This window comes from Schistocerca serialis, chromosome 8, assembly GCF_023864345.2.
Source record: "Schistocerca serialis cubense isolate TAMUIC-IGC-003099 chromosome 8, iqSchSeri2.2, whole genome shotgun sequence".
Classification (NCBI taxonomy): Eukaryota; Metazoa; Arthropoda; class Insecta; order Orthoptera; family Acrididae; genus Schistocerca; species Schistocerca serialis.
This window is the reverse complement of record NC_064645.1, coordinates 579,508,092-579,580,180: the sequence shown is the minus strand read 5'-3', so window position 1 is coordinate 579,580,180 and position 72,089 is coordinate 579,508,092. Positions and strand designations below refer to the sequence as shown.

General features: G+C 41.8%; 1 pseudogene; it reads right to left on the bottom strand.

The window, feature by feature from the left end:
• Positions 1–56,235: 56,235 nt before the first annotated feature.
• On the bottom strand, positions 56,236–56,353 carry LOC126417365 (5S ribosomal RNA; annotated as a pseudogene).
• Positions 56,354–72,089: the final 15,736 nt, after the last annotated feature.

Below are 72,089 nucleotides of genomic sequence, written 5' to 3'. Positions count from 1 at the left end.
CGGGGAAATCTTTGCTTCCTGGACGAATTTTGATTTCAATTAACTGCTTGTTCGATGTCCTCTCTCACCTATTTTGTATGAACACGCATCCGGTATTATAGCTGCTTAGGCTGCAGCTTAGAGATGGCTATGATACAGCTTCATATTTTAAATAACTATCGCTGATAAAATCAACGTTTTGGTAACGATCACAATAGCTGAAACCGTGGATGGAGCGCTGAATTCATCAGAGACAGTTATTTACGATATGAAGCGGTACCATACCCAGAAAAGTATTATGTTAGTAAATTCAGAAGCTCACTGATTGCGAGAAATCAATTATTACACATATTGTGCCCACTAGAAACAACCAGGCGACCCTAATCAGACGAGGTATCGTAGTGTTTAATATTCGCATTCCGGAGAACCGGGATCAGTTTCCCGTCCGAACACGCAGCTTTTGACTTTCCGTTGTTTCCCTATATCGTGAATCTCAGATTAGTTACTTCGTAGAAGACACACCCGAATTTATTTCCGAAAATGAGCTTGTGACCCAATTGTAATAATTAAACCCTTATCAACTTCTCGTTTTCAAGCCAACTGTAGGAACGTGATGCCAAAATATATTATCAGACTACTTGGTACAGGGTCAAGTGTTTTTGTAGGTAGTACAGCGCACGTATTTACTTAACAGTTTGCTGATATGTTTTTTAACGAAAGTTATTACACTTTATCGCAAGGATTTTCAATCTTTTATTCTGAGATTGCATTCGCTCTTTGGACATGAGGTATGTAATTTAAACTGAAGCCTCACAATTTGGAGTTAGGTATTTGTTTAATCACTGAGAGATCACTTTACGCAGGTACCAGACATGGCAGGTTAATATCACGGCAATCAGTCACAATGAAAGGTTGCCGTATTCACACATGTTTCCAAGGCCAATCACTGGAAAATAAGAAATACAATTTTCAGTATCTCAGTCACTTTATTTTCACTTTTTGTCAAATATTTTCTACTATATTATTTGTATAAGTGCAGTTACTCTACAGAACACTAAATTTGGGATTGCGCCCTCAAGGGAAGCGGATTGGATGCAATAAACTTAAGGATATCTCTTAGGTGTGCTCGTTGCAATAACCGAAATGGCGAGCACATTTGTCGTTATAGAAGAGACAAATTGAATGAGGAGGATGTTGACGATGTTTGGTTTGTGGGGAGCTCAACTGCGCGGTCTTCACCGCCCGCACACATTCCCAATCTGAGCACAGTACAATCTCGCCAGTTTTCATGAATGATGATGGAATGATGAGAGCAACACAAACACCCAGTCTCCGGGCAGATAATATCCCCAACCCGGCCGGGAATCGAACCCGGGACGCGGAGATCCAGAGGTAGCAACGCTAGGCACTAGACCACGGACTGCAGATGACTGAGGAGGAAAGCGCATTACACCACGCCAGAAGAAACAGTGCAGATGCGGAACACCCTTCTGAAGACAGGGTACTCTGAGAAATTTTTTGTAGCTTTTTATTTTTAAGTAAGATGTATTTACGAGGTGTTTTATGAGCAATAGTAAATATTTTTAGGGGGTAGTGGTGTAGATTAATCCGAAAAAAAGAACATCCCATATATCATGTGTCCAAGGGCCGAAAGAGGTAGCTTAGTAAATATTCTGAAGGAAACAGAAATTTTCACCTATGTAGTGAAACATCCTGACATTATTTTAAACGAACAAACCACTCTAGAAAACAATAACAATTGCCACATATTTTACTAGTATTCTTGAACAGTTAAGAAAGTTCTTTATTCTGTTAACAGAGGAAATATAACTTACTAGTTACTTCATATACAGTATATAACAGCATGACTGCTACGGTCGCAGGTTCGAATCCTGCCTCGGGCATGGATGTTTTTGATGTCCTTAGGATATTTAGGTTTAAGTAGTTCTAAGTTCTAGGGGACTGATGATCACAGATGTTAAGTCCCATAGTGCTCAGAGCCGTTTGAACCATTTAGTATATAACAAATAGTGATCATTGCACGTACAGCAGTTGCCGCTGACAACTACAAATTCTTGTAAAAATATCTTAGGCCTACTGTTTGTACATGAAAAGTTTGGTATTCGCGGTTTTTTAGCTGAAACGTAGAACCAGAATGTCAGTGACAGTGGAAGAGAGGACACAGTGCCAGTGGGTGGGAAAGGGGGGGGGGGAGGCTGAGATGGTGGGAGAGAAGAAGAGACAGTGAGTGAGACAGAGAGATGGATAAAGCCAATGGCAGTGGGAGCGAAAAAGAGAGGAGATACCTACGGTCAGTGAGAGATAGTGGCCGTAAAAGAGAAACAGATAGATTGAGGTAGAAGCAACGGGAGGAAAAGAGAGAGTAGGTAGTAGAAGTGGGAGGTGTGGTATTTCCCTGACCGGCGAACTTTAATTAATAGGTATAAGGGAGGGTACAGTTTGGACCGAAATTTTAAACACGTGGCCTTCTTTGTGCTTCGAAAGGAACATTTTTCCGATGCTTCCCTTCTTTACCCTGTTACAGGAGAGAGTGCTGATTCTGTAAAACGAATTCTATAGGTCAGTAAAGTTTATTTATATACTTGGACCTAGTTATATACTTTGACACCTGTAAAAAACAAATAAGTACGCATAACATAAGGATAACACAAAATATTTCGCTTTACATTTCTTCCTCCCTTCTCTGCTCATCGTTCGCAGTTCATTGAAAATGCGCGGATTACGATACGTGTCTTAAAAGAGCAGAAACATTATAACAACTATTTCACTGATTTTGCATTCCTTGCAGATTTACATAATTTTTGACTGTCATTTTAAGTTTTTTCTGACGTTTTAGGAGCCTTTTTAGATCACTTTTTGCCATGAAGTACTACTTTGGTCATATTTATAGAGGGCTATAACACAGAGACAGAGCTTCGTAGAGTTTTACTGGTGAAAAAATGCTGACCAAAAAATTGTTTGGTGACCTCACCCTAGGACCCATGCCACACGTTTAATACGTCTGCGAAAACTACAAGTCTCATGTCGAATATCCTGTCTTCACAGCACACACGACAAAACCAGCCAACCTCTTGCAACACTTTCTGAGAGGCAGAGCTGCTGCTTGCTTCAGCGGAGTCTTTATTTTTGCATTTTTTTCTTCTGAATTTCTTTATTGACAGTAAAATTTTTTTGCGAAGTGTATCTTCCTTGCTTTCGTTGGTACTATTTTTCGTTTGATTCTGCGTGAACAGTGCCTTACATACAACTTGCACCTTGTAATTTAATGCCTTCTTCTGTAGTGTTTGGTTTTTTTTCTTCAGCTCTGGGATTTGCAGAATTGCCTTGAAAGAACAATCGAGATCTTCAGCTGCGACACTATCTTCAAGACTGAAGCCACTTGAACTATACATTACTGAATATGCCTCGCTTTCTGATGAACTGAAATCAATGGGCTGGCGTCTCTTTTTTCGGGAAGCCTTTGTAACTAATTGAGTCCCTGACAGTTTCCTTGTTTCAGGGGCAATTGTCATGTCCTCATCTGGGCCAGGTCGCTCTGGTAGATGAGTGGGAGAAAATGCAGTGTGTGGAACAGCTTCTGGGTCAAAAGGATAAATCCTTGTAGCACGGAACCCAGACATGACATTTACTGGGGATGCTGCTTTTGACAACACATTCCTGAAGATTTTTCCAAACACATGTCTATTAATTGCTCTGTTTTCTTCCCTTTGGTTGTCTATTAATTGCTCTGTTTTCTTCCCTTTGGTGTGTAGAACAGTACAGCTGAACTTCGTCATCCCAGTAAGTCTCAAACGGCTTGAAAACTGATTCCTCTATGGGGTTCAGCTCATGTGTTGTGCTGCTGGGCAAGCAGTAAAGTCTGATATTGTGCTCTTCAGCAACGTCGCAAATTTCAGGGTGTAAATGTGACGATGGTCCATCAGATATCAAAGTAACATCTTTTGCAGGCTTGTATTTGCCAAAATGATGTATCCATTTGATGAATGTCGCAGTATTCATTAAGCCCTTATCTGTCATTTCTACTGCTGTCCCAGATGGCAGTCTTCCCATTCTGGCTTGCTTCACTTTCCCTTGAAAAGTATCGTAGGAGTAATAGTCTGTCCAATTGCATTTGGTAACATTTTCCCCATGTTCTGGGGCAACAAAGTGCAAACGTGTCTCACCTTTCTTTGCTAAAACTTCAGGAGACTTGTGGAGTGAGAGGCGACATCCCTTTTCGTCCATATTGTAGATTACGTGGGGTTTGTCAAATATCTCCAATTCGAATAAGAGCGTTTCCAGTTTCTGAAAATGATCATTTACAATAATCTTGTTCAGCTTTGCAGCTCTTCCTGGATTCGGGTGTTGTGCCTTCCTTCTTGCAATGTCTGGGTGTCTTTGTAGGAACAGCTTTAGCCACTTGCGTAAAGCCAATCTCTTCATCTCATTAAATGGATTCTGCACATTATTGCTTTCACAATATACATACACACATTTTCTGAGCACTTTTGCTGTAATTAGAGACCCAAATTCAGCAAGTTGAAAAATTCTTTGGCAAAGTTCTCTTTCCTGAGCTTCATCCAAACAAGTTTTTTGTCCTAACTTTTGGTTTGTAGTCCAGAACTAATGTGGTTGCGTAACGTACGTCGAGGAATCCTGTATGATTTCGAAGCTCTGACAGGCGTCCCTTCAGAACAGCTTCCATAGCTCGTTTTAAGTTAGCTGCATCCCACATTGTTCTTCCTTTCTGTGGCTCCATCTAAAAACAAACATTTCCAGTAAGCCAAACGTTCCTGAATTAGGGCTGTAAAACAGTGATTATATATATTTTTTGAAGTACCGTACTTCAATTATAGCTACAAAAAATTAGTGATCTAAATGCAGAACGCCCTGTCATAATGATTACCAAGAAGGAATTTCAAATGTTTTCTTTTGACATTTCTTGCAATGACAACTAACAGCTCAGTAAAACTGTATAAAATAATTTAGATTTAATTTGGAGATAGTAAATATGTGTTACATGAGGTTTCCCAGGATACACTAAAATTAAATATGCATTGTCGTTATGCATAGCTCTACACAAAAGGGTGCCTAACAAGGCCCGGCCAAGCCTTGTTTGGAGTGCCAATGATGGGCCTTATTGGGAATAACCTGTTTAAAACGCGCTGCGTTTATTGTTTAAAAGGAAACTTATTATTAGAAAGATGATGCCACTATCTTCATACAGCATAATTTTCGGTCCATAAATACATGTTTACTAGTAAAAATGCTTCATAAGAAAAACGATTGCATTAGATGAAACGTACCATGAAAATAATAAGCTCCCCTCCTTCGTTGCACGCCATAGCACAACTGAAAGTAAAATGGCCGGCACGAGAGCGGGTGCGAAATTGTTGTTGCCTTGGCTACTAGATGTCACAGGCTATTGCTGCCGAAGTCATTGAGGGCTGTTTTCAAACTTTCTATGCCAGAAAATGAGAGTGGTCCTTATTAGGAACCGGGCCCTCTTTGGTGTATGTACTTTACTATAAATAATATAAGAAATATTTGTCTTTTGTAATACACGTATTTGTGATGATGAGCGAACAACCGAAATCGGCCCAACAAAGTAAAATACGAACAAAAAGCAGCCTAAGTCAAAAACAAAATCATTACTATGACATATCGGCAAATTTTCCAAGCTCAAGAGCGCCAAATTTACAACAATACTGACTGTATGCTCCCATACCACCTTTGATCTATCTTGTCTTCGCTGTCCTCAGGCGAGATGTCTGTCTGTGATACCAGAATCATTCTGCAGTCTATCGTAATTGGTGGTACCCTGTACTTTCTCAATGGTGTTTCGAGAAAATAATATCTTCTTGTTTCCACGGGTACCCTTTTGGGTTCATTTCCGTAATAGTCTGATTTTGATCCAACGTACTGGTAACTAATTTAACGCCTCGCCCCTGAAAAGCTTTGTTAGTTTTATTATCCGACCTGGTGGAAAGCCCATACACTTGAGCCATACTGAAGAATGGGTCGCAAAAGTGTTCTGTAGGTGATCTTTTGTGCAGATGACTTAAACTTTCCTCGAATACTGCCAGTGGTTCTAGTTCTATCAGTCCCTACAAACTGATCCTAAGTGCTCGTTCATTTACGTGTCGCTTTGCAGCATTCACCTAGACATTTAATACAATGTGTCAAGTGGCACACCAACAGTACTGTATTCGAACATTAAAGAACTGATTTTCCTACTCATCTGTATTAACTTATGTTTTCCATATTTAGAATACTCTGCCATTCATCACACAAACATATTATGTTCCAGTCATCCTGTACGTTCCTCTTTTTGTGTCATCAGGGTTGAGGAATTATTTGTTTGATATATTCCAATCCCTGGCTTTCACTACAGTTTCTGCACTCTACGACTCCCTCTAGCACTGTGGAAGTTATTCCCTGATGTCTTAAAATACGCCCTACCGTCCTGTCTCTTCTTCTTGTTAAAGTTTCCAAATGTTCCTTTCTTGGTCGATTCTGTGGAGAACATCCTCATGCCTTACCTTATCAGTCCGCCTATTTTCAACATTCCGCTGCAGCAACACATCTCAGGCCGTTCGATTCTCTTCTGTTCCGGGTTTCCTGTAGTCCATGACTCTATGCCATACAATGCTATACTCCAAGCATACATTCTCAGAAATCTGTTTCCAAAATTAAGGGCTGTATTTGATACTAGTAGACTTTTTCCCAGGAATGCCCTCTTTGCCTGTGCTAGGCTGCTTTTTCGTCCTCCTTACTTCATTCGTAATTTGTTATTTTTCTCTCAGCGTAGTTGAGCTCCTTAACATTGTCTACTTCATGAACATCAAATTTCTGGCTGTTCTCGTTTATGTTTCTTCTCGTTACATTCATCTTTCCTCTGTTTACTCAAAATCCTGCTCTGTATTTATTTGACTATTCCACTCAACAGATCTTGTACATCTTCTTCACGCTCACTGAGGATAGCCATCTCATCAGTGAACCTTAATATCGATATCTTTCACCCCGAATTTCAATCGTATTCTTGAACATTTCTTTCTGTTTTTATCTTTGCTTCTTCGACGCATAAACTGAACAGCCGGGGTGAAAGATTGCATCCATGTGTTACCGCTCTTTAATCCGAACACTTCATCTTTGGTCATCCATTCTCATTGTTCTCCTGCTAGTTCTTATACATTTTTCCTCAGAATTCCTAATACATTGCATCATTTTACATTGTCGAACTTTGTCTTCAGGTCGACAAACCCTATGAAAGTGTCCCGATTTTTCACTACACCATCATCAGCAAACAATCACAGACTACTGCTCACCCAGTCAGTGATATCACTCTGATCTTGGAGAAGAGTAACAGTCCTATCACATTTCCGTGGGGCAACCCTAAATAAATTGAGATGACTGCAATATCTGGCACACAAAGAACATACACAGGGGTTGGACAATACAGTGCAAAAACAGCACAAAAAGCATGGTTGTTTGTAAATGCAGATGCTAGCCAAGCTGCAGGTGGCGCCGTTGTCGTTGACCACTAAAGGCACCTAAGTGAAATACTCTCAATAGGTTGCACGTCTAAGACGTGATCAAAGTAATATTTTGTGTTTAAGAAGCGTGAAATCGTCACTACGAAGCTGACAGTGATCGAAGGTTGTGAAATTTTGTAAACACCATAACAGTCTCTGATCACAAATATCTGCTAGTTCCGTTATCGGTTTCAATCATTACGATCATCTTCAGATTAATCTCTCTTCCTGAATTTAACAGAGTAAGCAAATGTAGTTGTGAATGCATTATGTCGGTGCTTAGTAAATTCGAACGTCGATAAACTGTTTGTGCTCGTATGGAGGGTTCTTGTGTGCACAAGGCAGTGAAATATTTGGCATTTCAAAAGGAAAAGTAACGAATACGCTAGAACATAATTCGCTGTAGTAATGTGCTGCGGTTTTAGCGTTTCCATATTTGTGTGCAGTCCCTGTATATGCACTGAAGAGTGAATGTACCCACTCCACGCGCTACATATCCAAGGCCATCTAAAAAAAGAAAATCACCATCACACTGGCCAAAAAATAGACATGGCAGCCTTATAGCACCACAACAAAATAAAACGAATGCTCACACTACAGGAAGAATATTTCATACAGAAGGCCATAAATTAAAGTGAAAACACGCAAAATGACAAAGAAAATAGCAGAAGAACTATATCATGATTAATTCATAACTAACAACAAAAAACAAATACAGAGAAACACCGACACACACACACACACACACACACACACACACGCACGCACGCGCACGTAAACACTCACACGCATGAACACAGTGCCTCACCACCCGCCCGTTTTCTCTACATGCCCACCCGCTACCCCACTCTACTACCACCCCCTCCAGCTCCCATGGACCCTCAGCCAGCCCTACAGCATCTAAACAAGCCCATGTGCAGTACGCTGCAGTGTAGGTATGTGGACTGCACTGTTTAAACGTGAATATCTGTTTCAAACCTGTACTGTGCATTACTTTCGCGTCAGAAGAAGACATGAGTATACGACAAGGACACAAAAATGGATGCAAGTGTACAAAACACAACAGTATATGTGTAAATAGTTAAATAATTTAAATAAGCTGCCAACAATCACTACAGACTTCCTATTAAAATATGTGTAATTAAATAATTTTCTTTACATTATGACCATTGATGATGCCCAGCGTGATTAAATGAAACATGTTTCATAAAAACGAAGAAAACACTCTACAGACGAATTTTCTTCTTATCGGTATGATGAAGCATAATCCAGGTAGCGTCTACAGAAAAATTGCTGCAGGGATTAACAGTGGCAGTTCTTAAGATGTTCTTCTCTAACTGCGTATATGCTTTCTTTCCACCAAGAAGCATGTTTTGGGATTAGATGGTGAACACAGTGTCGACAAGTAAACTGGGGCTAACATACATCCAAGACACGATCCTATAATACAGCAGAGCAAAACACAAATCTGTACTAGCTTTTTACTGAAGTAATGTGCTACATGAGATATGGCAGCATAAAATCTTTGGACCAAAGCCAGACTGACGAGTGGGAGAGAAGCCATATGACGCCAGAATTATAATTAAAGTATAAACTCTTTTCGCATATAGATAGAAAATTATTTTACATCGCCATCCAATTAGTTCTAAAATCATTTCGTCTTACATCACACACCCATGGTATGGAATTAAGATAGTGCACAATAAAATCCAGGAGAAAAGCACTTAATGGTAAACCAGCAGCCTCGTAGTGGCTCATTTACCGAAGTTACACTCCTATGCGACCCATTAAGCGCAAAACGCGAGCCTAACATCAGCATCGATAAAATGGTCTCCTAAAACTTTTATTAGCTGCTCTTACCGCTCCTCATTAGAGTTTATTGTCTTCCAAGTGAAAGAAGTATTATTCTGTATGTTTGCACTAATAGATTACTTGCCAGAATGTTATGTTTCGAGATTCTGTGTCGATTCTTTCAATTTGTGATACCTTCTACAGCAATTTAATCATCGTATCGTGCCTACTGTCATAAAAGTACTCTATAATATTATGTGTGCCTTTATCTACAGGCACAGTTTTCCATATCAATGTGGGAAAAGTAGATATTTCTGGCGTAAGTTCCAGGATTCTGAGGAAGAGGGAGAATGAATACGTTGCAATGCAGCTGGAGCTAAAATGAGAAGCCTATGCATCAAATATATTGATGGAAAATTTCTTGTAGGGAGATAATTTTATGAAACATTACATAACTGCTCTACCACCATTGCGGACTCTGAGTGAAGCAGAAATGTCGACAGATCAAATAGAAAACGGGTTCAACAGGTACATAACTGAAGTAGTTATAAGTTATGAAAATTGATACAGGATAAAAGAGAAAGAAGAAGCGTGGGGAGGAGGAAGGAGAAGAAGAAGAAAGAGATGAAGGAGAAAAAGGAGAAGAAGAGAAAGAGGCGGAATAAGTCGGAGGAGGAGGTGCGCGAGTAGGAGATGGGAAGAACTTCGAGGCAAGAAACAAAAGTTATTTTGTGAATGTGTAGCTGTAAGACAACGATCAGTTTCTTTTGAAGAAAGATGAAGGCAGTAGAGAGCAGTTATAACGGTTCTCTTGATAATGGAAGGAAGGCTTAAGATAAATCACTGTTTTGAGAGATTAGTCAACCTAGTGTGTTCGACAGTGTTAAGTGGTGCAAGGCGATTAAATTCCTTGAAAAATAGTTTGGAAAGACATGTACCACAGTAGTGTGGTGCAGAAATGGAATTAAAATCCTGGGTAATATAGCTATGGTCTCTGAAAGTGAGGTATAGAAACAGGATATTGTCAGTGTGTTGAACAGTCTACTGAGCACAAAGTACGGACAGGAAATAAAACAAACAAAAAAATATAGTCATAATCTGCGGCAGAAATGAGATAACAAACAAACGTAACATGAAAATTGCGATCACATGGTAGACAAAGTCAAAGTATTCTGCTGCAATAACATCAAAATAACGTATGGCTGACGACGCAAGGGGGATGAAAGAAGTCCACTAATATTTCAGACAGGCGTTAATTTCAGAAATAATTCTATGAAAATGTACGTCAGAAGCGCAACATTGTAAGGAAATGAGCCATGGACTTTGTGAAACCTAGAGAGGAAGCGAATAGAAGCGTTTGTGTTATGGCCCTACTACAGTTTAGGTGGAATGATGAGAAATTAGTAGATCTTCCTTAGACTGGACAAGGAAAAAATTAGAGAAACACTAACTATAGGAAGAGGCTGGGTGATAGAACACATTTTAAGAGATTAGGGAACGACAAATAGTCATATAGCGTTGTTGGTTGGGAGAATCCGATTGCTAGCAAAGAGCTATTTTTCTCCACGCACAATAGCACCTTTCCCCTGCAGTGTGTAGTCGTTGTGTGTTACACCATCTGGTGAACACAGGTGTCTGAAACGGACCAGAGAACAATTTACAAGATACTAGGAGAAATCGCACAGGGAAAAACTGGTGGAGAAGACATGGATGAGAATACACACAACAAATTAGTGAGAACATTTCGTTTCAGTGTTAGTCCGATTTGAAGGAACTGTGACAGAAGACAAAATTTTGGCAGACCACATCATATCAGACAGCTTGTTCTTCTCGAACTGGAATTAAAATATTTTGAAGGAAGAGAGATTCGTTTGTTTGTATAGTTTTCGTTCTAGAAGCCGACTGCACTGTAGTGTCAAGAATTTTCAGCTAGTTCACAGGCGAACTAGTAGTGGGGCAGTGGGAGTCCCAGTTGGATATACTAGACTGGTGATTTGCAGTAGCGTCGTTTGCATAACAACCAAGGGATATCTCCCATAAATATTGATCGCATCTGATCAAGATTTTTGGAGGCATCCCTTGGTTAAGGCAAATCCCCAGGCTAGTGTACCCAAATGCCCCACTACCAATTCGCCTGTCTGCTACCTGAGGATGGGAATCGCCTCTAATTTAACTCTGAAACAATGCAGCCTAGACAAAGAACTGAAAGCCTGATTCATGTGAAAGTGTGTATACACTATTTGATCAGAGGTATCCCGACACCTATTAGTGGACATTAATAATAGGAGTGTTCACCCTTCACCTTTATGACTGTTCCAAACCCGCTGGGGACGCTTTCAATGAGGAGTGTGAATGTCTGTTGAAGAATGGCAGTCTAATCTTACCTCACAAGCCGAAACCAGAGAAGATACTGATGCCAGACGCTGGGACTACGAGTGAAGTTGACATTCCAACTCATCCCATAAGCGTCCCACTGGGTTGTAGACGAGACTCAGGGCAAGAGGTACATTTCACGCACTTCATCGCCCAAAATCCATTGCCTTACAGGTGCTAATTTCACGTTCACTAGACCTCGACCATACGCAGTGCACAATGCTGTACAATGTGTTAGTGTCCCTCCGCATTTAGTGTTTCCTCAAGCTCAGTAGGTGGCCCAAACCTAACCACGAAAAACAGCTCCATACCGTAACAATACTTCCTCAGTTCTTCATTATTGCTATTACACATGATGGCAGGTAACGTTCTCCAGGCAATAGTCAAACCCAAACCTCCCCATAGGATTATCACAGGGTATAGCGTAATTCTTCACTCAAAATCATTTGTTTCCAGCCATCCATTATTCAAGCCAAGCCCAAATCCTTCCATATGATTGCCAACAGAGTACAGCGTAATTCAGCACTCCAAATCAGTCATTCCAGTCGTCCATTATCTCAAGTGTAGCTTAGCGGTGACTACAGAAATGTGTCGATTATGAGAAGGTGTTCCACTGTTGGAACCCTTTGCTTTTAACTCACTAAGTACAATGATTGTGCTGGTGGAGCTCGGGGGTGGTTATTTCCACTGATTTCATGCAAATTTTTACAATCACCCTCAGCGATGTTCGACGGTGGCTGTGTGTCAGTACAAAGATCTCTACAATCAAGTTACCAACAATCGAGTTAGGTAGCTGTAGAAAGGTTGGAAAATCGTTGATGGATTTATTGCTCAGCTAACATCCAATGACTACGCCACGTTCGAAGTCACTGAGCTATCCTCACCGAGCAGTTCTGCTGTTACTGCTACTCTAGTGAGAATACTCCCTCTACGCCCACTTCTGTACTGCCGGGTCCGCCTGTCGTGCTGTCGAGTCATTATTTCAACATTAAATTGATACTTTTCATTGGCTAGTGCATTTACTTGCAGATTAAGTAGAGTCCATGTATACATCAGCGTCGTTATTGCAACGTGCTGTGCAATCATAATTTTTTTAAATACTCTTCATTCAATGTCAATAAACGAGATTGCTTGACAATTCATACAGTGAACAGTTTTTTAAATGCAAGTGGAAAAACTATTAAAATGAAACTGAATGAAATGTCCATAGGTCCGCTCTATCTGTATTTGTTTAGGTGACTTATAAATCCACTCAACTCTTAAGTTGCATATTATGGTGCAAATATCTGTACAAACAGTTCTTTTTTTTAAATTTTGCAGTTATCTGAGATATCGTAAAGTACTGAATGAGTAAACTTAAACACGGAAGAAAATATTATTCATCAAGCAAGGAAACTGGTGTAGATCACATACGTGCCACAAGAATGGAGTAATACACGCTTAATAAATGCAACTTGTAAATTCATACCAAAAGGAAGTTAGTTACAAACGCTATGTCATAGGTTACAAATGCTTCAAGGGTAACAATTGGGGTGGCTAAATGAAGTTTTCAGCCCTCATCAGTTGACAAAAAACCGTCGTCAATTGATAAAAAGTCCATCTTCAATTATGAATGTCATGTCTTCAACGAAAGAATACAATTACGAATGAGAGCTGATCCTTAATTGAAAAACGTTAGCTCAAATGAAAAATAGATGTGGACTATTCCTATGGGACGTGAATCAGCTGTCAAAAACGGGACTGACCTGTCTTAAGTCGCGAGCTGTGCATTTTCCGATTAAAATATGCCCTTGTCAGTCAATGTGAAGCAACAAAGCTACCCTCATATATGTTAATGAGGTAAGTACTGGGCCCTGTAATGAGTGAAAAATAAAATAAAGTTAGTGATAAAAAGTAGTAAATGTAATTCATTGAAATCTACTTACAATTGTTTTGACTGTTGTTGGGGGGCGTATGCTGCCGGTCAAACTCTCCGAAAGCCGACACCCTCGTGTGTATTTACCACCAACATAGCAGCCACCCTAAAGATAGAGCGGGATATTCAAGTTACGATTCACAGGGACTTTGCAACCAAATATCATGGGAGCTGGTAGTAGGGCAGAAGAAGTCTTGATTGGAAATATTTCGGATGAGATTTCCCATTCCGGCATTTGCATTAATCAACCATAAGTCCCTAGTCATAACCAGGAGGTGGAAATAATTATTAATTCAATTCTGGAATATTACGTCGCATAGAAGAATATGAAAGACTAGTGCATGTATTTGTTTGTGTGTATAGAGTCGATGACTTGCTCCATGGGGGTAGCATGCCATCATGCGCAGTCGCAAGCAGACGTGGAGTTGAAATTTGGAACCAGTGACGCATTTGTCTGCACGATGTATTGGGACGTAGGACTCCTGACGCTATTTGGTATGGGGTATGACTCCATTGTAGAATTAGGCATTACTTACGTGCCGGAATGAAGCTGTCATTTGTGAAAAGTCCTTCCCTCCCCCCCCCCCCCCCCTCTGTTATTCGCCTCCTAAGCATTCATACAAATTCCCTATCGATATCCTTGCTGAGTGTGAGACACGAGCAGCGCGAGACGACGTGCATCGTTGCGATCTAAACATCTCGCCTTAAATGAACTCTTCTAAATCAGTGATTTATTGGGTGGATCCTCCAGGGATAGATGTAGAACTTTCCAACTGAGTACTCCAAATTTCTCGTTTCTTGTCATGGAGAAAGCGAATTTCGCGACACATTGCTTTTCTTCAATCGACCTACTTCATCATCAGGTATCAGAACACCTGTCACGATCACAACTGTGCCAGTCACCCGGCGGCTGCCGATGGCCACATTCCAGTATCATGGAGGCAATGCGAGCGGATAGCAAGTCGCACGCTTAGTGACAGTCGTATACTGGCGTTAGCAGCATGACCGTTGTCTACCAATATCGTCGGTAATACGTCATTTTCTCGGTGATACAAATAAAACTGTGAGATCGCACTTAATTCTTATTTAATTTGTTGCAATCATAAAACCCGCCCTCTTAGGTGTCTAAATCAGTCCTTCCATTACATTCAGCACATTTCAAATTCTGTACATAATGGTATAATGATTCATTAATAATGTAATATTAACATATTGATCGATACTATGCGACTTAATAATAAATATTAATATATAATGAAGACATAAATCGTCAGAAAGTATATAAATCGAAGACATGTAATGAAACAAAACAAGAGATAAATATATTGTACGTATTATCTTGAACTGCGGGCAATCGCAGCTAAATATCTACAGTTTTATCTGCAGTCAACAAACACTGCTGTCGCTGTAGAAAGCTCATTAAAACCACACTCGGTTTCACGCCAGGTGATAGAATTGTATCTACAACATTATTTAACCCTTTCCTTGAAGCCACTCCCCGTCCTTCGCATCACTGATGAAATTAAAGACTCCTATAAGCGTTTATCAAATAGATGAAACGGAGTGTCACATAATATCAGTTGGAGGAGATGCGGGCTCGGCCATAAGAGACACTGAAATGGCGTGATCCGGTCACGGGATTGATAAAGCCGGAGTGGTATCTGTTGCCTTTAGATAAATATATGATCTTCCTTCTTAAGTAAATTTCTCTAGCTGATCTAATACGTGGGTTATTTACGTTTTCGTACCTTCTGAGCACGAGTATTTACCATTTCTTAACTTATAAAATCTTCTCCCCAAATACCACCATTCATGTATATGTTCAAATGGTTGAAATGGCTCTGAGTACTATGGGACTTAACATCTGTGGGAATCAGTCCCCTAGAACTTAGAACTACTTAAACCTAACTAACCTAAGGACATCACACACATCCATGCCCGAAGCAGGATTCGAACCTGTGACCGTAGCAGTCGCGCAGTTCCGGACTGAGTGCCTAGAACCGCGAGACCACCGCGGCCGGCCATGTATATGTGAATTTGTGTGTTTTGCCCCATCGGTTTAAGGTACCTCTAGCACCGTTGGTTGGGAAGGTGGTGACATTTATTTATAAACAGCCGATTTAACGTAGAGTCCATGCTTTCGGGATTGCTTGAAAATAGGGTCGATGATATTTCACCTCTATGGGCTATGATGTAAGTGGAACAAGCGCTAAATGTAAAAGCAATGAAATGGGGAAGTTATTTTACATATATTTAGTTTTCTTGAGTTCTTACGATGATTGATGAAGATCACGATGTTTATAAATGGAAATAATTTTTCAAAAACATTACACTGTAAATTTTACAACCTATTAATTCTTCTGAAACCATGTGTAATAAATTACTTTCCTTGTAAGCTGTCTATTTATTATACTAATTACTAATAAACTCTCAACTACTTGACGACTAACAGGACGCACCAATTTTACCGTTTTCAAGCAGGAATGTCACTTTCACTGCTACTATTCATGTGAGATTGGTTACTGCTTTAATGTGTTTTTCAGTTAAGGTAGCCATGATATTTTCATTTGGTGTTCACGTTGTCCAGCTTTTCGATAAACCGACGTGACGTAAAATGTCATTTTTGAACACTTGTCGCACATTGCATATAATGGTCCGAACTTACCAACTTCTAGCAGACCTGAATCTAAATTTACATTACTTAAGTCACATATTACTTAACAAGTGTGTGTGTGTGTGTGTGTGTGTGTGTGTGTGTGTGTGTGTGTGTGTGTGTGTGTCACTAATCCTTTGCATGAGTGCCGTGCAAATAGGTCATTCAATACCTTGAAAAAATCGAAGATGTATTTGTGAATGTTTCTATGATTACAATTCCGTCTCTGCATATTATATCATTGGGGGATTCGAAGAAAAGCTTCAAGTGGCACACGAAGTCAAATTGTTCTTTGTGTACTTAACTACGTCATTTTCTTAAGAAATTTTTCTTAACTGCACAGTACCACATAATCTCTCCGTGCAGAAGAACTATCTTCAGAATCGTGAAAAGCGCTAGTTACTGTTCAAATGAAATCACACTATTCCCTCGGGTTTAGTACTAAAATCTTTGTTACTGACCATCATTGTGCCTTACAGGTATTGTACAGAGGAATATCGATTGGTAAGCAATTATTCATAGCCCCACACGGAACTTCCATCCCTTTCATTTTTAATGGACAAGTGGTCTATCAATATGTTAGATTTATTATATCCGCATTTTTCTACGAGTTTTTTTTTATTTGTTCGCTTTCATTTCTTGTGGAATAGTGAACGCAATTTTTTTGCGTAAGGAAAAGAGTATTCTGCATTTTTAACTTTGTAATAGAATGCGATGATATCAAATTTGAACTCTAAATGAACTTTCATTAAATGTAGCCTCTGTATAATGAATAAATACAGTTCTGTCACTATCTCTCAAGTATCAACATAACCTAATGTCACTCCTGCTCTGTGGATTTCATTTGGTGTACTCACGCCGGCCGGGGTGGCCGAGCGGTTCTAGTCGCTTCATTCTGGAACCGCGTGACCGCTACGGTCGCAGGTTCGAATCCTGCCGCGGGTATGGATGTGTGTGATGTCCTTAGGTTAGTTAGGTTTAAGTAGTTCTAAGTTCTAGGGGACTGATGACCTCAGATGTTAAGTCCCATAGTGCTCAGAGCCATTTGAACCATTTTCTTTTTTTTTTTTGGTGTACTAACCAAGATTACCAAAGACTAAGTTCGTCTAATCACCCACTGATCACACCACATCACATCATCAAATAAATTCGTTGCTCCTTGCTAAACGGTTTAAGCGCCACTAGATAACACCTAAACGTCCAGCAGTAATGAGCTGACTGTTCCCAACCTCCACAACGCTACTGCGCATGCGAGGTTTGCAGGCGCTGAAGATTGGCAGAGTGCGAGCGGGCACCGGTCACCTAAGAGCTTCAGCCGTACAGCAAGCAACCAGTCATGACAATATGAAGATATGTAAGGTGATGAAACGATGGAATACATGAACAAGTATGGGCCATAGAAAAGCGAACGAAAATAACAGTGAAATTTTCTCGCCTAATTCTCGTGGATAAACAGTGATCATTTAGCACACATGAATGCTTTCCATTCTCGCCTACAGAGAAAGAGTCCTGAGGGACGGAACTGTATTGCATATACACTCCTGGAAATTGAAATAAGAACACCGTGAATTCATTGTCCCAGGAAGGGGAAACTTTATTGACACATTCCTGGGGTCAGATACATCACATGATCACACTGACAGAACCACAGGCACATAGACACAGGCAACAGAGCATGCACAATGTCGGCACTAGTACAGTGTGTATCCACCTTTCGCAGCAATGCAGGCTGCTATTCTCCCATGGAGACGATCGTAGAGATGCTGGATGTAGTCCTGTGGAACGGCTTGCCATGCCATTTCCACCTGGCGCCTCAGTTGGACCAGCGTTCGTGCTGGACGTGCAGACCGCGTGAGACGACGCTTCATCCAGTCCCAAACATGCTCAATGGGGGACAGATCTGGAGATCTTGCTGGCCAGGGTAGTTGACTTACACCTTCTAGAGCACGTTGGGTGGCACGGGATACATGCGGACGTGCATTGTCCTGTTGGAACAGCAAGTTCCCTTGCCGGTCTAGGAATGGTAGAACGATGGGTTCGATGACGGTTTGGATGTACCGTGCACTATTCAGTGTCCCCTCGACGATCACCAGTGGTGTACGGCCAGTGTAGGAGATCGCTCCCCACACCATGATGCCGGGTGTTGGCCCTGTGTGCCTCGGTCGTATACAGTCCTGATTGTGGCGCTCACCTGCACGGCGCCAAACACGCATACGACCATCACTGGCACCAAGGCAGAAGCGACTCTCATCGCTGAAGACGACACGTCTCCATTCGTCCCTCCATTCACGCCTGTCGCGACACCACTGGAGGTGGGCTGCACGATGTTGGGGCGTGAGCGGAAGACAGCCTAACGGTGTGCAGGACCGTAGCCCAGCTTCATGGAGACGGTTGCGAATGGTCCTCGCCGATACCCCAGGAGCAACAGTGTCCCTAATTTGCTGGGAAGTGGCGGTGCGGTCCCCTACGGCACTGCGTAGGATCCTACGGTCTTGGCGTGCATCCGTGCGTCGCTGCGGTCCGGTCCCAGGTCGACGGGCACGTGCACCTTCCGCCGACCACTGGCGACAACATCGATGTACTGTGGAGACCTCACGCCCCACGTGTTGAGCAATTCGGCGGTACGTCCACCCGGCCTCCCGCATGCCCACTATACGCCCTCGCTCAAAGTCCGTCAACTGCACATACGGTTCACGTCCACGCTGTCGCGGCATGCTACCAGTGTTAAAGACTGCGATGGAGCTCCGTATGCCACGGCAAACTGGCTGACACTGACGGCGGCGGTGCACAAATGCTGCGCAGCTAGCGCCATTCGACGGCCAACACCGCGGTTCCTGGTGTGTCCGCTGTGCCGTGCGTGTGATCATTGCTTGTACAGCCCTCTCGCAGTGTCCGGAGCAAGTATGGTGGGTCTGACACACCGGTGTCAATGTGTTCTTTTTTCGATTTCCAGGAGTGTAAATATTGCTCTACAGAATGGCAGAAGGGCTTCGGAGACAGGGATATTTGAAACGTCAAGTCGTGTAACGTGATGATGGAGTCACCAGTTTGAAAGCGTCCTTGTGGAACACGACGATGCCACTTGCCTGCCAATGCGAGGTTTTCTCTAAAGTGGTCCAGTCCAGCAAGTTAAATGTTGTTCGGGATTATGTCTTATCATTCAAAGCCCAGTCCTTCTAGTATCTTTATTTTTCTCGACACAAGTCTTGCGCTTCTTCCAGTTCATTCATCTTCATCTTTCTGGTAGAAGAGTGAAGGTGAAAAGATGTACGCTATGACCAGCGACATAAGGGATTGATTACGATGTAAATTGGTGCCTACAAAGAAATAATTAGGTATGTAGTGTAAGAATAGAGAAGGTAAACTTGGTGGGCTTTTCAAAGGAACAATGTTGGCGTTCGACTTAGAGTAGATCGGGGGAGGATGCCCAACTTAATGTTTGGAGGATCGAAACGTTAGATAGAACTGCGAGTTCAGATTTGACGTAAATTTCTGTTCACGGAGGAGCCTTTTGTGTGTACAGGTCAGTTAGTAGAATGCTAGCATTACTAATTATGTGCAACTTGATTTTTTTTTTATTAATAGTGTAGTTTATGCATCTCACCCTGAGCACTGGGATTAAATGGTAGTTATATCGGAAGCAGACTCTAGTGTTAGTTTTGTGGATTTCTGATACAAGTAGCTAAATACATTATTCGAAAAGCACAGTTATATAAAATTACATGTAAATGGATTTAGGAAACCAGCAAATAATATAATTGCTTCCAAATGAAATAAGTGTTTCTTGCACAGTTATTGCACACGTTTTCTTCGCCTGTTCAGGATTCATGCAACTACTTTTTTCATATGGCACACCGAATCTAGTCTGCCTGTGGTCCACTTTTAACGTAGTAGTTCGTAGCACACTGACCACAATAGTTACTATCATTTTCTGATTGCCTGTTTCGGTAATCCTAGACTGCTTTTAGACCTAATCAGCTGTGACATAGTTCTTGCCTCTTCTGTTAGACTTGTTCTGTGAGAACTTCAGCTTCTTTCATCTTTCTTCACCAGACATCGTTTCAGAGCTGTGTTTGGGCTGCCATATTCTTAGGAAGCTCTAAAACAATTAATTCTCCCAGTCCACAGCCATTTGTAGGGTTTCTTCAGACCACTGATCTCCTTATGTTCTTTCATAAGTTCGAGGCACTTCCTATGAAAATAACGTCTATATAAGTTAGGAATAAAATACGCCATCTTACTCCAACAAAACAGTGGCATCTCTTCCGACGATCGGGGTGAGATGCCACTTTTTGTAAATAGCACAATATGTCCGCCACACGGAAACTGCGGCTGGCAACATGCACCACTAAGTACCCTCTGTGCTCAACATGCGTAACATTTTCATACGCTTGTAGGCGCTTGAAAATATCTGTGCACCATTAAGAAGCCGTGCGCTTTGGCTCTTACCTTCTATGTGTTGGTTTAACATGGGAGAAACAATAAACACACCGACATACGAAGCTGCCTTCCCGTCACACTACAGTTAGTAGGGGCCCTACACGACGGTGTCGACATTAGTTATAGTATCGGAATGTCAGCATTAGGCATCTCGCCCCTATTAGACATCTTCCCCCGATCCACCCTAATGGATTTTTTAGAAGGCAGAAGAACACAGCTGTGTGTTGCCACATGAGAATTCGAAACAAGTGGTAATCCATTGTTTTATGCGATGTAGCGTCGCACTGTTTGAGTTACAAGATACCATTAACAATAGATTACTTGGAGAAATACTGAATTATTAGATTACTTGCACAAATAACTTCTGCGAAGTTGTATAAAGCATTCAAACTGCTTTAATCCACGTTATGACGTTTCTCGTTATCCGTTGTGTAGCTTTACCTACTGCTCGTCGGAAGAGCAATGATCGTTTCGCCGAAGATTTATTGTATAATGAAGGTTCCAATATGACAGCGATAGGATCATGAACGGTATTTTGTTTTTCACGAAAGAACGAGGTACTATTCAGCAACCAAAATTTTTCACACTGAAATTTTAGGTCATGTATCTATTACCGCCTTGAACGCACGTCTTCAGTTTGCAGTCCGATTCTCTCAGACTGTGTCCAAATATTTATCGAAGTATCAGAATAGCATTCCTTCTCCGCTACGCAGCATTGTAGATCATCGTGTGAAAAGGTAGCTGTCGTATGGAATTGTTGACAGGGATACACCATGGGGTGTGTACAGCCGCCTGTCGGGATGGGTATTCTTCTTCTGCGCATATTCACTCCCTTCCTTATGGATATTTGTGATTTATTTCATATCTGTATTTCTAGAACGTAACTGGCACTTGTATAGTGTAGTGTTGTGTGGTGATGGTGGTAATGATGATGATGATGATGATGATGATGGCGAGAGAAGGGAGAGAGTGAAACATAACGTCCCTCTCCGACGGACATGTCACCATCAACGGTGTCACATACCTTCGCTTCATGAGACCTGTAGGGAGTTTGAGATTCAATCCAGGACATTGACACAAAGACTGGACAGCGCACAATGACGTACCACGAAGGCAGGGAGCTCTGACTGTGCATCTCTATAGCCCATTGTTGTCTGTCAGCGGTATGCATACATTGCTTATTATTACAGCAGGTAGCTATCATTGTAGTGCTATCGCGTACCTGCCGCTGATACCGAAATGAACTCCATAATAAATAAAACTACATAGGAATACGAAGGGTAAGGGTACTTCTCCCTTACGAAGTCAAGTGGGACGCTGTACTAAAGTTTTCGATAACGACCTGTACCTTCTTATTCAAGACATGTTAGGCGAAACTGCCTATGTATATTCTGAGAAAATGAGCAGAAATGATTTCGAAACATGTGCCCTGTAATAATCAACATGTATAGAAATCTAACAATTCTGCTAAACACATGAATTGATTAGTTACTTTCCGTTTCTCTCTCTCTCTCTCTCTCTCTCTCTCTCTCTCTCTCACTTTCTGTCACTCTCTCTTACTGTGTGTGTGTGTGTGTGTGTGTGTGTGTGTGTGTGTGTGAGTGAGTGAGTGAGCGGGATGGGTGCTTGCTATTCATATGTTGCCACCATCTAACTGAAAATCACAACGATGCTGTATGATGTATGAATCTCACCCTGAGGTCTTCAGTAGAAGCCAGCCAAGAATTTGTTTCCGCGCGGAGACCGGAGCAGCCGATGCAGCCATTGGATTCCTGAGGATGCCGGGGCGGGCACGTTCTCCTGTGGTGTTGCCAGCTGGCAGCTTCTCTCGCGCCTGATTTATCGCGGGATTCCGGCCAGCCGGTGATAAATCTCCGCAGGAAGCGGCCTCCCAACCTGGAGCCAGTGGGTGCTCCCTCTTCCCGCCCTCCCCTCTGCCACAATGTCTGCAGCATCCATTAACACCCGCGGCTTGGCCCTGAACGTATGTCCAGGCCCATCCGTGGCGCGGTGCTGGCCAATACCGACTGCAATTTCCAAGCTCACCGCACTTTCCGGCTCAGTGAAGCCCGCGCCCCTGCCAACACTTGTTTCGCGCCGCTTTCATGCGCTGCGGCTGGCAGTAACTGGAGTTGGTATCACGAACAATGGCAGTCGAGTTTAGGCATGTTCTGCGCTCCTACGTCACGCATTCTCCGTGAGACAGTTAGCGTTGAGTAGAATGCTGAGCGCTCTGCTGTGAATATCATAGCCAATGTGTGTATCAAACGTGATCGCAGCCAACAGTTTTTGATGTAGCTGAGAAACAGCCATACAGTACTTTTTAGAGGAACACACCGCCATTTAACTCTTCTGTTGTGTATTTAAGTATAACGCAGGTTTCGGCCATTTATGGCATTTTCAAGTATTCGATTTTATATCTTTAACATTTATTGCAAGACACTTAACATGTTGGCAAGCTCAAAGTTAACTATAAATTAAGAAACGCCAAATGAAAAATTACTATCTTGTAACAGATCGGTAATAAACAAATACTTACCAACGTAAGTGCATTTTTACTTAATATGACGTGCTCCCATGATCATTTACTACTCTGTTACAAGATGGTGCTCTACATCTGACATTTCATGGGGACCCAACATTTTTCTTAATTTAAGGCCAGTTTTGAGTGCGACAGTATGTGAAGTGTCATGCAGTAGATGTTAAAGACATAAAATCAAGCACTTGAAACTGGCACAAAAGACAGAAACCTGGATTGTACTTAAACAATAAAACAGTCAAATAGCGGTGTGTTCCTTTATAAAAATTATCGTTACAAGTTATTTAGTGAATTTTTATTATACTCGTTGCGAGTTGTTACCGCTGATTGTCATAGTAAGTGACAAATTCCATAAGGGGCAGTCAAATGAAAACCAGACAGTTGAAAAAAAGTAAGTAAACTGTTTATTATTTCAAAAATAATTTTCGTAATTGTTAACATAGGGTGGCGCAAAATAGGTGTTAGAAAGTATTTGTCTTCTGTGGTTTAATCGTATGCCCTAAATGAGTCTCGTCGTCATTTTTTTCTATTGTAGCTCCGAAAAGTGAGTAGTGTTTGTCTATTCCTACGACATTTTGCACTAATTGTGGAATTACTGTAATGGTCAGGCATCCATTCAACAGCAAGTATGATCCAAGAACAACACCATCAGTAACGACCACTTCTCCGTGAGATTACAGTACTGAAAGGAAGCTCAATCGTGATGAAAAAATTTGAGCATACCTTGATATGGGTCTTCTGTATCGTTCCCTGTTTTTCCAGGTATATGAAACGCTTTGAAACGACTGGATCCCTACAAGTATCACGGAAGGGTGACTCAGGACGATCAGCCTCAGCTGCCACTCTGGACAGTGTGGCAGTAGTGCGAACCCTATTTAGTGATGAGCCAAATCCATCAAAAAGACATTCAACGCAGCAACTCAGGACGTCACGACTGTCTCTCCTGAGGATACTGATAGAGAAACTTCACCTGTTCCTTTAAAAAATTCCACTGTGTCACCCTTTGAAGGACAGCGACATGGAGCAGCGATGTTCTTTTGGAAATGAGATGATTGGGGTATTTGGAAATGGAGCAGTTGTTAAGGATCAGCGTAAGTGATGAGGCACACTTCTATTTCCGTGGATACCTGAACAATAAGAACTAGCTCCACTGGGGTACAGAGAATCCACACGTTGAAGCTCCTGGATGTGGCATGCAACGGCACCCGTGTAGTCCCGATCTTAACCCGTATGATTATTTCTTTGGGATTAATTTAAGGGCATAGTCTTCGAAGATGTACATGAAACACTCCAGGACCGTAGCACTGCAATTTCCAAAAAAATCCGTGCAGTAGAAAATGATGATCGTCAGTAACTCATCAAGGAATTCAGTTCAAGATTTTGCATATTCGTTGCAGGAGAAGGAAAGCACTTTGAAAACCTTTTCTGTAAAAAGTCAGGTTGTTTGCTGTATCATAAATAGTATAACAAGCATCTATCATCCTTTATTATGCCGTAGTAAACAGAAACTTTATGATACCGATTTTGCGCCACCTTGTACGTTGATCCCACTATGAGACTTGACGGTCAACGGCTTCGCTGTTTTCACGTGCGAAAAAAAAATGGTTCAAATGGCTCTGAGCACTATGGGACTCAACTGCTGAGGTCATTAGTACCCTATAACTTAGAACTAGTTAAACCTTACTAACCTAAGGACATCACAAACATCCATGCCCAAAGCAGGATTCGAACCTGCGACCGTAGCGGTCTTGCGGTTCCAGACTGCAGCGTCTTTAACTGCATGGCCACTTCGGCCGGCTTTTCACGTGCCAACAGAAACGTAATTCTACCCAGGCGTGTCTCTCTTCGTCCATAGCAATCCGACAACCACGAATGTCTTTCTAAAAGTCTCCCTAAATATGGGGATTGGGAAGAGATCCGAACAGTGTGGAAGAGGTGTAAGGGCTTTCGGGCGGAATTCCTGCAGCGTAGTGAAAAGTGGGCCTGCCCACATGTTGCTAAAATTGTTTCGATTGCGCTGCAGAAGTTTCCCTGTCGAGCCCTCACACATGCTCCACACAGTCCCGATCTCTCCCCATTCCATTTCCACATTCTTGAAGCTCTGAAGAAAGATATTCGTAGCCGTCGATTTGCTTCGGGTGTTGAGGTGCACACCTGCGTACGACTATGTTTCTGTAGGCCATCGTAACCACTTTTCCAAGAAGGCATTGATCGTCTTGTTACTCGGTGTGATAAGTGTATTAAGAGCTGTGGCGATTGCTTTCGAAATAACAGTTTAATTACTTCTCTTCCACCTGCCTGGTATTCATTTGACTGTCCCTTATAAACAAGCAAACGGGAGACGTAAATTACTGGAAACACGCTTTCTTGAAGCAACTGTCGCCTGGGATCGGCAACACTCCAGTCCCCTCCTACGCCTCAACCTGCGGAATTTTCCATCGTTCGTGATTCGGACTATAGTTTCTGCTTCAACTATGCACTTGGAAAAAGGTCGAAAGCCACCACAAATTCTCTGATTAATAGTATTCTGTCCTGCCGCTTTTCAAAAAAAAATGTTCAAATGGCTCTGAGCACTATGGGACTTAATATCTATGGTCATCAGTCCCCTAGAACTTAGAACTACTTAAACCTAACTAATCTAAGGACATCACACAACACCCAGTCATCACGAGGCAGAGAAAATCCCTGACCCCGCCGGGAATCGAACCCGGGAACCCGCGAGAACGCTACCGCACGACCACGAGCTGCGGACCACCGCTTTTCAATAGGCGATTTATAACTTTTCTTTGTTTGGCTTTCATTACAATGTAGTTCCAGTTCAAGGGCCGTTTCCAAGTGATAGTGTAGTATACCGAGAAACCAGATAAAAATTAGATCAAGAAATGTGAGTCAGGTAGTTACTTGCGGATGCATACTAATCATAACTAAAGTTTTCATAAATATACTGAAATTTTCTGCCAATCAGCTCAAAGTCCGGTGAACAAATTTCCAAAGATTGGCTAAACAAGTTACCTCTACCTCTAAACCGCATTAGAATGTTATCACGAACCTGAACTAACTTCCATAGTGCGTTGCGTTGCAAGTATGTGCACGCGCAAATAGGACAAGACGGTCTAAATCTTAATTATAGTGCAGCCGGCTAAATAACATCCCTGACAACAGGCGAAAGTTGTAATTTTGCAACTGCGAACGCAAACAGCTACGGGTGAGCGTCGCCTATAGAACAGCGGCTTAAGTTGGGCGTTGCCATAGGAACGTTTCCAAAATCGTGTTACGTGATTGAGGAAGACACACGAAGCAGTTGCTCCAAGCCCATTACAACCGCCAGAAACCTTCATTCGGCGACAGTGCCGTAGTAGTACGCATCTGTTGGTGTCACAAGACCAGAGTCATGCCACAGTGGTTTAAGGAGCAAGTTGGTGAACTGACGTTGATGTCTTAGCCGCACAGTTCATCCGATCTGAACTCAGTGGAATACATCTGGGACACTATCGGGCGTCAATCCCTCACCTATAAATCATCGCATAGTCTGTAAGTTGCACCTGATGCCACGTACTTAGAAAATCTACCAAGGACTTTTCGTATCCATTCCATGCAGAATTGCTTCTGTGTTGTATTCCAAAGGTGGACCAACATGATATAAGCTGGTGGTTATAATGTTTTGGCTCATCAGTGCAACACTTCCGTCGCGGAAGATTTGTTTATTATTGCTTTATATCATTTGTGGAATTTCATTTCTAAGATGGTTATACCTGTGTTAGTTTGCTTAACGTTCTAGCGTTATAGTATACGCATCTTTGTTATGCTGCACCGTCTACATTACACCTGATACCTCTACTGTTCCAAGTGAGATGGAAAATTTAAAAGAAGATGTTCAAAATGTTCCAATGTGTGTGAAATCTTATGGGACTTAACTGCTAAGGTCATCAGTCCGTAAGCTTACACACTACTTCACCTAAATTATGCTATGGACAAACACACACACATGCCCGAGGGAGGACTCGAACCTCCGCCGGGATCAGTCGCACAGTCCATGACTGCAGCGCCTGAGACCACTCGGCTAATCCCGCGCGGCTTCAAAGGATGAACTGGATAGGTTAAAGTAAGATATAGCTAGAATTAGTGAAGTTCGGTGGCAGGAGTAACAGGACTTCTCGTCCGGTGAAATATAAATACAAAATCAAATAGGGTTAATGCAAGACAAGATTTAATGATGAATACAGAAATAGGAAAGGGGATAAGCGACTACGGACAGCATAGTGAACACATTACTGTAGCGAAGATAGACATGAAGCCCACATCCACCACAGTAGTACAAGATTATATGCCAACTAGTTTTGCAGCTGGTGAAGAGATTAAAGAAATATATGATGAGATAAAAGAAATTATTCAGATAGTTAAGGGAGATGAACCTTTAATAGTCATGGGGAACTGAAAATCGATAGCAGAAAAAGGATGAGAAGTAAGAGTCGTAGGTGAATTTCATTGATGAAAGGAGAAAATATAAAAATGCAGTCTGTAAGCAGGCAAAAGGATTACAAAAGTCTGAAAAATGATATCTACTGGAAGAGCAAAATGGCTAAGCAGGAATGGCTAGAGAACAAATGTAAGGATGTAGAAGGATATATCAATAGGAGTAAGATAGCAGCCGCCTACAGGAAAATTAAAGAGACCTTTCGAGAAAAGAGAATCACTGTATGAATATTAACAGCTCAGATGGAAAACCAGTCCTACGCAAAGAATGGAAATGAGGAAAGTGCATAGAGTATATAGACGGTCTATACAAGGGAGATGTGCTTAAGGGCAATGTTATGGAAATGGAAGAAGACGCTAATGAAGATGAGATGGGAAGTATGATGCTGCATGAAGAATTTTACAAATCATTGAAAGATCTAAGTCGAAACAAGGCTCCGGGAGTAGACAACATTGTGTTAGAACTCCTGATTGCCTTGGGAGAGCCAGCAATGACAAAACTCTTCCATCCGGTGAGAAAGATGTATGAGACAGATGAAATATCCTCAGACTTCAAGATGAATATAGTAATACTAATTATAAAGAAAGCAGGTGCTGAAACATGCGAAAATTACTGAACAATCAGTTCAGCAAGTCACTGTTGCAAAATTCTAACACGAATTCTGTACAGACGAATGCAAAAACTGGTAGAAGCCGATCTCGGGAGGTTCAGTTTGGTTTCCGGAGAAATGTAGGAACACGCGAGGCAGCACTAACCCTACGGCTTGTCATAGAAGATGGTTTAAGGAAAGGCAAACCAACATTTATAGCATTTGTAGACTTAAAGAAACCTTTTGACAATGTTGACTGGGATACTCTCTTTCAGAATCTAAAGGTGGCAGGGGTAAGATACAGGGAACGAAAGGCTGTTTATAATTTGTACGGAAAGCAGATGAGAGTTATAAGAGCCGAGGGAAACGAAAGGAAAGCAGTGGTTGAGAGGGGAGTGAGACTGGGTTGTAGCCTATCCCTGATGTTATTCAATCTTCATATTGAGGAAGCAGTAGAGGAAACAGGAGAAAAATATGAAGTAGAAATTAAGGTCCAAAGGAGAAGAAATAAAAACTTTGAGGTTTTTCGATGACATTGTAATTCTGCCAGAGACAGCAAACAGCATGGAAGAGTAGTTGAACAGAATGGGCAGTGTCTTGAACAGAGGATTTAAGATGAACATCAACAAAAGCAAAACGAGGATAGTGGAAATCAGGTGAGCTGAGGGATTTAAATTAGGAAATGATACACTTAAAATAGAAGATATTTTTTGCTATTTGGACAGCAAAATAACAGATTATGGTCGAAGTAGAAAGGATATCAAATGTAGATTGGCGATGGCAAGTAAAGCGTTTCCGCAGAAGAAAAATTTTCCAACATCCAGTATAGATTTAAGTGTCAGGAAGTCTTTTGCAAGTATTTGTCCGGTGTGCCGCCATGTATGGAAGTAAAACATGGATGATAAACAGTTTAGACGAGAAGAGAATATAAGCTTTTTATCCGTCGTTCTGCATAGAATTGCTGAAGATTAGATGGAAGATCACGTAACTAATGAGGAAGTACTGAATAGAATGGGGGAGGAACCTGTGGTCTACCTTGACTAAAAGAAGGGATCAGTTGGCAGGACACATTCGGAGGCATCAAGGGATCACCAATTTAGTACTGGAGGGAAGCGTGGAGGGGAAAATTCGTAGAGGAAGACTAAAAGATGAAAACAATAAGCAGATGCAGATGCAGGTTGCTGTAGTTACTCGGAGATGAAAAGGCTTGCACAGGATAGAGTAGCATGGAGAGCTGCATCAGACCAGTCTTTGGACTGAAGACCACAACAACAACATATACTTTATTTGTCAGTAGTCTTCGAAACCTGGATGTTGTTGTGGACAGTATTGAAGCAACAAAGGTAATCCCTTTCGTATTATTGATCACTGCTCCACATAATGAATGTATAGCCAAAGTATAGCTTGCTATGTGACTGCAGAGCGTTGAAAAATGTACCTAAGTTTAAACAGCTGTGAGAAACAAAATGACAAAAACCGGTCACTCCAATGGTTACCGGCTAGTGTTCAGACTGAGGTAGAACACACTCTTGATGTTATTGGGAAAAGTAGTGCAGACTAATTTCATGAGGTCTCTTGGAGGCCTATTTCTGATTGTTATGCATGGTGGTCGTAAACAGTCTAAAAAGCTTTTAAGGGTGCTGCAGGTTGGGCTCTGCTGAGAGATAATTAATAAGAAAAAATTCTAACATTTTTCAATGTTTCCGAATTATTTATCATTGAAGTTAGCCAATCAGGCCGTTGCACGCGCAGACACAAGTGGCCTACCGGAGACGGTTTCGCTAGACGTTCTCTTCGTTTGGGTTTCCAAAATCGAACAAGAAAGTGGTACAAAATTTGAATATGGGACGATAGTAAGTATCGAAACAGAGCCGAAGACTGTGAAGCCACGTGTGCTATGATCTGGGCTGTGAGAACAACTGATACTAATTGTATCTGGTGGTAGACTTTAATGTGCATCCGCAACGTGCCGAATATTTTCTTAACAATTATTTCTCACCACAACGTACCTTGCAGTATCCTTACAAGCTTCTCATACTGTTTATGACAACCTTGTATAAGTCGGGCTGAAAAGTTATAAATAATTTTGTCAGTAGAACGTTCCAAATGTTTGATGCGAGGAATAATATTTCTTACGTGTGGTTTCAGTAATGTAGGAGAGGATACATTATCCACTGGGTATTTTAAACATATTTTGATGACTGTAGACAACTATTCTGTTGAGATCCATGCACTTATGAACTGGGAAGGATGTTTTGATTTGGTTTCGTCTGGCAGGATGATTTGGGCAGGTTTATGGTGACAGTTGAGTGCACTGGGTAACATCTGGCTTAATTTACTTGTATTAAGTGTGCAAATAATGCGACTGAACTGTTATTTTATTAGGTATTAGTGCAATGTCAACTACAACTTCAATATCTTAATGCCCTGAATCCATAAAACCGACTTAGCATATACATACCACTCACAGCTATAATTAATGTCAGCTGTAGAGGATGACGCGACCACGTCGTACCAGCTACACATCATCACCCCTAAAGCTCTTCAAATCAACTAGTGTATTCTTTTCAGGGTCTATTTACGTTTTTTTCCGGTCTCCGCGTTATTCTACAAATTTACTCCCAACGACCCCGTCTCATATCGACGTTATTCCCTGGCGTCTTAACACACTTCCTATGGTCTCGCATCTTCTTCTACCAATTCTGCGAAACAACACCTTCTTCCTTATCTTACCAGTTCACACAGTTTCAACATCCTTCCGTACCACCACATCTCAGTCCCTTCGATTTTCTTCGTTTCCGTTTTTCTCTGCCCATGATTCACTTCCATATAAAGTTTTCCTCGAGACATACATTCTCATAAATTTCTTTCCTTTTGGCGAGGAATGCTGTCATTGGCCGTGCTACTCTACTTATGTCGTCCTGGCTTCCTCCACTATGCGCTATAGTGTATGTGATGTAGCACAGTTCCTTCATTTTGTCTACTGTGCGGTGCCAAGTTAAGATCTTCAGTATGATGCTAATCTGCTTTCTGCTGCTTTTCAGTACTTTCGTTTTTATTTGCTTTACTCTCAGTCAACATTCTGCACTGAGCAAACTGTTCATTCCATCAGTAGCTGCCGGCCGCGGTGGTCTCGCGGTTAAGGCGCTCAGTCCGGAACCGCGCGACTGCTACGGTCGCAGGTTCGAATCCTGCCTCGGGCATGGATGTGTGTGCTGTCCTTAGGTTAGTTAGGTTTAAGTAGTTCTAAGTTCTAGGGGACTGATGACCACAGATGTTAAGTCCCATAGTGCTCAGAGCCATTTGAACCATCAGTAGCTCACGTAATTCTTCCTCACTTAGACTGAGAGTATAGCAATAATATCAGGTAACTTCGATTCAGAGTTCCTTCATCTTGTCATGCTAGCTAGCATAAGTCTATGTGCGATTTTACTTTATAATGTGAAGAGAAACTTTGTCTTATTGTTTTATTAGTGACATTTTGGTGATGGCTCAAGCCGATGAGCAGTAATTTCGACAATTTATCAATTTAAAATCCCATAAAGACGTAAAATTGTTTTTATTACATAAATAATTTTTTCGATCTTATAATGAAAACTTTGTACATAAGCTGAAATGTCAGTCTAATCAAGAGGTCCCTCAGAGAAACACTGCAACAAATGTAGGAAATAAGTTACTACCCAGTATTGTCTCTCCGCAATTTACGTGAAATTCGACGAAAACAGAGAATACGAGGGTTATAACAAAAGCTTTTAACAGTTATTCAGAAGAAAGTTATATGTAATACAACAGTTAGAGCATTACAAAGTACTGTCCGTGAACACTGATGCATTTTTCCATCCTTTGAAACCACTGCGAAAAAACCTGAGTTCCAGGTTCTTTAGGGAGAATCATTTTCGTTCGCCATTGGGACCAGGAAGTAGTCATACGGATCGAGGTCAGGCGAACAGGGTGGGCGCAGTAACACCCGCTCCCTTTCCTTGGCGAAGGAGTCCATTATTCTGCAAGCCATGAATTCCTCTTCTGCACCATCCCTTTTATCAAAGAGTATCAGTTGCAACCACACCCTCAATTATTTGCTGGATTTGCTAGATATATTCCAATCTTCGCCTTCCTCTACAGTTTCTACTTGCTAAAGCTCCATGTGATACCATAGAAGTCATTCCCTATGTCTTAACAGATACCCTGACATCGGCGGTCCCATATTTTTATCAGTGTTTTCCATAAGTTCCTTTCCTTGCCGGTTCTGCGGGGAACCCCCTCATTCCTTTTCTTATCAGTCCACCTAATTTTCAACATTGTTCCGCAGCACCAAGTCTCAAACAATTCTATTCTCTTCCGTTTTTCCCACAGTCCACGTCTTATTACCATACAATGCTGTGCTCCGAGGGTACATTCCAAGAAACTTCTTCCTCAAATTATGACCTATGTTTGATATAGCAGGCTCCTCTTGTCCAGGAATGCCCGTTTTGCCTGTGCTAGTATACTGTTTACGTCCTCCTTGCATCGCTTGTCATGGGTTATTTTGCTGCCTAGGTAGCAGAATTCCTTAACTTCGTCTACCCCGTGAGCACCAATTCTCGATCTCCTCGTTTCTGCTACTTCTCACTGCTTCTGTCTTTCTTTAATGTATTCCCAGCCCATATTCTGTACTCATTAGTACGTTCATTCCATTCAGCACATCCCGTCCTCAGACCTGCTAAAACTTTTCGACACAGGTCTCAAGAAAATATCCGCTGTTCTGATACATGTGATGGTTCGTTTGAGAAGTGGCTGGTACAAGCAGAGGTATTCGTGGCTCAGAAGGGGGCAATGAAATAGGAAGAGGGAGCGAATCGACATGGACACCGACAGTGGCGACAGGTACAGCCCTGGTGGGGCTGGAGTTCGTTCAAATGTTGGGTGACTGACAGATAGACAGGCAGCGGGGATTTCCTCCATGACTGTGGTTGTAGTAAAACCCAGGAGTAACGCAGCCGGGACAGTGACAATAGCGCGCGCCGGGTCCCACTCGGGCTGTCCCTGCGGCTTCGCAGTAGCCGTACCGCGTATTGACCGCAACAGCGGACGCCGTCGAGAGGCTGCAGTCTGTGCTCCGGCGCGCAGCTGAGCCGGCCCACCTGCCCACTGGCGACCGAGCCAGGATAGGGTAGGCGGATGACTTCATCTGAGAGCAGCTGAACCGAGGAAATAAGGACAATCAGAAGATTAGAAAGAGGACAGAATGAATTAAATTACAATGTTAGCCTTCTCTGTTGGGCTACAAAAAATTTCGTATGTTATATCAGGCTTCATATTGCCAGCTGGCAAGTAAGTATCGCCTGGAAATTCTTTACAATTTTTCTGTAGTTTTTGACGTTGAAAAGTTCTTCCATTCTGATCAGACTGTGTTTGACTGACGGAAAACATAAGCAAATCTAACATTTGACACCTAGCAGGTCCCAACCTGCAGGATTACTGTGCAGTAGGTTTCCATCCATAACGAAGTTGAACCTTTGCAAGTCATCTTACACAGGGTGATTTCGTGATGATGTTACCAACTTTCAGGACTGATGGAGAATTACAAATGTATCAATCTGAGGTAAGGGACCCAGGTCTGGAAACGACCGAAACGAAAGTTATAAGCGAAAGTTTTTCTGACACCTTTGACTGTTGAATACATGCACTGGTATTTTTATTGCTAGTACCGTACGTTAGGTGATTTTCAGAGGTTGTAGTATCGACCAAAGTGAACACCCTTGCTAAAGTGTTAACAGCAGTTCCCGTCAGATCACTGAAGTCAAGCACAGTTGGGCTTGGCTACCTCATGGATGGGTGACTGTCCAGGTCTGTTGAGCGCTTTTGGCAAGTGGGTTGCACTCAGCCTTTGTGAGGCCATTTGAGGAGCTAGCGCCGGCCGGGGTGGCCGAGCGGTTCTAGGCGCTACAGTCTGGAACCGCGCGACCGCTACAGTCGCAGGTTCAAATCCTGCCTCGGGCATGGATGTGTTAGTTAGGTTTAAGTAGTTAGGTTTAAGTAGTACTAAGTTCTAGGGGACTAATGACCTTAGAAGCTAAGTCCCATAGCGCTCAGGGCAATTTTTTTGAGGAGCTAGCGGCTCCAGTCACGAAAGCTGACAACAGCCAGTAGGGCAATGTGCTGACTACATGCCCCTCCATATCCATACACAGTGATGCCGTATACAGTGGCACGGCGATCGATCGCTAGCGTTGAGACTTCCGATTCCTGTTCGGACAGAGTATTGGTTTAGTATGGACCAAAACAAGAGTAAAATGTGCAGTAAGTATGAGGTACAAAATGAATAACTTAAGACCTATGGGCACTAGTTCAGTGGAAGAGATGTGTTCCACTTCATCAAAGATTAATAAGAACTCATACTTCTTAACATATGTATTTCAGAGATAATAATTGTTGAATTTTTAATTTTTTTTTTTAGTTCCACACTGCTACCACCATTCAAAGTTACCCACACTGCGATCTTGGCAATAACAATACCGGCACCTGTATTCCATTGCCAGCCTGTCAGCAGTATCAGAGCGATTTTCGGTTCTAATTTTCGATTCGGTAATTTACGGACCAGAATGCCTATTTTTTACCTCAAATTGACACACTAGCTCTTCTCCCTGGAAGTTTGTAACATCATCACTGAATATCCTGTACAGTATGCACGCTGCAGGCACATCATATCACAATTAGTTATTCAACTGTACCTTCACATTTTCAGTTGTAAACAAACCAGGAAATCATATAGAGCAGTGGAGCAGGATCACTGTACAAGAAAATTATATAATTACATGTGTGTGTGTGTGTGTGTGTGTGTGTATGTGCGTGTGTGTGTGTGTGTGTGTGTGTGATTTATGAAGTGTTGAAACATTAATACCCTGAATTTCATGCTTCTTTGTATTGGCTGGTGGTGCCTCACCCACTTTAACGACGGTGTACGCAAGAATTCCCTGCAAAGCTTGGTCCTCTATCATTAAAGGATTTCAATAAACGGATTAGGTTTATAACCAGTTATCATGACTTTCAACAGCACATATTCCTACTTAGCATAGATGGAAAGATGCGTACATATTTATTAAATCACTCATATCTTTCATGGAGATGTTCTGAGCAAATGATTTTTTCAATGTTCTCTGTACACTGTTTAGTTTCATATATATATATATATATATATATATATATATATATATATATATATATATATATATATATATAAAATCAGCGGAGATACAGCGGTTGATATATTCAATGACCAAGATCTGCAGTCTCAGAATGTCGATACATACGTAAGAAAGTAAATCAGTAATGTCTGCGGCTATGAATATAGTTTCTACATACCTAACTGCAGAATAAGGCAGCGAAATCAGACGATCCAAAAAATATCCAGTCCGAGTAAATATTCCGACGTGGGGTTTTCGCTGTCACATTAGAAGATATTACGATATTTCTGGTGTATTTAACTAATATGAAACGTTCACATATGTCGAATTATGACACCGATTTTCGTATTTATACGATATACTTTTTACCCTAGTATTTCAAAACTCTTTCGGCCAGAACCTCAGCAACGTAACGTCAGCGTGATTTCATCAAAAAGTAACAAGATAAAAACGGCAAGCACCACTGTCCCACCGTTACGAGAACACGTCCCAGAAACATCTGACCCACTTGTAACACACAGCAAGACCACGCTTTCCAGTGCCATAAATAAAGAGAGAGAATGATATAAAATTAATTCAGAAAATCCGATTACATATTCACATTGCCGTCGAGTGGCCGAGTTGATTGATATCGACCGTGGACCTATCAAATGAGTAATTACAAGTTACTTAATAAAATCATTCAATTTCAGCAACAAAACTATATATCTCTGACCAGAAAACCACACAGACGACACGCCTTCCACTTCCGCGTGATGGGGCAGTACATGTTTCCTGTTCACCGTTTTAAGTAACACTAAAATCTCTCGTGATGGTGAGTAGTTTTCAAATTTGTAGCCGTCAGATTAAAATATGACGAGAGGGTACGCAGTCATGCAGAGACACCAGTTCGGAAACCTCCGAACAGCCAAGTCGCACCTGCTGTCAGGCAGACGATAAGTGGTAGCAGCTCCCACTCCAGTTATAATGGCTGTGGTAGCTTTTCACCTACCACGGATGTAGAGAGATACCGTGTTTAAAAATGTCCTGGGAGATTATCCTTCAGACCCAGACGTAAACAGCTGCTTGAAAGATCCTAGCGCGTCGCTCCATGAGGAGCAGTAAGGCGGGAAATGCCGCCATCTTAATTCAGAGATGATTTTCCAACACATTGGAAGCAGTCTTCTGCAACATTCTATTAGTATCGAGTATCATGAATACCGATCGGTAGCTTGCAGCAACTAGCGCGGTTGCTCACGCGACGTTGCGTGAATTGCCCCATGATCATGTCCGGTTTCGAGAGTCCGTCGACAGTGACGTAAGCAGTTACAAAGCGCAGACCTTGTTTCCGCTTTGCAGATCTGTTCCCATGATTTGTTTTGACTAAGCTAGAGGTGACATTCCCCTAATCACTTTTCCTCTCTCTCACTCTCTGGGCATTAGCCCTCGATTTCGTTTCTTTCACTGAACTTATTATGCGTTTGTCTGCTATACACCACAGCAGGATGGAAGCTAGCAATTTATGCCAATATTTTCGATTGAACTACTGTAAGTTCTGTTATAGGGTCACTTCAATCTGTGTTCTGTTTCGTTACAATACATTTTCGATTTAACGTCTCCCAAATGTGTTTTACTGACTGTAGCTTCACTCTGTCCCCTTTTTAATAATTCTATCAACTTTTAGACAACCAGCACCCTTCTCAGTACGAGAAGAATACGGGTGCCTACGCGATAAGGCACAGATGACGACGTGCATGTACCTGAATATTTAAAACGTATTTTTCTTAAATATTTGAAGAAACGCCCTGATGTTCAACTCCATGATCATATGTAATAAAGCTTCATTTGAAATGTTAAATTTTCTCGCAACTACCAAATTGTAATCTAAGTCAGAATGAGCTAAATAAAACATCAGTATAGAACGAAACAAAGAAATGATGTAAAATCAACTTTTGCGTGCAATTACTACAAGAAACGCTTTGAAATCAATTGAATATGGGAGCAAAAAATTTCGGTCGCCACCTACAATAAAATTTCGTGTAATTTCACCAACAGGATTACTGAACGTGGTCATGGTGATAAAACTGGGCGTTAAAACCGGGCAGAGCAATGAAAATATAAGTACTAGCCAGTCTCGATTAAATTACCACGTCTGCTCAGCATGAAATTCTGTAATTCCGTTAGAGGTCCTGTATCTGCAGATACGCTAGCTTGTATGAGATCGGCGCTAATGAAGGCAATCCAATATGCATGAAGGGCTTTTATGGACTCACGAACATGTACGCACTCTTCTCTATCGGCGCTTAAGCTACGATATCCCTCATCTATGGCGCTTCTGATGTTACGAGGATTATATCAGCTGCGGAAAGTTCAGTAACGACGAACAACGTAATTTCCATTTCGATCACGTACGTAAGGACCACGAAATATACAACGATGTGTTAACTGAACTTTCTGGAAAAGGCGATTCAGTTGCCACAAACTTTAGAGGCACTTTACTGTCAGCTGTATTCAATTCGAGAATTCCTTCCCCTAAAATATCACGGAATTCATTGATAATATTGTAGACGACTAGGAAACGAACGGTGACCGCTGTAATTTGCCATTTTCTGAAAATTAAATGTTTGTAGTACAGTTAATGATTGCATGTTCAGTTGAGCTGGATTTTAAATCCGTACAGGCACCTGTTCCATTGGCAGTTATCCTTACTTAGCTTTTATTTTTCAACAAATGAGTCAACGTTTGGTACTTACCAGTCACACTAAATTCGGCGTATTACGTATTTCAAGTTACTGTACACAGTTTTCATTCCACAAGATAGTCCTTAACTGCCCATAGCAGTCGAGGTGAAACAGGTTAAACACACCCGAAAATATGTTCCACATCTATGATCAATTATGATCGTCGGGTTATGCGTCGTCTATACAACTAAATGAAGGCTTTTTGTTTGTTGCCATATGCGTTTTGCTTCATTTATGTGGAAAGCATTGTCAGTGGCCTGAAATACATGTTTCTTTTTACACATACAATAAACGTATTGTGTGATAGATATAATGTGCTGCTGTACAAGTATTTGTTGTGTTTCTCACTCGTTTTATATGTTAGAAACAACGTTTGTAGCACAAGTTTCGTATTGTAAATGTATAGTTTGCTGTTACTTAAGGTTTCCAGCGCTGTTAACACATGTGTGTGTACCTTGAGATGTATTCGTTGTTCTTCATACTCCAGCTGGCTGATTTCTGGCGTTGTTTCATACACACTTGTTACATCACATGGTGCACTTTCGCTTCCATTTTCTGATCAACATACGTGTGTTTTCGGTGTTTAGTGTTGAGAACTGTTGTTGCGTGTTTGTCTGTGTATTGTTTTTGTTGTGTGTGATGTTTTACATTTGTTGTGTGTGTGTGTGTGTGTGTGTGTGTGTGTGTGTGTGTCTGTATTCTGCTCTTTTTGTATGATAAATGTGAGTATGTGTGTGTAATTTGCTGTGTGCAAATGTATTATTATTCTTATTTTTTATTTAAAAATATAAGTTTGTGTATGTGAGTGTGTGTGTGTGTGTGTAATTAGCTTAGGTGTGGGCAATGAGTTCATGTGTCTGTGTGTGTGTTGGGGAGAAAGAGGGAGAGGGAGAGAGAGAGAGAGAGAGAGAGAGAGAGAGAGAGAGAGAGAGAGAGAGAGTGAATGCGAAAGAGGGAAGAGGAGTAGGGGATTCATTAATTATTTATCCTGGTTACATTTCGGTTTGTTATTGTTTTCGTGGCTAGCGTGATCAGGGAGTTATTGTTTATATGGATTTTGTCATTGAGTACCTTCTTTTCCACTGCAATGGCTCTTGATATGTGAAAGCTTTCTTGCAATGTCAAGAGCTTTTTGTTGTGATTGTTCACTCTGATAACTGTGATGTCACATTCCATGTTGGTAGATTTACGTCCATGTTTCATGAGGTGTTCGGCGTAGGTAGAATGACATATTTCCAACTGCTTATATGTTCTTTATATCCAGTTTTAAAGTTCCTGATCGTAATCCCCAGATATACTGATTTACATTCCTGCCACTCTAGCTGGTGTATACCTGCTCCTTGGTGTTTATCTGGTTTTTCTGTTGTTTGTAAATGTGATTGGAGTATGTTTCTTGTTCTGTAAGCTATTTGTAATCCCTGTTTCTATAGTATATTTGCTATTTTGTGTGTTGCTTTGTATTTGTATGTAAAATTTTACAATTTTTATGTTATTCATCTCATGAGTGTTATTGCTTTGTGTTTCCGTGTGTGCTGTAGTGTCTGTAGGTTTCTGTGCTCTCTGCTTGTTTTGATTTTTCTTCAGTTGTGTTTTAATTTTTTGATTGAGTTTTTGTACTATATGTGGGATGTAACCTTTGTTTGTGGCTATCAGTTGTATTGTTTGTAACTCTTTTCCATAATTTTCTTTGTTGAGTGGTATGTTATTTAGCTTGTGTAACATATGTCGTAGGGCTGCTAATTTTTGATTTTGTGGGTGGTTGAATGATTATGTCTGTGGCTGTTGGCTTCCTGAAGATGGCAATTGCGTGTCTATTGTTCTCTCTCTTTGTTGTTATATCCAAGAAATCTATTTGCTTTTGTGTTTCTTTCTCCATGGTAAATTGAATATTTTTATGTATGTAGCTTATATCTCTATGACGTTTATCAATTTTCTCCGTTGGTTCATCTACCATACAGATTATGTCCTCAACACTTCTGTACCAGTAAACAATTTTGTATCCTTCCTTTGTGATGACAGTATCAGAGATTGTGTTTTCTATGTGGTTGATGAATATGTTTGTCAGTGTTCCTGAAATTGAGGATCCCGTTGGAAGCCCATCTTCTTGTAGGTAAAATCCCTTTTCAAATTGGAAATAATTTTCGGATTCGATTGCTTTGAGGGTTTTGCTATTTCATGAATATTGTCTGCAGGTAGTTTGTTGTATGTCAGTAAGTTTTCTTCAATTACTTTTTCTGTCTCTGTGGTGGGTATTGAAATGTACACGTTCTCTATGTCAAAAGAGATGAGTGACGCTGTTTGTGGAATGCGTAAGTATTTTATTTGTGTTATGAGTTCATTTGTGTTTTTCACCGTTCTGCTGTTTTTCATTTTATAATGTTGCATTATGATTTTGTTCATGTGTTTTGCCACGTGGTATGATGTTGCATTCATGAAATTATTATTTAGTGCAGGCCAGCCACGTATAATGCACCAGTCGTACGTAGAGAACTAGAGAGTAACGTTGTAGCAATAGAGACCAGGTTTCTTGGTGACGACGACTGTGTTAACACATATTGCTTCAGCGAACGGTTTAAGAACCCCTGTCCTTCAGAATCTGAAGTGAATAACGTAGCAAGGCATCTGTTTACCTTGTTATCATCTAACAGTGATAGCAGGGGTCCTTGTGTAGACTGATAATTGGCTAAAATAATCCCAAAGACTTGGCACGAGGAATGTTGGAAGAGGTCACATGAAAACATTTGTATTGTAACATGTCGAGAACAAAATTCAAGACACTTGTTACTTTTTCATAATACATGCTATATAATGGTTATTTTTATAATTTTTAATCAATTGGACCTCTCTGTGAATGGAAGAATGTCGCAAGATACGCATTCAACACACTCAGAACTTGCTGCAAGAGAACAGACAGGAAATTAAATTCTAGAATGAAACTAATTATTAGAAGAGTGATATTTTTTATCAATTATTTCATTTGACAATTTACAATAAGGAAAGGAAGAGGAATTTCTTGGCTATGGTTATCAAACTGAAGGATCCCAGTAATCACTTGGAATGATAATGGAAAACCCCAGAACAAAAAATGACTGTACCAGCCCTCCGTGCGTAGCCGTATTCAACCAGTCCTCGAAATGAAGGACACAACAACTAGATTAATAATGAGTGTGATATTTAATCATGTTTCATTATCAAGTCGTCATGACACGAATTCTAATACAATTTTTTTTTTAATTTGTGGCCATATCCTATGGGACCAAACTGCCTAGGGTCAGACACTACTTAATGAAACTTAAACTAATTTATGCTAAGGACAATACACACACCCATGCCCGAAGGAGGACTCGTACCTCCAACGGGGGAGCCACGCGAACCGTGGCAAGGCGCCCCAAACGCGCGGTCTTATAGAAAATAATGTGACACTCTACTAATGGTAGATACACATAATTTTCCTCGCATGTTGTTTATAGGGAAAGCAGGAAATTGCATTCTTGGAACAGTTAGCCAGATATTATCAATAATTATCCATTAATAAGAGAATTCCTCTTCATAAAAATGATATATTAATTTTAAAATCTACTTTACAGCTTTTAAATAAACGCAGTCTTACACTGTAATATCCTAGAAGCGTACGGACGCTTCTAAGATGCATCAGTGAGAAAGGCCAAGGAAAGAATCCTGACGTTATTCATGCAATGAGCAGATGGGATGAGAGAGCAAAAAGCCTTCAGCTTAAGTTTCGAAACCTGCAACTTGTGTAAAACGTCTACTGCAGGATGCTAAACTTATGCTGCAGGATGCTACACAATCTTTCTGCACAGCTTTTTAGGAAGTGCTCGCAACATAAACACGGCTCTTCGGCGAGTGTTCAGAGAAAAGTCGCTGCTACTCGTTTCGAAAAAGTTAACGTTAATAATAACCAGTCTCCTAAACGGCGTCAGGTCTACAGTCTTCATTACGTTAAACAGGTGTTTAAATGAACTTGAAATAAACAAGTCTTTTACTTTTCACTGATGAAGATTGTGGACAATTTTCTTGTCGTGGAGGTACCCACTTTCAGCTTTTAATCGTCAGAATGAATCTCGCTTTTACCTCGAAAGGTACGATCACCAAAACGTGCGTCAATACTCAATCTCCCTACCCAGTGCAAGAGTTTTAAACCACGAATTGTAACACACGATAGTTAACATTGATTGAATCGAAGTTTTGCTAACATCCAGAGTTAGTTCAAGCCTTGATATGGGAGCAAACTATTTCACGTGGGAAAATGGAAGCCAAATTATCAGTAGACAGGACGAAATGTCGTTGTCATCTAAGTACTTAGAGTCCGAATCGTATGTAAGTCGACACAGAAAGGCAAGGCGCAGTTGTCTACACAGTACTACTATCGCACGAAGTTTTAGGTTTCGTAGGCGTGTGCCCTGCACGTACCCTCCACTCATAGAGACTAGTCCATCGGGGTAGTCTGCCCGGCAGGATAGGTGTACTTGGTCGCCCCCGTCCCCCAAACACTAACCGCCCACAGCACAGGGGTAAATGTGCAGAGTGCCATGACCCACAAACGCAACCTCCAGTCTTGGCTTCCACTTTGCTGCCCAGATATCGTTTAAACGATTCTCCTTCCATCGGAGCTTCCCATCTAGGCTGTCCCAGGAAAGCGGTCTCCTTTATTTCTCTAATCAAATCACACGAAAAGAAAGCTGAATATTAGAGTTAAGTTAGAAGCTGAAAACGTCAGCTCTCGACCGTCATTTACTCGTGTATCAAACATACGAAAGTTACTACAGGAGTGAATACACCTACTTCTACATGGCAGCTCTGAAAATCAAACTTAAGATCCTGGCAGAGGGTTCATCGAACCACCTTCTGATAATTCTCCATCACTCCACTCTTGAACGGTGGACGAAAAAGACGAGTGTCTATACCTTTCCGTGCGATCTTTGACTTCCCTTACTTTATTATGACGATCGCTTCTCCACATGTATGTCGGGGTAAAAAAAAAATATTTTTGTATTCGGGGAGAAATTTGGTGATTGAAATTTCGTAATGAGATGCCGCCGCCACGAGAAGCATCTTTCTTTTAAAGATGTCGATCCCAAATTCTGTATCATGTCCATGACACTGTCTGCCCTAGTTCTCAGCAGTACAAAACGTGCTGTCCTTCTTTCAGCTTTCTCTGTGTACTCCGTTAATCGAATCTGATAGGGATCCCACGCTGCGCAACAGTACTCCAAAAGGGAACGGACAAGCCTGGTGTAGGCAGCCACTGTTGCATCATCTAAGTGTTCTGTCAATAAATCACAGTCTTTGTTTCGTCTTCCCCACAAGATTTTTTGTGTGTTCTCTCCTATTTAAGTTGTTTGTAATTGTAATTCTGAGGTATTTAGTTGAATTTACGGCCTTTAGATTTGATTGAAGTACAGAAGTACAGAAGTCTGACGATTTATTTTTAACATTCATTTCGACGACCTCACGCTTTTCATTATTTATGGTCAAATGGCAATTTTCGCACCATACAGATATCTTATCAAATTGTTTTGCAATCAGTTTTGATCTTCTGATGACTTTACTAGACGATAAATGACAGTATCATCTTCAGACAACCTAAGACGGCTGCTTAGATTATCTCCTAAACCTTTTATGTAAATAATGAGCAACAAAGGATCCACAACACAACGTTTTGGAGCCCCAGAAATCACTTCTGTTTTACTCAGTGGATTTTCTCAGTTACTACGAGCTGTGACCTCTCTGACAGGAAATCAGGATTCCAGTGGCATAACTCAGACTATGTTACATAAGCACTCAATTACAAATCCGTTGTCGACAGCACTCAACACTTCGTGTGAATAAAGAGCTAGTTGCGTTCCATGAGAAACATTTTTTCTATATCCGTATTGGCCATGTGCCAATAGAGAGTTCTCCTGGAGGCTATTCATAATGTTTGAACACATTATATGTTCCAGAATCCTGCTGCATATTGACGTTAATCACATGGGACTGTAATTTCGTGGATTATTTCTATCGCCTTCCTTGAATATTGGTGTTACCTGTGCAACTTCCCTGTCTTTGGTAACGGGATTGGTTGTATATTATTATGAAGTATGGAGTTAATGCATTAGCGTTCTCTGAAAAGGACCGTATTGGTATACAGCCTGAACGGTAAGGAAAGCTTTTATGATGTGGTTTAAGTTACAACACTACTCCGTGGATACATACTTCGAAGTTAATCGTATTGGCAGCTGTTATTAATTCGAATTCTGGAATATTTACTACCTCCTGTGTGGTAAGGGAACTTCGGAAGGCTATATTTAGTAACTCTGCTTTGACAGCACTATCGCATAGAGAGGGCATTGATTGTGTCTTGGCCGGCCGAGGTTGTCGAGAGGTTCTAGGCGCTACAGTCTGGAACCACGCGACCGCTACGGTCGCAGGTTCGAATCCTACCTCGGGCATGGATGTGTGTGATGTCCTTAGGTTAGTTAGGTTTAAGTAGTTCTAAGTTCTAGGGGACTGATGACCTTAGAAGTTAAGTCCCATAGTGCTCAGAGCCATTTGATTGTGTCTTGCCGCTAGCATACTTTATATACGACCAGAATCTTTTTGGATTTTCTGACATGTTTCGAGACAATGTTTCGTGTCGAAACTATTATAATCATCTTGTATTAAAGTCCACGCTAGATTTCGAGTGTCTGTAAAATATCGCCAATATTGGGAATTTTATGTATGTTTAAATTAGGCATGCTGTTTTCGATATTTCTGCAACATTTTTTAACCATTTTTGTGTACATGGGGATCAGCTAAGTCGTTTTTTAATTTATTCCGTATGAACCTCAAAATTGCTGTCGATGTTATTTTTTTGAATTCATACCACATCTGGAGTACACTTACATTGATAATTAGGAAGAAGTAGAGTTTAACTCTCAGGAAGACATCAAGCGAAATTTAATCTTCTCTTTTGAACACATATATTTTTCGTTTATTTTTAGTGGGTTTGGGGGTTACGATATTCAGTCTCGCTATGACAAGCCTGAGTTCACTAATCCCTGTATCCGTTTTGATGCTCGTTATTAGCTCAGGATTATTTGTTGCTAGTGGGTCAAGTGTGTTTTCATTACTGTTCACTATTCGAGTGTGTTCATGGACTAATTGCTCAAAATAATACATATGTCCTCTTGATGGGAGACAGCTGAGTGTGCGTCGAGCCAGGTCTTACTCGGCTGCATTGACGTATAGCAGCCGGGAACTGAGATCACATGACCTTCCCGTTTATAAATGCCTGTTTCGTATATTATACATGAATGGCTCAAATATGCGATGGAACTGAGTGGAAGTAAGATATGCAGCTTGTTTGTACTAGAGTATAAAGTGTTTCTTAATGTTGTCGTCAGGGTCTGGGTTGTAGCGTAAACTGTCATTGCAGCCAAGAGCACACTGAAGGTACGGGCATGTGATCAATTTCTAGATAATGAACGTCTAGGTAAGCAAGTACGCACTATAGTGACTCAGTAGCCGAGACCTCCACCCACGAGCTGCATCTCTCTCTGGTGAGATGCCAATATCGCTCATGAACCCCTTAGATCTAAACGTGCTGCAACGGAAGTTATTCAATTAGTAGGGAACCAAGATTTGCCTTCTTCAGAGCATGAGTTGATACATCGTCTAGTACTTGACTGCAATATGTAATATTTATTTTATGCAAAATCTTTCTGTATGTGGTGCCGTATTATAGCATAAAATAAATTAACAGATACTGAGTGAAACCAACTCTTAAGCTACGGTTACCTTCTGCTGGATTTACATGTGTAGTGCTGTTGAAGGTCCACTTAGATTTTATCATGACTCCTCTAGTCCATACGCTACTAAGACACAATTTAAAAAAAAAAAAAGGATGATCGTCTGATGAGTCTATTACGGTAAAAGGAAATTGAAGCTTTATTAGAATGGCTTCTGGGGGGGGGGGGGGGGGAGGGGGGGGAAATCACCTGCGGTCTATCGCCCCACTCAGTAGAGTTATGACTGGCAGTCATTGGAGAATGAGGTAAAAAATGGTTCAAATGGCTCTGAGCACTATGGGACTTAATTTCTGAGGTCATCAGTCCCCTAGAACTTAGAACTACTTAAACCTAACTAACCTAAGGACATCACACACATCCATGCCCGAGGCAGGATTCGAACCTGCGACCGTAGCGGTCGCGCGGTTGCAGAATGTAGTGCCTAGAACCGCTCGGCCAACCCGGCCGGCGGAGAATGAGGTATATATTTCTTTTTTTTCATGAAGGATACTAGACGCGCTGGATTCACACGCATCTCAAGTTGTCAGTGCAGTACGTTCGGCTCTGTGCGCTGTCTCCCTGCTGTATCGTTTAATGACAATTATAGTGTTTTACAAAATGACACCGCATGATATTCGGGAAATGTTAATGTCAACCGATTCTAGCCGAGCAATAACAACACTTACATTATCAGCGATCAAAAACGCTGTAGGAGTATCCACCGTGATATTAACCAAATCAGTGTGTATGGGGAAAAGAAGCAACGCCAGTATGAAGTACAGAGCTCTTTGTTCGCGACGAAGCCAAGTAAACAGCTGTCGATCCCGTCACCTGCTCTCCCTGAGGTTCGGTCTCATTCTCTTTCAAGTGGACAGACACTCATTGACTGTGACTCGACAGTGGCATGTCTGTTCCACGCAGTTAGGAAACACGGCGGTTAGCTACGTCACAACGCAGCGTGAAGCGTAGACGAAGATCACATATCCTGCGCACACTGCAGTTTCGCTAGCTTCACTGGTGTGTAACACTTAGGGCAACAATAACTTTCACATGACATGTCACTGCCAAGTAAGTTCTATGAAACGTGAATTATACACAGAAAAAAACTGCTACAGTATAGAACAGAAGACAACTGAAAAAATGAGGAATAAGTCGAATATAAATTGTAATTATATTCAAAGACAGTATTTACACTGAGGCCACCACGGTTCGTGATTGTTCCCTGCACATTATAAACGCCGGGATATGATTCTTAATGGATTGTGTCATCACCACAGATGGCAATGCATGCTGCGCAGCGTGCTCCCATGCTGGCCACAACGCTTGTGTGGATTACTTGTGGGAGAGCATTTCATTGCTTCACCAGTGCGGTTGATAACTACTAGATGAAAGTTTGAGCGTGTGTTACAGTGCGTCTCCCCACGGCATCCCACACGTGCTCATTGGGACTTAAAAATGGTTCAAATGACTCTGAGCACTATGGGACTTAACATCTATGGTCATCAGTCCCCTAGAACTTAGAACTACCTAAACCTAACTAACCTAAGGACATCACACAACACCCAGTCATCATTGGGACTTAAAGCGATTCCAGTCGCCGATTATCCTCTTGATCCTAGAGGTCCTCTGGCTGCACAGTCCCGTGTGGTCACGCATTGTCATGCATAAAAATAGTGACAGGGCCGAATGAACCCATGAAAAGACGCACATGGGTAAGCAGTACAGCGCCACAGTAACGTTGACCGTTGGGTGTGTACATGCTCGAAGATTTGGAGGTAAGTAGATCCATGATACATTATACTTACCGACACCACAACACCTGAACTACCGAAACTCTCACGTTCGAGACCGTTCCACTGTATATTACTTCTCAAACAGGGCCCAAGGCAGGCACAACGAATGCACCCAGAAAAACTGTCGAACGAGATCGTTTTGTGAAGGTGTTGTAGTGTATGTTCGTGGGGGATGGGGTTTTGGGGATAGGGTCCATAATGTTGCATGGGCACACTGACTTCCATATCTTTTAGTACCGCACACTCACAGCTCTAAGTTCTTGTGACGCCGTACTGCTTCCCCATGTGCGTTTTTTCAGGGGTGCATTCGGCCCTGACTCCAATTTTGTGTACGACAATGCGCGATCGCATCGAAGTGCGTGTGAGGAGGAGCTCCTGGATTCAGAAGATATTCGCTGAATTGACTGAGCTTGCTTCCCATCTAGTCCTTCCGACAATCATTTCTCTTTCGGTCTCTTCCCATTTTTCCGCAGCCATTTCGTCGTAGGTTTTCTGGACTTCCTATTTATTTAATTTCTCGGTGACTTGTACTTCTAAATTCCTGAATTGTCCTAAACACGTTTGTATTTCCCTCTTTCATCCATTAACTGAAGTGTTTCTTCAGTTACCCAAGGTTTCTTCGCAGGTACCTTCTGGATATCTATGTTTTCCTGTCCAACTTCTGTGATTGCCCTTTTCAGAGATGTCCAATCCTATTCAGCTGTACTGCCTACTGAGCTATTCCTCATTTCTGTGTTTATAGCCTTAGAGAACTTCAAGCGTACGTCGTCATTTCTTACTAAATACATACTCCACTTCTTTATAGATTGATTTTTCTTGACTAAGCTCTAAAACTTCAGCCTACTCTTCAGAACTGCTACATTGTCATCTCAGTGTATAGCCGCTTCGGGGTATGCCTTACAACCCAGTATCTGATATTGGAAACTGCCTGATCATGATGTAATGTAAATGAAATCTCCCGTATCACGAGGCCATTTTCAGGTATAACTCCTCTTGTGAATATTGAACAGAGTAATCACTATTACTGTGGTAGACAGAGATTGTAATACATCCATCAAGTTACTGAGGACGTATGTTGCAAGTGCTTGTCTGAGATGAAGAGGTTGGACACAGGAGAGAAATTCGTGGCAGGCGACATCAAACCGGTCAGAAGACTGATAGCTCAGAGAAAAGGAAAAAAAAGAAAGCATACGCATCATGCGGAAGTTACTTCCGCCCTTAAGTTTTGCCACCCATATATGTGTTGCACTTTAGTTCCACGGGACTATACACGTCAAGCACGTGGCTATGTCGTCAGAAAAAGTTAGTGTGTCCAGCAACTATCGACAAACTTTACGACGTTTGTTACCCTCCCTCACACACCACAGCCAAGTGAACACCACGCGGATTGGGAGAAACTCTAGTATGAACTACTAAGATACACGCCTCGTTACAGTATACCAGTTTAATGCTAGCTCATTTTTTGTTTTGTGGGAGATCCATTTTTGGTTTCAGCTGCTGAGACAAGATCGAATGCTGCATCTCTAATTCCATAATTTTCTGATTTGTTTAGCAATAAATCATGGTGTACACAGTCGAAAGCCTTTGTTAAGGAGATGACTGTACATGGCGTGATTCAGCTGCCTCTGACTATGGATTTTATGCAACCCACTCTGCCTTCAAATACAACGTGCTAATTTTATACTCTTTTGCTCGCTACGCACAAATTGTTAGTCTTGTAGAAATAATTAGAAGGATTTTTCTGCGGAAATTTAATGTAGTTACTTTTTATAGTGGGATACGTTATCACTAGAGGCTTATATTTCGAATTATTCATGTAAAACATCCAGAAGTGACTATCAAACACGTTTTTCTTGGATAACTCGAAAATCGTGCCCCCCCCCCCCCCCCCCCCCCCCGCCCCCCTCTCCAAGTGAAAATGCATTCGAGCACAAAATTTAAATACATTAAGTTTCCTACAAAAATAGTCTATTCATCTTTCCTGTAGGACTAATGGTTTCAGCATAATAAGCGAGAGAATACGAAAATCTCGCGCGTGGTTTATGAAGGCGTTGCGGGTTGCATAAAACTTATAAGTAGAGGCAGCTGAATCACTCCGCATATTTATTAGCAGCTTCTAGTATGCTGTTAAAGGCGAACTATATTGTTTACGAAACTGAAGAACAATTCTAAATCCGAACTGCGAATTTGTCAGAAATACGTGTTCATAAATATACAACTACTGTTTTGTGAGTTACTTTGTTGCCGTACGGTGTTCAGCGCTGTGTGAGGAAGATGGTTGCTCTTTCAATTGCAACAGGGTGCGCTGCACTAAGCCAGCCAGGCCGCTGATGAGCTCGCTCCGTAAATACCGCGGGCGTAGCGCAATGACTCTGCTGCCAACCAAACATCGTTAGGCGGTGGGTCCGTTAGGACACTGGATGGAGCGGCGCGTCAGCCTATATGGCGCGACAATCAGCTTAGTCGCCAGGAAATGAGGCCGCCAACGACACACACGCCGGATGACAGCCTTTCCCCTCGCGTGACAACGCCGCGCTGAGCGCAGCACTGCAATAGCCGCTCAGACTCTGCGCACCTCGAAAATAGGTGGCTCATACTGTTCTGGTTCGTATTGGACCTGTCATTAGTTCACGTTAGTTTCCTACCTGGTACAGCAATCACAGATTTGCCAATCAGCACCCACAAAGGAGACTACTGATGAAGTCATCGGCTTCATAAGTCACATCAGTTTGCAATCGCTGCCCTTAACCATTTTAACGAGAGCGATTAAATACCTGAAGATACCTCCACTGTTATCCATACGTTTATGCACATCAAGAGTTTCGAGTCTCTTCTTTTCCAGTTTTCTCAAAGTTCATGATTTAATTCCGGACAATGTTGTGATTCTAATGTAGATTATCACACATTTCTTCCTAAAATTAACGTCCATGTTTGATACCACTAAATTTCTTTTAGCGAGGAACACTCTCTTCGCCTGTAATAGACTACAAGGTTATTATAAATGACTGGAGCGACTTCATAGATTTTCTGTAGCTATATTATCTGATATATTATATTACAAGTGTTGCATATGTTCGGCCTAACTGATTTTGCAGACATAAAGTCGATATCCAGTTCTTCGCACGTTCAGCAAAGCGTTTACCTATCAATCTGTTCAAAAGCACTGTTGGCGCGAGCTCGTAGTCCTGGTATGTTTGCTGGGAGGCGAGGCCTCAACATTGAATTTTTCACGTTACCACCCATAAAAAATCCGCGTGAGGTTTAGCCGACTATGACACGAATTTCTTCACTCACTGCACGCCGACAGGCCGTTTTGTTATTGCAGAGCTTTAAACTGCGAATAACAGCTCCGAACAGAATTGATAGTTGGCGGATCTTTGTTGAAATGTCCTTGCGCTGCTGCGACAGAATGATGTTAATGCATTTCAAGCACAACATATTCTTTCTAGGTGCCTGTCGCCATCTTGCCAAACTACTTACTGCAGAGCTCTTGTAGCAGAAATCTCAAGTTCGGATGCAACATTACAAAACTTTTTGAGTTTTTATAAACGTTAAATTTTGCGAATATTTGACTGCTGATGTTGCTATAGTGAATTTATGAAATCGCTTAAATCATTTATGATAACCTTGTAATTATATTTCCTCATTGCTTCGTCCCTTTGTTACTGTGCTTACAAGGTATCAAAATTCCTTCACTCCATGTACTTCGTAGTCCCTAGTGTTGATGTTCAATTTATCAATAAATTTATTCTTGTTGCTCCTCATTACTTTCTTCTTTCTTTGATTTAGGCTCATTCCTTCTTCTCTATTCATTGCGCTGTTCTTTCCATTCGTGAAACAACGAACCTACCCAGGAATACCACACGGCGATGTCAGTGTTTAGGCAGATTCAACAGGCAGCAATCAAGAAAGAGTCAAGTAAGAATTTGGCTGTAATTAACATAAAGGTTCAATAGAAAATCCGCAATTACTGGTTTTCAAACAGATTTATAATTAATAGAGTCAAGAAGGATAACAAATCTATTTTAAGTAGGCGTTCATAAAAAATCAATCAGGAGATACATTCAGCACCAATTGGTAACGAATAATCCACTAATGTATCTAAAACATCCCCGTGAATTAAATGGCGTCCTAGCGGTATAAGTTCAGATATTTCCATTGTTCACTGAAGACAGTGTGCTGAAGAATACTACATCAGTATTAACTTCACCTGCAGACTAATAATTATACCTCATACGAATAGCATGTTTTTAGGTTAGTTAGGACCACCAAGTATGCATGGCACAGACAACGTACTAATGTTCATTTTTTCCCTGGACAACTGGTCAGGTTTTGATGAGTGGAGACGTGGACACAAAATGGAAGGTCTATAGTGACACGCTTGGTCCACTTCATGGAGCAGTTATGACCGTGCAGACTACATGAGGTAGAAAATAATGTGATGTTTTTGCGGGAAGACTGTTATATGGAGAGAATAAACAACTAAAACACTAAAGTGGGTACATATTAAATACCAATTATCATATTATCTATACCTATGGCTCGCCACGAAATCGTCTCCCTAATACCCGGTGTTTTGAAATCCTTCAAAATTCTGTCACGATTTAAACCAGTAATGAAATTTCCAAAAGGTAAGAAGCTACACGATAATGATCCATTGGAAACAGATCTACTGAAAATGGTGGCAACTGTTAATAACGATGACGTTTTAAACGGTCATTCTTCTTCCTCGCGAAGACCCAGGAATACAATGTGAGCCGCCTTGACGACCATTGGCAGAAATCCAGAATAGGAAACCTCCGTTGGCAAAATGACATGCTCAGTTCCTATATCTCGCAACAGGCAGGCTTTGGTCGCTGTCCTTCAAAGTGAGAAGCAGCGGGTCTATTTTTTTAAGCCTGAAGATTGCAGGGGTGTGGCGCCGGCTAAGTCATAAAATATATTTCCAGGAGGTTTTGCCCAACAGCTCTTATTCAGGGTGGCCCATTGCTAGTGACCGGGCCCAATATCCCACGAAATAAGCATCAAACGCAAAAACTACAAAAACGAAACTCGTCTAGATTGAAGGGGGAAACCAGATGGCGATATGGTTCGCCCTCTAGATGGCGTTGTCTTAGGTCAAATGGATATCAATTGTTTTTTTTTTTAAATGGGAGCCCCCATTTTTATTACATATTCGTGTAGTACGTAAAGAAATATGAATGTTTTAGTTGGACCACGTTTTTTGCTTTGTGATAGATGGCGCTGTAATAGTCACAAACGTGTAATTACGTCATATCACGTAACATTCCGCCAGTGCGGACGGTATTTGCTTCGTGATACATTACCCGTGTTAAAATGGACCGTTTACCAATTGCGGAAAAGGTCGACATCGTTTTTATGTAAGGTTATTGTGATCAAAATGTCCAACGGGTTTGTGCTATGTATGCTGCTCGGTATCCTGGACGACATCATCCAAGTGTCCGGACAGTTCGCCGGTTATTTACGTTATTTAAGGAAACAGGAAGTGTTCAGACACATGTGAAACTTCAACCACGACCTGCAACAAATGATGATGCCCAAGTAGGTATTTTAGCTGCTGTCGCGGCTCAGCCGCACATCAGTAGCATACAAATTGCGCGAGAATCGGGAATCTCAAAAACACCGGTGTTGAGAATGCTACATCAACATCGATTGCACCCGTACCATATTTCTATGCACCAGGAATTGCATGGCGACGACTTTGAACTTCGTGCACAGTTCTGCCAATGGGCACAAGAGAAATTACGGGACGATGACAGATTTATTGCACGCGTTCTATTTAGCGACGAAGCGTCATTCACCAACAGCGGTAACGTAAACAGGCATAATATGCACTATTGGGCAACGGTAAATCCACGATGGCTGCGACAAGTGGAACATCAGCGACCTTGGCGGGTTAATGTATGATGCGGCATTATGGGAGGAAGGATAATTGGCCCCAATTTTATCGATGTCAGTCTAAATGGTGCAATGTATGCTGATTTCCTAGGTAATGTTCTACCGCTGTTACTACAACATGTTTCACTGAATGACAGAATGGCGATGTAATTCCAACATGATGGATGTCCGGCACATATCTCGCGTGCGGTTGAAGCGGTATTGAATAGCATAATTCGTCGAAGCACCACACCACGGCCCGCACGTTCACCGGATCTGACGTCCCCGGATTTATTTGTGTGGGGAAAGTTGAAGGATATTTGCTATCGTGATCCACCGACAACGCCTCTCAACATGCGTCAGCACATTGCCAATGCATGTGCGAACATTACGGAAGGCGAACTACTCACTGTTGAGAGGAATATCGTTACAAGTATTGCCAAATGCATTGAGGTTGACGGACATAATTTTGGGCATTTATTGCATTAATGTGTTATTTACAGGAAATGACGCTGTAACAGCATGCGTTCTCACAAAGGTAAATGTGTCACTTTGGAACAACCGAAATAAAATGTTCAAACGTACCTACGTTCTGTATTTTAATTTAAAATACCTACCTGTTACCAAATGTTCGTATGAAATTGTAAGCCATATGTTTGTGACTATTACAGCGCCATCTATCACAAAGCGAAAAAAGTGGTCCAACTAAAACATTCATATTTCTTTACGTACTATACGAACATCTAATAAAAATGGGGGGTTCCTATTTTAAAAAAAACGCAGTTGATAGCCGTTTGACCTATGGCAGCGACGTATAGCGCGCCATCCATAGGGCCATCTGGTTTCCCTCTTCAAGCTAGACAAGTTTCGTTCTTTGTAGTTTTTTCGTTTGACGCTTGTTTCACGAGATATTTGGCCCGGTCGCGATCAATGGACCCCTCTGTACATTTGAAAAAATGTCATATGACCGGCATGAGCTGCTGGTAAAATATTTTATTTATGCAAGCAGTTTCAGTCGTCAGACTATCATCAAGTTAATAAACGTATTCACAAAATCACTTTAGGCGAAATATAAAATCTTTATCGTCAGTTGATGGAACTGTGAATAATAGGCTGTTATCATATTGTAGCAAAAGTTAGGTCGTCAGTCTACAAAAAGTGCGAGCAGCGTTAACGTCGAATACAGTTTCAACATGAGAAAGTGCACTCCATAGAACAGTTTTATAGATTGACGACGTAATTTATACAATGTATGGAAGTGAAACGTGGACGATAAATAGTTTAGACTAGAAGAGAATAGAAGCTTTCGAAATGTGGTGCTACAGAAGAATGTTGAAGATTAGATGGGTAGATCACATTACTAACGAGGAGGTATTGAATAGAATTGGGGAGAAGAGGAGCTTGTGGCACAACTTGACTAGAAGAAGGGATCGGTTGGTAGGACATGTTCTGAGACATCGAGGGATCACAAATTTAGTATTGGAGGGCAGCGTGGAGGGTAAAAATCGTAGAGGGAGACCAAGAGATGAATACACTAAGCAGATTCAGAAGGATGTAGGTTGCAGTAGGTACTGGGAGATGAAGAAGCTTGCGCATGGTAGAGTAGCATGGAGAGCTGCATCAAACCACTCTCAGGACTGACGACCACAACAACAACAACGTCAAGAGCGTATGATTCGTAGTTTTATTATATGACGATAAGGATTTTTAAATTTCGTCTAACATGATGCTATAAACACTTTTATGGACCTGATGATGCTCAGACGGCTGGAACTGGTTGTATAAATAAATCATTTTTCCTGTGGCTCAAGCCGGCTAAATGAGTTTTTCAAATAAGCCATAAAAAGTATGACTGCTACGGTCGCAGGTTCGAATCCTGCCTCGGGCATGGATGTGTGTGATGTCCTTAGGTTAGTTAGGTTTAAGTAGTTCTAAGTTCTAGGGGACTGATGACCACAGATGTTAACTCCTATAGTGCTCAGAGCCATTTGAACCATTTGAACCATAAAAAGTCTAGCCGTCGTCACATTCTGCCCATTGAGTTTGAGCTTCGAGACGGCCTTGCATCAGCAGCTTCTTTACAGCCGCGGGAGCGTTTTGCTGCAGGCATTTACCGCTTTGCAGTTATTGGCACTTTAGTTGTTTATAATGTGGAACGTCGCTCACGCATGCACAGCTTCTCGCTCGCCCGGTGAGTGCGAACATCTCGCACTACGACCACAGACTATTGGCGACAGCTACGTTGAACGGTTCACCGGAACAACCCACACCTGTCACTTTCATCTGCTCTCTTGATTCAGTAGTCTCTCTATCAATATAATATACTTCACTAAGTTTTCATTACACGTTCTCTGTGAGATTTATCATTGCGTCACTGTTGGCTACAACTACTACTCTGCCCGAACAGGCCATGAAGGTCCAACGGTACCGACCGGTCGCCGTGTTATCCTCAGTCCGCAGGCGTCGCTGGATACGCATGTGGAGGGGTATGTGGTCAGTACGCCGCTCTCCCGGCCGTATGTCAGTTTACGAGACATGAGCCGCTACTTCTCAACCAAGTAGCTCCTCAGTTTGTCTCACAAGGGCTGAGAGCACCCTACTTGCCAATAGCGCTGGGCACACCGGATGGTCACCCATCGAAGTAGTAGCCCAGCCCGACAGCACTTAACTTCGGTGATTTGACGGGAACCGGTGTTACTGCTGCGGCAAGGCCGTTGGCGTCACTGATGGCAGCTGTCGGCTAACTACGATCTTTTTGGTTATTACTGTTGTGGACTGGCAAGACAGCCAATCCACTATGACGGGAAGCCGATAGGCACGCGTTTACGCTCACGCAGGCTGGCGTGAGGTCTGGAGCAGGTAAAGTAATTATACTAGCAAGAAAAGTACGTAGCTGCCGGAATACTTAACTTTAATTCATAATTGGTGAACATCGGTCTGACGGTACATGCATCACAAGATAACTAGCAAATGATAATGGCGCCTTGCTAGGTCGTAGCAAATGACGTAGCTGAAGGCTATGCTAACTATCGTCTTGGCAAATGAGAGCGTAATTTGTCAGTGAACCATCGCTAGCAAAGTCGGCTGTACAACTGGGGCGATTGCTAGGACGTCTCTCTAGACCTGCTGTGTGGCGGCGCTCGGTCTGCAATCACTGACAGTGGCGACACGCGGGTCCGACGTATACTAACGGACCGCGGCCGATTTAAAGGCTGCCACCTAGCAAGTGTGGTGTCTGGCGGTGACACCACAATTACGTTAATATTTTCGTTTCTCAAGCTAACAGTTTACTGCGTCCGCCATCGATGACGAAGATATTATACATTCTGCAGTGCTCTAAAATTAATTGGAATCTGTGGCTTACCCGCTTGAAGAGCTTGTCTTTCTACTCGCAACTCATGAAAACTATGTCTTTCATCAAGATTTCAAGTCCCTAAGCCCTTCAGCTTAGTGCCCATTTGCCTGAATTACTTGACTTAGTGTACTTCCAGAATATCTGAAACACGAGCTCCTGAGATATTCTTCCGTATTTTAACGCCAACTGGAGAGCCCGCCCTGCTTCAGTAACTCATACTCCTATATTATTACTTGAAATACACAAATGTGCAAAAGTCGTGCGACAGCGATAAGCACATATGTATACAGATGGCACTAGTATCGCAATCACAAGGTATAAAACTGCAGAGTATTAGCGGAGCTTCATTTGTAATCGATCGATTGACTTGTAAAGGTCTCCGACGTGATCATTGTCGAACGACGGGAATGATCAGACTTCGAACGCGGAATGGTAGTTGGAGATAGAAGTATGGCGCATTCTATCTAGGAAATTGTTTGGGAATTTAATATTCCGAGAGCCACAGTGTCAAGAGTGTGCCGAGAAACCCAATTTGCAGGCATTAACTCTCGCCACGGACAATGCAGTGGCCGATGGCCTTCACTTAAAGATCGACAGTAGAGGCATCTGCGTAGAGTTGTCAGTGCTAGCAGAAAAACACCACTGCGTTAAATAAGAACAGAAATGAATGTGAGATGTACAACTAACGCACCCGTTAGGACACTGTAGCTAACTTTGGAGTTAATGGGCTACGACAGCAGACGACTGACGTGACTGCCTTTGCTAACAGCAAGACATCACCTGCAGTACCTCTCCTGGACTCGTACCACATCGATTGTACCCTAGATGACTATAAAACCGTGGCCTGGTCGGATGAGTCCCGATTTCAGCTGGTAAGAGCTGATGGTAGGGTCCGAGTGCGACGCACGCCTCACGAAGCCATGGACCTAAATTGTCAACAAGGCACTGTGCATTCTGGTGGTTGTTTCGTAATCGTGTGGGACATGTTTACAATCAATGAAATGGATCTTCTGGATCTTTGGCTACGTACAGACCATTTGCAATCGTTCACGGACGTCACGTTCCCAAACAGCGACGGAATTTTTATGGCTCACATTGTGCCATGCAATCGAGCTACAATCGTTCGTGATTGGTTTGAATAACATTCTAGACAGTTCGAGCGAATGATTTGGCCACGCAGGTCGCCAGACACGAATCTCATCGACAATTTAAGGGGCTTAATCGAGAGATTATTTTCTGGACAAAAACCTTTCGCAATTACGAATGGCTATAGAGCCAGCATGACTCAGTGTTTCTACAGAGAACCACTAAAGATTTATTGGGTCCATACCATGTCGGGTTGTTGCAGTACGCCGGATAAAAGGATGTGCGACACGATATTAAGAAGTATCCCATGATTTTCGCCCGTCAGCGTTAACGTATAAATTGTACCACATTTTCACGTAAGACAAAACAGTAAGAAAGATTCATCCACTGCCATTGGCTGATATTGCTGAGTACTGCTTTCGCACAGTGATAGTCAATAAAATGGTCGTGAAACTTGAACTGATTCTTCCACCGAAGTGGCTACCAAAGGACGAATAGTATCGTGAATAAATTTAGTATTGAGTCTGGAGCTTGTTATGCTTAGAACTCGATCCAACGCTTGTTCTAAGCTCACAGAAGTAAGAAAAAAGGATTTGTTTGATAGTTAAAACTTTCACATACAGTTCAAGCGATATTTCAGAATTTCTGAAATGATTTTAAAGAATAATGGATTTTCTCTGTGAATATACGGTTATATGTTGATCGTAAATAAGATTGATAACATGCTGCCTGACAACAGAAGTGAAGCAACTAGAAGACATGTTCGGATGTCAGTGTAACTTCATACACGTACAAAGCACGGAGGGCGTGTAAGTGATTAAACATGCAATTCTCTGTGACATGTAGAACTGTCAGCAATAGTGTTGTTCACGTTTAACGTCACAGGAGTGATAGGATATATAAGGGGTCTAAGCAGCGTGAGATGTTGAGCCATCACTGACAAGGACACGGAAATTCCATAAACTCGGGTAGCCTACCGTTATCAGTTCCTGACGTAGATTGAAAATTAAGATTTTTGGGCCCTTCGGGTGTGACAGTCTCCCGACATTGGACTACGAAGACGTCGGGGGGAGGCACGGTCGTTGTCAAAGTTCCGATCGACGATCACAAGAGAGGATACTGTATAGTGCACCAGTCACATGATAACCCCTTTCACATATGCAGCTGCCAATCGAAGACAGTAATGGACTCCATGCAACATTCCGTGTCAGTCTCCACCGCTAATGACAGTGTCGCAGCAACTGGACTAAGGAATTACAGTCACGCAGGTGGAAATGGGAGATCAAGAATGAAGCGCTGGGAGTAAAAAAAAGTGCAAGGCAGGGATACAGGCTTTCGACCCTCCTCTTCAGTCTACACATCGAAGAAGCAAGGACGAAAAGGAAAAAAAAAGGTTCAAGAGTGGAATTAAAATTCAGAGTGAAAGGAGATCAGCCGCTGACGACATTTTTATCTTCAGTGAAAGTGGAGAAGAATTACAAGACCTGCTGAATGGAATGAACAGTCTAATGAGTATAGAATACGGATTGATTGTAAATCGAAGGAAGACGAAAGTAATGAGGAGTGGTGGAAATAAGAACAGCAAGAAACCTACGATCACCGTTGGTGATCAAGAAGTAGACGAAGTTAAGGAATTCTGATACCTAGGCAGCAAAATAACACATGACGTACGGAGAAAAGGGAACAAAATGTAGACTAGCTTTGGCAAAAAGCGCATCCCTTGATAGGAGAAGTCGGCTAGTACCAAACATAGGCCTTAGTTTGAGGAAGAAATTTCTCAGAATGTATCCTGGCTGCACAGCACTATATGGTAGTGAAACATGGATTGTGGGGAATCCGGAGAAGAGGAGAATAGAACCATTTCAAAATGTGGTGTTGCTGAAGAATGCTAAAAGCTGGGTAGACTGATAAGCTAAGGAATGAGGAAATTCTGCAGAGGATCGGCGAGGAAGAGGAAGGGTTAGGTTGGTGGGACATCTGTTAAGACATCAAGGAACGGTACTAGAGGGAGCTGTACAGGGTAAAAACAGTAGAGGAAGTTAGAGAATAGAAGGCATCCAGCAAGTAAATGAGGACGTAATAGCGTCGCAATGGGTTCAACGATAGCGGTTCTGCGCGCCCTGGATGACATTCGTCGATGAGTATGACGGCCACGTGGGCAGACGTTCCATTCTTTGAGTGTTCTGCAGAGACATAGCGCTGTTGCTGCTGGCGTCATGCGTCAGTAGCCATCGGATATGACTTCAGGTCACGGCTAATAGTGACTGAAGGGGATGTGACGGCCCGAGGTTACGTCACGAATATGATGCACCTTCATGTGCTGCCTCGCCGGCCACGGTGGCCGAGCGGTTCTAGGCGCTTCAGTTCGGAACCGCACGACTGCTACGGTTGCAGGTTCGAATCCTGCCTCGGGCATGGATGTGTGTGATGTCCTTAGGTTAGTTAGGTTTCAGTAGTTCTAAGTTCTAGGGGACTGATGACCTCAGCTGTTAAGTCCCATAGTGCTCAGAGCCATTTGAACCATTTTGTGCTGCCTCTCATGAGACAGTTTGGTGGTGCCGGTTTCCAACAGGACAATGCTCGTCCACACTTGACACGTGTCTCTGCGAACTATCTGCGTGATATTGAGATAGTACGAGGCCAGCAGGTCCTTAGATTTGTTGGTAATAGAATATTTGTTGGTCCATGCTGGACGTAAACATTATTCCAGTGCTAGTGTCCGGATATAAGAATTCACTTACTATAGTTGTGAACAAGCTTGCCTCTGGAGGGAATACAACAGCTTTGTGACATACTTCTCAACCGAATCAGTGTATGCATCCAGGCCAGAGCGGGTCCAATTTCATTTTGATAAGGGAGCTAATACTGCCAAATTCTTTGTAAATTTTGCTCGATACTGTAATCTTTGAAATAACATCACATATCCATTCGGCTCTTGAAGTTTCAGTTCGTTTTCTGCTAGCATTCTGGATGTTCCATTTTTTTATTGTTTGTCAGGCAGTGTATTATTTTTGCCAGTATGAAGTTGGGACTAGGTTTTCCTCTATCTAATTTTAGTGTGGTATAGAAGTTTGGAGAGGCTATTGGTTCGTCTCGTTCGAAGGAAGGGATTTAACCAAAGTTGGAGACCACTGGTCTAGCAGAGTCTTGAAGTTACTAGAAAGATGATGGAGTGTTTTCTTAGGTGTGAGATCGTTTCTTTCCAGTTAATTTAATTTTTTTCAGAAGGTTTAAGCATGTATAGAATAAATTATCCTTATCCCCTGTTATATGATACCAATACTTACACCTAATTAAGAACTTTCTGAAGGATATTATTCTATATGAAATCAATGTTGAAAATTCTCAAATAGCGATTGTAATCCAATGATATCTGAAAATATGTTGCGTTAGTCTTCGTGACATTGTCTAAGTGTGACCCTCTCCGATGGAGACTAAGTAATAGTCCTTCTTCGAACATGAAATTTCGAAATGAAATCTCCCGCTACGTCTTACTTCCAACTGACATCTCCTCTGCTTTCCCAATCACTTTTTACATCTGCAGAACACATCTTAAACCATCGAAAGCCTCTTTTACTAGGCACAGAATATAGTCAGCCATCCCTCTTTCATTTAACTATTTCTCTGTCCCTATATAAACGAAACATCGTGTTAGCTGCCGAAATTTCAGTTCTTACTTATTTCTGCGTCATCAAGGCACACAGACGACACAGAGAAACCGGAAAGTATTACGCGATAGTAGTTGGAGGATCAAGACTCACTGTACAGCAGCTTTCAAGGTATCTGTTGCTGTCGCAGTCGAGTAGCAGGTAGAATTCACCACGCTCCGAGCTGGGTTGTTATGCGCCGATCGCTCGGCACCCACAGGAAGCCGCACTTGGAAGCGCGAGACGACGCTATCGGAAAAATAACAAGAAGAACCTCGCTACGGGAGCGGCTCCACAGGAGATCGCCGTTAACGGTCTTCTCTCACGTTTGCAGCAGTTTTTTGCCGAAGTCAGCATCTGGGAACAGGGCACAACGTGGCGAGTTCGAATGCTTTCCAGTATTCGTGGCGAGTTTGAATGCTCTTCAGCGTCCCTGTTGTTCCTGTCTTGCCCTGAGCTACAATGGTAGATTTATAGTATGGGCTTTTATAGAATTTCGGACACTGATCATGTAATACGAGAATAAAAACTCTTCCGCTGTATTTTCTTCGTTTTGCTGTGATGTAGCCGACCGGTGTGGCCAAGCGGTTAAAGGCGCTACAGTCTGGAACCGCGTGGCCGCTACGGTCGCAGGTTCGAATCCTGCCTCGGGCATGGATGTGTGTGATGTCCTTAGGTTAGTTAGGTTTAAGTAGTTCTAAGTTCTAGGGGACTTATGACCTTAGAAGTTAAGTCCCATAGTGCTCAGAGCCATTTGAACCATTTTTTTTTTTTTTGCTGTGATGTAACAAAAAATAATTTTAGATTGCATGCCGAAAGTAGTCTTTGAGAAACTGGCTAGAAAGTTTGGAAAAGGTGGTGAACTAATTTATGCTCATATTCTTTTTTGACTTGAATTTGACCTTCGTGCAAGACTGACATTATTTTTAATGTTACTCCATTAAATGTGTGGAAACATTCTTTATTAGATGCTACGCTCTACATATTTTGATAGAACATAGCAATCGAACCTCCAATTACGTTATGAACAGTTCTTGTCACCGGCAGAATATACGTACATTCCATTCTACCCGAAAAATAGCCCACAATTATGACTTATGATAATCAACTTACAGCAGTGACAAAATGAATTTCGTAAAAGACTAGATATGTTCGTTCGCTCTTACAGTGTCTTTCAGTGTACTCGGTCGCTTTTAGGAAGTCCACATGCTCCCGTCATCATCCTCGTCATCATCATCATCATCATCATCATCATCATCCTCGTCGTACTCGTCGTCGTATCTGTCGTCGCCATTATCGGTTGTCACCGTCGTCATCTCCATTGTCATTGTCGCGGCACTGAGCCGCGAAATCACCTGTTCACTCCACGCCGATTGCACCATAGAAAAATTAGTGAAGTTTTCCGATCTGTGAGTGTGTTACGACGCTAGATTTTACACTAATCCAGCGTGACGTACCAGGACAAGCAGAAGGAAAAGCATCAGCTGATGTAGCCCTACCCAGTAGCCTAATGTAAGAAAAAAACTTAGAAATCCTGTTGGCTTTTGCTGCTATGTATCGTTACTCACAACATCTCGGTTCAGGAACAATGTACACTACATCCAGAAACATTCGTGTGAAGTTATGTCCCTGAAAGCAAATTAAACTATTAAAACAATAAAAACACCATATAACCAGTCACTAAAACGTACATTTATCAGACGCTACGCCATTTGGACGCTTAGTTCCACTGCGATGTATTCTTGGCAGCTACGCGGTCGAACTAATACTTTTGGTTGTTGCTTGAAGAAGGAGCGTTTCCCTCGAAACTAGCAGTGGCAAAAATATAAATAAATTTCAGCGATTACTTGTGATTATATTGTTCTCACCATCTGAACTTACGTTATTGGCTGCAATAACGCCACGGTAAAATCATATTTACGAACATCAACCGTACTCTTGTAGGTCATATGTATGTAAAGGTGAGCTACTCGATCTTGACAAGCATCATAGGATACTAGTGAAATCTTTTTCACTGGCTACTGACTGAAATTCGGTATTATACTCCAGTGGCTCACACTCGAGGATTCCCTATAGGTGGATGTGGTCAAATAGGGATTTGTTCCTCATGAAATATGTTGCAATGTAGTAACTGAAACTATTCAACGCCTAGAAGCATTTGGAACAGAGAGATGTATTTTGAACTGGGTGACAGTCAAAAGTATACTCTAGAGAGGTTGCTCTCAATAATTGTTTACAGTAATTTGACTTTCTTTCGGCTGAAGACGCGCTCGTTTTGTGTTTCAGAAATCGTTCATATCATCAGCAGTTGGTTACTGTACCGTACAATAACTTTAAAGTATTTGTAATTTTCTTTTTCCCAGGCATCAAAGTCTAAGACAAGTATTAGTGAATCATTTACTCTAACTTAATGGCTCAATTTCAGTAGTTGCAGGGGCAACAGTCTGGATGATTGACTGATCTGGCCTTGTAACATTAATCAAAACGGCCTTGCTGTGCTGGTACTGCGAACGGCTGAAAGCAAGGGGAAACTACAGCCGTAAATTTTCCCGAGTACATGCTGCTTTACTGCATGGAGAACTGCATCAAACCAGTCTCAGGACTGAAGACCACAACAACAACAACATGGCTCAATTCTCTGTGGTTCACTGATCGGAATAACAGAAGACAAATTGAAGAGAATGCTGCTCATTGCTCGTTGTCTTTGCTGTGTGTGTACTATAAAGTGGGAGGTTTGAAAGCAATCCGAGCTTATTCAAGCGTTACGTTTGTGTACAAGGATTCTTCGCCAAAACTTTACCGACTAGTCCCCTTTACAACAACGAGGAGCCTGTAGTCACAAATCTGGTAAAACCAGTATATGAGACAAGTTAAGCCGCTAAACATCTTGGTGTCACTGGTGACGGGGGAATAAAGCGAAAAAAAGTGAAGTCGTGACGTTAAAATGTAGCTCTGAGGTCGTGAAGATAACCAGGACAACAATATAATGACTCAGATTTGTTACTATTTTTTACCAAATTTTTTGTTACACATCTTATTTCCCACCTCCCTCATCCCAACTAACGCATTTCAAAGACGAAGAAATGTATTCGCAACTAGAGAACACGATTATACATCAGGTGTACAAATGAATAGTATTTCATGAAAATTTGTGCAGGACCGTGACAATGACCGGGATTTCTCGCTTATCGCGAGTGGTCACCTCAACCACAAACCCTTTTCGTCCTTAACAAACGATTGAGATCAATGTAGGACGCCCTCCAGTCGATAAAGTAATGAAAATTGACGATCTCAGAACAATATGACGCATTTTATTATTATTATTATTATTATTATTATTATGATAATTATTATTATTATTACTTTAAGCAAATGCTTCTTACTGTGAGAAGAGTGACTGTCTAAAACGTAAACGTCAATGTGCGATTAGCATCAATAACAAACAAAAGTGAAATGGAAGTAAGAACGCCGGCCGAAGTGGCCGTGCGGTTCTAACGCTGCAGTCAGGAACCGCGAGACCGCTACGGTCGCAGGTTCGAATCCTGCCTCGGGCATGGATGTGTGTGGTGTCCTTAGGTTAGGTGATGTAGAAGGGCCGTATGTGTGGTTTCGACAGCAACACTCTGAGGTCCACAGGAGATGGCGATGGTTAAGTAGTAGGGATCATGGCGAACCATAGCCAGATGTTGTTCTAGAGAACCTCGACAAATGGCGATGGGAGTAATATCAGTGTGGTCGTGATCCAGTAGTCGCCAGGTGGTTACTGTGTGACCCTGAGTTGCAATACAGCTGAAACGAAGGTGTTCGCATCCCAGGCCCGTCTTTAGCTGGCTGTCATAAATTGTAATGGCAAGACATCTGCAAAAAAGAATGGCAACATGGTAAGTGATAAACTGATCCCGCTTTTCAGCTGTATGGCTAATCACCTTCCCATGTAGGTAGAATGCAGATACCACCTACCTGAAGGGACCTACAAAGGCAGTTGAAATACGCTAATTACCCCCTGTTCAAGTCCTGCATGTTCCACAGTTACATCACCGCTGTGTTCATCCAGGTGACAGAATTTAAGAACACATCTAGATGTATGTAGAATTCTATCACATACCTCGTCATTAATCAGTTTCACATACACCACACTGCTCACTGTAGACAGATGGATTCCAGTAAGCTCATTATAATCAATCTTTACATCATTTCTTATAAACTGTTCGATTTCGGACGGCTTTGAACACGATTATTTAGTCGAAAAGCTGATCTTTAGTATCCATTTCCGGCGGGCATAAGCCATTTCCCAAGAAATATAGTGCGATAAGACAGCTGAATCATGTAAACGAGTTCGCGCGCAAGCTGAATGGCCAGGACATAAACGAGACATCCGCGGCCCTACATTGTCGAAGGTAGACTGAGCATTTTAGCTGTACATGGATGCCTCCCTGACTTACCCAAACTTCTGGAAGTCACTGTGTCCATGTCCTATGCCCGCATACCTATTCATTTGATTCCTACACACGGAAGGACATTGCTATTCTCGTCGTATTTGCCTTGCTGTGCGTGTAGTACAGGTTTTGCAATATTTGTATTTTCCAGAGTCTGAATAGTACTGTACAAATTTCCTTCCGATATGCATGCATGCAAAGGAAATCGCTTATGATGAGAACGAAATCAAGGCTCAAGTCTCTGGCAGACTTAAATTTTCATGAGCCACTATTCATTTTTACTGCTGATGTATAAAAGGATTCGCAATTTTTGAATACATTTCATCGATTTTATAAGGCTGTAGATCGCCGGCTGTGTCTGTTCCTTCGAGCATTCATGAATGTCCAAAGGACATAGTATAGTACTATTCAGACACTGCAAAATCTTGATGTTGCAAAACCAGTAACATATTTCTATATTATGATCTCTCAGTCGACTATCTGAACAGAATTTATTTAAGATAATTTATAGTATGGAATTTACACAGTGATTGTAAAATTACCTATGTTCACTGCCATATACACTTCTTTGCTTAATCACCATTAACGGCTTCACTCTCTTATGAACTGCTGTTACACCTGGTCTCTATTCAGATGCATCTAGCTCTAGACAGTGCAGTTTATGTACCTGCATGTAGCAAATGCGATGACCCGCTCTTTCGCCTTCTGTCAGCTCTTTGAAAAATATGAATCTTAACTGCACGGCAACCACCCATTTGCAGTATATGGTCAAAGTCGACATTACATTGCTGGAAGAGGAGGGAGAACAGATGAAAACAGTTACGAACTAAACCCAATATTTATGTTTTAATTTCAAGAATTTAATTAAAGTTGCCGGTTAAATTGTCGATGTGGGATTATCCTCGACCAGCACCGCACCGTTCTACTGTGTTCCGATTATTAAACATGACTCGTAACGGAGCTGATAACATATATCCCGATCACACTGTTACTGTGAGCCCAGCGGATATAAGGTAATTCGTATTAGGGCATTCGTTCCATTGCACTGTTTGGACAGAAACAAGCGCAGTGGGTATTTGCTACATTTCATATTCGAAAGGTCGTTCAGTCGGAAAAGTTACTCCAAATAAAATAAGCTTATTTTCTGTTTACTTGCACTATTTTAGAAATAACATTTTCCGTCTGAACACTTATAAAATGGATTTATTCACGATCACGTTGCCGGCCCACTATGCCATTCTCAAGGGACATTTCACATTGAAGTGCGTCTGTACATCGGCATCTCTTTTAACAAGACATTGGTCTTGCGTCAACCTGGTTTACATGTTGCATATGCATAGTGAGATAAGTGAGGTTGACTCGTGTCTTATTATGCATATAGAATCCCTAAACATGGCGGACACAAGGAAAGTAGCCACTCAAAAGGAACGATTATCCCCTGGTGTACATAGTGATGAGTTGTCACTTGACAAAGGCATAATGGGCCGACATCTCGATCGTTAATCAAATTAATTTATTTAATAACAGTACATACGGAAAATGATGCCATCAATAGATATGTGAAAGGTCGCAAGCTCCTGTTCTTTTCAGTGCTATACAACAGCATAAGTGGGCTGGAGGAAGAATGTGAACATCCTGGCACAAATGAATTACTTCTGGAGATTGTTACGATCTTATCTACGACGCACAGCTTTGGCCTCTGTTGCACGTTGTGTCATATCTTCCGCAGCAAATATTTAAATAACAATTATTGCGTTAGCCGAATTTTCCTTCGGTGCTTGGCAGTACAAGATAACAATATTAACAAGGAAACACTTCCGAATGTTATACAAAGTTATATACATTTGGTAACGAACCGGCTTTCGGCTTCTTAAGGACTCCAAACACGAGCGATGGATTCCTTCGTAGATCGCACGTGTGTGGGAAAATCGCATCGATCGGTCGCTGATAGCTGGGCGCTTTTCATTTACAGACAGTTTCATGGATCGCATGCGATTCGGGCAGCAATATGGTTGCCCATCTGGTTATCAGCCGTGTGTGGCAATACGGCTGCGATTCATTTCCCTAAGATTGTCCAATTTTGTTTCCTTTTACTTTGACCACGTTGAGGAAGACCTAACTACTCCAAGACGCGAAATGGGGGCCGTAGTTGCCATTTATATGAAGAAGTACTGCAAAATACGTCCTCAGGTTCTGCAGTGATTAGCATTTTGTAGCTTATGCTGAATGACTAGAACTGATGGGAGGTTCCTGGTAATAGTCATTATACACTGGGCTCCATCTAATTATTCTGAACTATTTATGAAACAATTTCATCTGTAACTTCTAAATAGACTGCCGCGTAGCTACCGTATTGCTAAGTGGACATTTGAATTTAAGTATTCAAGCCAATCTATTACATTGCTACACCAAAGACCCTTGTCAACCAAATTCTCCCTTCTACAATTCGTGACAAGTGTTGTGTTAATCAGCAGTGTTACTGTTGACAACATTTCTAACGACATGTCGAGACTCCAAAACAAACTGTGAACTGTGTTTACTTGAAGTTAAAATGCATATGTAAATAATAAATTAAAACGCAAGTTTTTTAAATTTATTTTTTCGAGTATTTGTGGAGATACAGATCAGCTGCGACTGCTGCTAACCATAGCTGATCCTTTGCCACAGCAAAACGTATCGACTCATTGGCGGTCGAGATACTGGTCGAAATTGCTGCACTAATCGCTCGTGTGTGGCGGAGTCGCTGCGATCCTTCACTTGTGTGTCGGGTCCCTTAGGGTATAGTCAGCTGACAACGGAATACTGTAAAGACAGATAAAATGACGGACGAGCTACACAGATATTGTTTATACAAAAGTAGAAAATGACATATATCATCACTTATGTCACGTAGAAATATTTACATTAACGACAAAGGAAATAAAGCTTTGTGTGGAGATAATTTAACGATTTACGAAAAATACACTTGAATTTACAACTTTAACGTATTATTTGTAATTAAAGTTTAATTTAACAAAGGGGAATACGGAAAATTAGTTTGGTCATTAATTCTGGGGTAGCATTGTTTTTTTTTTTTGTTTTGTTTTTTCTTTTTCTGTTGATTAGATATGTGGCAGACAGAATTCCAGCATGGAAGAAAATCAAACAAATCAAAATCTACGAGGTACGACAAAAGACACAGTGAATAATTTTATTAGAAACAAAGTAATAAGCTTAGATGGAATTTGATTGAATCTTATTCAGACTGCTGACGATAGCTAGCAATGCATTTATCCCAACGTTGAATCCATAACTGGAAGTATTTCTGGAAGGCCTCTCTTGGAAGAGCGTTCAGGTGCTTTTTGTGGCCCTCTCAATGTCAGGCATGGCACTAAAACGTTTTCCTTTAAGCACGGATTTAATTTTTAGGAAGAGCCAGAAGTCACCTGATGCTAAATGCGGTGAGTAAGGTGTATTTGTACCGAGAGGAACGCTTTTTCTGGCTGAAAGCTAGCGACGTGGCGTGTTGTCGTGATGAAGTAGGAAGCCATTGGTCCATTTTTCTGGTCTCTTTCTCTGTACATCGTACCACAAACGATACAATAGGATCTCGTAAAATTCAACGTCCCTTTGGAACGAACTCTGATAGCACTCTGCTCTCAGTATCGAAAACAAAGCAATGAGCATAACTATAATACTCGCTTTTGACTGGCGCAGCTTTTTAAGAAGAGGAGATTCAATGGTTTTCCATTGACCCATGGACCCAAGTTTCATCTCCAGTTACAATTTTTGGCATGAAATGTGAATCTAAATTAAGACGATCCTTAAACTCCGTGCAAACTGACACACAGTTTATCTTCTCTTCATCACTCAAAAGTCAGGGATTAAGTTTTGCACTTAGTCGTCTCATTTGAAAATTATCGGTTATAATGCTTTGCACGGGCCTGCAGGAAACGCTAAGTTCTTCCGTAAGCTCTAGAATAGTTATACACCTATTTGAGCGAATGGAATTTGCAACTTTTTGTCCATTTTCTTCTGTTTTTGAGGCTACTGGACGTCCCGAACGTAACTTGTCTTTTACCGATTCGATTCCACTTTTAAATCACTCAAACCAGTTGTAAACTGTCTTCAAGAGTTACAGCATTATCGCCATAAAACAATTTCAACATTTCATGAGATTCTTTGGCAGTTTTTTTGCATCTTCCGATAGATAGATAGATAGATAGATAGATAGGTCACGCGTTCTTCGAAATTTACCGAAGCGCGACAGACACGGTAAACACAATCCCACTGGAGGCTGAATGACACGTCAGAACGTTTCCAGAATGAGATTTTCACTCTGCAGCGGAGTGTGTGCTGATATAAAACTTCCTGGCAGATTAAAACTGTGTGCCGGACGGAGACTCGAACTCGGGACCTTGCCCGCGAAAGGCAAAGCTCCCGAGTTCGAGTCTCGGTCCGGCACACAGCCTTAATCTGCCAGGAAGTTTCACGTCAGAACGTGTTCCAACTTGATGATGCCTGTCTCAACGGTAAAGACTACCGGACAAATATACAGGGTGTTCGGAAATTCCCATTACAAACTTCTATGACTTTTAGAGGTGAGTGAGTTCATAACGTTTTGAATAGGAGCCCGTGTCGGGAAGCACACCGTTTGGAAAGATGTCTGCTAGGAAGGTATGCAACACGCTAGACATGGTAGCGGTCGCTTACGTCGGGTCGGCTGATGTCATTTGACATCTACCATACGTCTCTGATCTGGTTAGAGCCTCATTCACGGGTCTGTGAGTGTTAGAGTAGCATGTTTAAGAACATGTTTGCAGAATAGACCGACATGATCCTTCCATGTGGCGAAGCTCACGGTAATGGAAGAGCTGCTCGTCGCCTTTATCAAAATCATTCTCCACAATGTCCAAATCCATCGTATACCCTTTCCGCCACAATTATGCAACGGCTCAGAGAAAGAATTCCTTCACCGTCAGCAGGCGTGATTATGGTGCTCCAAGTAGACGCCGCACACCAGAATGTGAAGAGGCCGTAATTCATCACGCTAAAGAGAACCTGCCAAAGAAAACACGAGCAGCTTCTTTGACTATTAATGAGAGCCACTCTAAAAGTCCTAAAAATTTGTTATGAGAATTTTCCAACACCCTGTACCGCAACTGGCGTCCGTAGGTGGTGACTGCTAAAAAAATTCATTAACAGTATTTTTTGGTCACCCCTCATATACAAGTTGAAAAACACTGACGAAGGCTCCTTCGTAGATTGTGTGACTCACCTCAAAGTTGTACCAAACGGAAGGATTAATAACATATTCTTTACCAAGTATCAGAACCCGCTCTAAAACACTAGAACTCCACGTGAGACACACCTTTCCAGTTCAAAGTTTCTCATAAATTAACCACCTTAAACTTCTAAACGCTAAGTAAAAAAGTAATTATGCATGAACTGCACGCTCGCTGTGAATGATTAACAAAATCGTATTGCAGGTGTGGTCCTTCAGCACACAGCTATCTATGTCGTGTCGTAAACAGCTGACTGTACCATCAAAAAATGGCTCTGAGCACTATGGCACTTAACTTGTGAGGTCATCAGTCCCCTAGAACTTTGAACTACTTAAACCGAACTAACCTAAGGACATCACACAGATCCCAGCCCGAGGCAGGATTCGAACCTGCAACCGTAGCGCTGTACCATCAAACTCCAAACGAGATCCACTAAGCTCGCCAAGCACATGTCTCGTGAAACAATCGACCAAAACTTGCCGCGGGGCGGGCTGTATGTAGCCTGACAGGTCAGTTCAGCTGAAAGTCAAAAGCACTTCCTGAACACCTTACAGACTGACCCAAAGATCAAGCACGTACTTCATAATCGATATGTAGGCACATAATCGTATCTTCGCAGTGGACCGGCGTTATCTAATACTGGGAAATAACTGAATAGTCAAATTTG